Raw genomic sequence first — 71,333 nt, 5'->3', positions numbered from 1 at the left:
ACTTACAAAGAAATATCGGTCTGTGAGATAGGAATAAAACCAGTCAAAAACAGTACCAGAGATGCCCACTAGATTTTTAAGTCTATTTAATAAAATTTGGTGATCTACTGTATCAAAAGCAGCGCTTAGATCCAGTAGCACCAAGACTGTGAGTTTTCGCACGTCTGCAGTGCACCTAATATCATTTAAAATCCTTAAAAGAGCAGTCTCCGTACTGTGGTTCATCCTAAAACCAGATTGGTATTTCTCCAAAATATTATTTGTATTTAAAAAATGATTCAACTGGATGAAAACCAGTTTTTCTAAAATCTTACTTAAAAACGGTAAGTTGGATACGGGTCTGTAATTATTAAAAACGCTCGGGTCAGAACCGCTCTTCTTCAGAAGCGGCTTCACCACCGCCGTTTTAAAGACAGCGGGGAAGACGCCCGTCTGAAGAGAGCAATTGACTATATTTAAAATTTGTTCCTCAAAAAATCCATAAAATGTCTTAAAAAGAAGTGTGAGAATTGGATCCAAAAGGCAGGTTATTGGGCTTACCTGGGAGAAAACCGACCAAGTGTCCTTGCATCAACCAGGGCAAAACTTTCCAGTGTTTCCTCATGTAAATATGATTGTCCAGATTTATTAAAACGTGTGTTTTGACGGGCTAAAAGACTGGATCTTATGTCATCGATTTTACTTCTGAAGTGGTCTGCAAAGTCCTCACAGAGAGCATCTGTTGGTCTCTGTGGGGACTTATTAAAATCAGAACTAGTTAAAAGTTCAAAGGTGGAGAAGAGAACCCTGGGGTTGTTTTTATTGACTGTAATGAGGTTTGAGAAATAGGAAGATCTTGCCAGTTTGACTGTTTTATTGTAGGATTTCAGTTGTTCGCATAAAATTTCATAGTGTACTGTAAGTTTACTTTTTCTCCACCTCCTCTCTGCACTCCTGCATTTTCTCTTTGATATTTTGATAGCATTGTTTCTCCACGGGGGTACAGTCTTTGTTTTTGTTGTTTTAATTAAAAGTGGAGCTACTGAATCTAATGATGATTTAAGATGTAGGTTAAAATTGTCAACAATAAGATCACAGGGTGCAGGTAAAATGTCAGCAGGAGTGCTTTTTAAGATCTCGATAAAATTTGCAGCCACCTCAGAAGATAGGTAGTGTTTCTTCACTGTTCTGACCGGGACTGCTAGATGGTTAAAACTGGCGATGTTAAAATAGACACAGTAGTGGTCTGACACTGCCAAGTCAACAACAGAGGACACACCAGCAGACAAGCCATAGGTTTTAACCAAATCCAGGGTGTGTCCTCTGTTGTGAGTTGGCTGCAAGACGTGCTGTTTAAAATCCAAGCAGTTTAAAAGGTTTGAAAAATCTCTGGATAGTGGGTCCGAGATGTTGTCCATGTGTATATTAAAATCGCCAGTTATTAATATCCTGTTATAACTGGAATATAAAATGGATAAGAATTCTGAAAATTCTGTAATAAAAGAAGTGGAATGATGGGGAGGTCTATAGACGGTAATGCAGAGAATAGGGGGACTGCTAAAAACAAAGGCATGGTGTTCAAACGATAAATAGCTGCTAAAAATGATCTCCTTTGATAAAAGAGTATTAATAAAAATTGATGCAGTCCCGCCTCCTCTTTTGCCATCCCTTGTAGAAAATAAAAAGTTAAAATTCGGTGGGCAAGCCTCGTTGAGAGCAACTGGAGCATCTGTACCAAGCCATGTCTCAGACAAAAGTATACCATGTAAATTATTGTCTAAAATCAGGTCGTTTATGATAAAAGTTTTGTTTAAAAGGGAGCGCACGTTCAGCACGGCCAGATTAATTATTGTGCTGGACGTGCGCTCATGGTGGTACGAATGAGCAGTATTAACATATACTAGATTACCACTGTTAAAACCACGTTGTTTGTGTGTGCAAGGGAAGCGTCTGCCGGTGATGGTTTCAATGGGAAAATTGTCCGATAGTGGTAATGATAATGAGGGCCTGCAGGGGGAGCTAGTGAGGGTGGTGGTACTGTGAGCAGCTGGTATTGGCCTGTAAGTGATGGTAGTGACATTGTCATTGCAGCGTTTATGAGTAGAAGAAGAAATATGATTGGTAAACAAGAGTCAGCTGGGAGTGGAATTGGTTACGACATGGTGGATGTTAGCGGCTAAAATCTTGCTACCAAGAGAGTTCGGATGAACACCATCCGGCTGGTAAAAAGACGGGCGATTCCAGAATAGGTTAAAATTGTCAATAAAAGCAAAGTCAAGGTGGCCACAAGTGCGTAGGAGCCACGTGTTCAAGCTTAAAAGGCGGCTGAAGCGCTCGGCTCCGCGAGACAATGCCGGCAAAATGCCACTCACCCAGACCGACAGACCGCAGGTTCTTAACAAGGCAAAGAGGGCGTGAAAGTCTCTCTTCGTCTGCTCAGACTGTCGGCGTATTGTCTCGTTTGTCCCAACGTGAACGATGAGCCGGGTAATGGATGATGGCAGAGAGTCAAGAACACCCGGCAGGATGTTAACTATGTCCATGACTTTCGCTCCGGGAAAACAGCGGGTGACGCAGCCGGGATAGTGAGTACGTCTAATGGTGCTGTCGCCAATTATAACGGTGGTCGGTGGGTGACGTGAGGAGGGAACGCCAAGGGACTCACCACCGGCGGGAGATTCACGACTCCACTGTCCAGGATGGCTCCGCCGAGGCCGAGTGATGACGGTGGATGACACCGGTGAGTGTCGCCGATGATGCTGGTGATGTCGACCACCCTTGTACCGGGACACCGCGTCCCGGAGCAGCCCGACGCGTGAGTGGACGGCCGTGTCACCGGCGGACCCGCCCAACATGGGGTTCCCGGCCGAGGTCGTCGCCGTGGGTGGCGGGGAATCCGAGGGAGCCCCTGGGAGCACAGCCCCAGCGTCGGACGCAGCAGTCGGAGACACCGACTGCCTGAGAGACGACGAATATCCCTTCTTAGGTCAGAGATTGTCTTATTTGCCTTCTCCAGCAGGCCATTGTGTTCGTAGTGCAGTGATTGGAACAGGAGACTCACTCGCCAGGGCGGCGAACCGATTCCCCAGGACCAGTTGGGGGCGGTGGGGTGGCTCCCCGGCCCTCCGGCCGCGGGACACCACCTTGACCCAGGTGTCACTCTGCAGCGGTGTCGAGCAGGATGGCCCCGGGCAGGCAATTGGATCCCACTTCGCCGTGTCCGAGAGGCCAGCCGCCTCAGCCGTCATTGTCGCCGACAGGATTTCACGAGCGCGCCTCCTCATGACCACCGCGGAGAGTTCGGGGAAACGGGTCGCGAAGCAAGAGATGACCGATTCCTTCTCATGGAGCTCCTCTGAGAGACGACGAATATCCCTTCTTAGGTCAGAGATTGTCTTATTTGCCTTCTCCAGCAGGCCATTGTGTTCGTCGCTGTCGTCTGAAGGCATTTTATTACACTAGCTCCAAGCTAGCCCCAGGCTAGCCCGTTTCCGTCTCAAGCTAGCTGTATGCCAGTCCGCGAGATCAAGCGACCCAGAGATTAACAAAAATTTAAATAAATAAATAATAATAAAAAATAAGATAAAAATAGTCTCCAAAAATTAAAAAGAGTAAAAACGCAACGCGCAGGTGAGGTAGATTCGAAGGCGAAAGTGCAGAAGTGCAATCGATACCATCCACGTCCAAACTCTGACGTCACTTCCTTTCTTAGTTTAGCTTCTCCTTGTCAATCAGCAATCAGCAATCAGTGTATAAATGTGTTCATGGTCTTGGGCCATCTTATTTATCCCATTTGCTTTTATCGTAGCAACCCTGGCGGATCCTGAGGTCCTCTGGCGCCGGCCTTTTATCTATTCCAAGGGTGAGGAGCAAAATGGCTGAGTGCAGCCTCGCCAGGCGTTTTGGAATAGCCTGCCAGAGGGCGTCGGGTCCGCAGGGACTGTGGATGTCTTTAAGAGGAAGCTCAAGACACACCTTTTTAGTTTGGCTTTGAACAACCTTTAAATCATTCATCTTTTCTTTTGATTGAAGATTATTTTGATCTTATCTTACTGATTTGAGTTCTTGGACTATACTACTGTTCTGTCTTTTCGTTTTGTTGCTCTCTGCCGTTGTCAGCTTTTAGCTCCAGTGTTTCCTCATGGGGGGGGGCCTCCGCCTTGAGGGAGGGGTGGCTGCCCTTCCCGCGGGGGCTGTCATCGCAGGGACTCCTTGGGTCCGGGCGGCCGGCGGCCTCTACGCTTTGTGTGGGGTCGGCCCGTCTAATCCGGGCTGGGCTCTCTCTATGGTGGTGGCGCCCCTGTGGCCGTGGGCTCCCCTTGGGTACCCTTTCCCCATATGGTTTCTCTGTGCCTTGTCATGTCTTTTGAACACATTTGATCAGGTTGTGCACTTTGTGTGGGTGTGTGTGAATGAGTGCTGATGTAGTAGTGGATATCTGTCTTGGGTTTGTTGGGAGGGAGGACGTGAACGGATTTTTTTTTTTTTGCCGTTTAATGTTTTGCTTCGGATGTTTTGCAGCACTTTGAGTTGCATTTTTACGCATGAAAAGTGCTGTATAAATAAAATGTGATTGACTGATTGATTGAACAAGCAGGGAATGTAAACGTGACTAGTGATTATTTTGGTGTTGAATCCGTATAGGACATTTGCAAACAGCTGCTTTTACTTGGGGAAAACAACCACCCGCACTTCACCTCTATTTTCTGATGTTACAGATCACAATAGTGACAGAATCCTGATTCGCTTGTGAATGTTGCAGCAATGCCCCGTTTTTGAACAATTAAGCGAATGAATGGTCAACAGACTAAAGCAATTTTTTAGAAAAAAGAAAACGGTAGCCCTAAAATGGAACATTTTACAGCAAATGCTCGGGATGCAACGATTAATCGACCCCAAAAAAACCAAACAACCCATGAATCCATTCGCATCGAGACGACTCGAACTCGGAGCCCTGTACAGCAACACCTATCAAAAGACACACATACCTAGCCTAATGAGTGGACACGACACAACGGCTGGATGCTCCGCGCTCAACTGTTTATTCTCCGTTCCCCCCTAAACGTACCGGGCATAGATGAACATGTCGCAGTGACATCTAGTGGCCTGGAATGCTACCTTTGGCAATCTATGCGGGCAGAGTGCCACCCAGTGGCCTGCATATCATGACGGTGCCTTTCCGAAAATGAAAACACGGACTCACTTGCTAGCAGCAAGACTCTCTCGGCCTCGGCCTCCACTTGGGAACCTTTCCCACGTTCTTCATCCGTGCAACGGTTGAGAGCCTGGCCGGCCTGGTGGATGACGCTTTGCTGCAGGTTCATCTCATTGGCGGAGTAAGTAGAGCCACGGTGGTATTTGCTTTGCTCGTCAATTCCAAAGAATATTTTCAGCCATTTCATTTCAAACCTTCAACTTTTGTTTGACGCTAAACAAGCTGGAGCCTCGGACTTCCTCCGCTCTGTGGCAAACATCTCTTTTCACCATCACCCCCTTAGCACTAGCGCAGACACGTACACGGCACATGTTAGGGGCGGAACGGTTGACAAAATCTATCGGCTGTCGGGGGAATCGAGTATGTCAGGTCAAAACTGAAAGAATGGGGGGGGGGCAGTCTGACATCCGACACATCAACATGGGAGTCCGAGCTTGAAAGCGGCTTGGATTCCCGCTGCAAAAGAGGACACGGGACTGGTTCCAATGCCAACTTAGTAGAGATGTAAGCATTCATCGAAAATCCCTTTAAAATCGATTCGCTCCGATTAATCGGAGCGAATCGATTTTAAAGGGATTTTCGATCAATCGCTCAAATGTATCGAGAAAAGGATGCTCCGAACGTTTTTTTTTTCATTCCAGATGCAGAGCACATTTTGAATGTGTGGATCAAATGATGCGCTTGCGCCAAACATCATTGCGTGTCAGCGTTTGTGGATGGCTGCAGAATAGGGATGGGCCGATAAATAATAAATCAATCATGAGCACATTTAAAACTAAGTTGAAATCAAAACAAAGATACGCCAAAGGGTAACATTTGCCATTTAGAAATTTGGGAGAACTTCATTTACTGTGGAAAACTACATGGAGCCTGCTCCGTGAACTCTTTGTGAGAATTTCAGAGCAACAATGTTCTGTGTCTTGTCAACAATGACTTGTTGTAATAATAATGTAAGAAATCCACAGTATGCGAATCTGAAAAATGGTTCCATAAACATATGCTTAAAGACGTTTCAACACAGCTGAAAGAGTTTTCATTTGTTTTTAGATTTTGACGCCAATCTTTTCCTTTTTACCGAAAATGAATATCGGCTCCTAATATCGGTCATCGGCCTCCTTGACTACTACTAATCGGTATCGGCCCCGAAAAAAGCATATCGGTCCATCTCTACTGCAGAACCACACTAGTGCAGGGAAACAACAAGCATGGTAGCAATTTGTAAGAGATCGAATGGAAAATCGGAAACTGAAAATCGGAAGCTGAAAATCGGAAACTGAACATCGGAAACTGAACATCGGAAACTGGAAATCGGAAAGGAATCGGAACTTACATCCCTACAACTACTAACTAATTCATCAACATTAGTCAGTGAATGTTAAAAATAAAGTGAGCAACTAGCAACGTACCTGTATGGTCATCTATGATTGTCATCTGGCACATCACTGCTGTCAGATGTGGCACTTCTTGGACCGGCTCTCTGGAGTTGAGAAGATTGGCCAACTTTGTCCGGAGTGTTATTCTTTTACGATGAACGAACTAGCTGCAGTCGAAAAAGAAGAGAATGCTTCGTGTGGCTGGCAACTGTGTCATATTTCGGTCAAGCGCTGCTTCTCGACCTTCACTGAGCCAAGGCGCATCTTTCACGTCGGGAAAAAGTTCACCGCACACCACTTAGCAGAACGATTCACAAAAAGTGGATATGCAGACAGATATCGAACACAAAAGTTGGTCAACGCAAATGGATGCCTCAAAACTGTAATCAAAATCGTACTTGCGACGGCCGGGACTCGGGGTGGGAATCTACGGGTAGCTCACGATCCGATCCGATTCAGAGCCCCACGACTCGATTCCGACGCATCGCTACAATGGCTTACATTTGAAAGTTAATCCGAGACACTGGTAGCCTTTTGAAAACAATTGCATGACTCAAGGAAGAGCAAAGATTTCTATTTCACACACACACACAGGCAACCCCGTTTACGTGTGTCAACACAAATGTCAAAAAGTGCCAATGGCAGCATTTGTCGTAGCAAAGGTCTGTAACTTCTCCGACAACAAAAACACGTATGAAAACATATTTCAACTTAATGTGATTTAGCGTAACCGGTCTGTGAATACTCGAAAGTGCAATAGGCATCGTCTGATTGACATTACTGCGTAACCGAGCAATGAACGCTGCTTTGATCGAACCTAATGTAGCACCTGATGTGGTATATTTTCTTTGACATGCCATTGCAATTTGCCCGGCGATTGGCTGGCAACCAGTTCAGGGTGTACCCGGCCTACTGCCCGAAGACAGCTGGGATCGGCCCCAGCACCCCCGCGACCCTCGTGAGCATAAAGCGGTATAGATCCTGGACGGACGGACGGACGGACGGACGGATGGATGATATTTCAATTGGTGACCTTTATTTCGCACGTAGTTTATGTTGGACGTGATATTGTGCATTACAGCAGAGGGCAGTGTTGAACATTGTGTGAAAATCTCTCGAAATGTTTTGATTTTGTGCAACCACTTGAGGAAATAAAATGGAGCCAATTCAACCTTGATTTTTTTCAGTGCACGAATGTCAGTCCAAGCTGTTCTCCTCGCTGGCGCATTGTGCGCCTCGCGCCGGGAAACGTTCGCTTTCACTTTCACTTTCACTTTCCCTTTACAGCGTTCGGACGCGTCAAATTGTCGACCAATCGCTTTTCTCTTCACGGGCTGTCTGTCAAATTGGACGTGGACACTGCAGGGCCACAGTTCGCACTCTTTTCGCCACCTCATTTGGCAAAATATCGCCAGGAAAAGAAGTCTGTTTCCAGCCTTTCGTAGTCGGCAGAAGAATCAGGGCTTGGTTGAATTCAAACGTTGTCGTTTTCATGGCTCTCTCGTGGCCGCAGCCAAAAGAGCAAACTGTTTATTTTGCAAAGTTGGCCTCGGAAATAACACCCGTGGGGAGTTTTATTACGTTTGCTTTAACACAGCTAAAACTCCTTTTTTTATGCCACTCGTAATGCAATGGGGTGCGTTTATTGGCACTGAAAGAGGCGTGGACGTCAACTCGTCTCCGGTCACGTGATTTCCCCGAAAGGACCAAGCGCTTGCTTCTTACGTCTCCCACCAGGAAGGGAAGTGTCGCTGTTTCAGCACAAGCAAGCAAGCAAGCAAAAAAAAACCCCACACCTGTGCTTCTTCTCATCTCGTTTTACGCACACTCGACTTCATTTGAGCCACAGAACAAGACGACGCGACGCGACGCGACGCGCAGGTGACGTCACGCCAGGCTGCCGTGTCACGAGCTGAGGTGGTGGGCGACTTCTTTCAGTTTGCTGTGGTTGGACTGAACGGAGCGGAAGATGTGGAAGATGGTGAACTTGTTTGGAGTGTTTGTGGTGGCGGTGCAAATGCACAGCGTGACGCCTGGTAAGTGCACAACTTGACTCTCGCGATCAGCTTGTTTTTCACAGCTTGACTTGACCGAAGGAAGCAACACTTGCAACTGCTCAGGACACAGTTTTGCCGTTTGAAATCATTGTTTCCTGGAGGAAGTTTTGAAATGTTTCAATTTGACACACAATTATGTCCAATTAGAATAGTTGGGATTTCTTGGCCATCCAATAGACAACATGTTTTTGTTTTTTGGATTTATTTAGTGCTTCATTTCCGAACTGCGTCATCTCCGATATTCCACACTTGCCAGAATCGGAGAATGTGGTCATCAGAGTTCATCTCGTATCATCGCTTTTGACATACAAAATATATGTAGAATCTATTTAATAAGGAAGTCGAAATTGTAAATGTTTAAAAAGCACATTTATGAAGGCAAAGGCAAAATATACTCAATCATAATCATTGCTTTCAAAATAAAGGTGTCGAGAGTTGTTTCAGCTCGAGACAGAATCATTTCAGATATGAAGAGCGCAAGATTTTTGGACATCAAACAAACAAAATGTTTTTGTTTTCTCTTTCAGTGATTCACTCGCTCAAGTATTTTGACACAGCCTCCTCTCAGATTCCAAACTTTCCAGAGTTCTTGAGTGTTGGTTATGTTGACGACGTTCCGATTACGCACTACGACAGCAAGAGCAGGAAACTGAAAGCCAAACAGGACTGGATGAACAAAATCACAGCCGAGGATCCGCACTACTGGGAGAGAAACACACAGATCAATATTGGTAATGAGCAGGGTGACAAAGTCAGCATTGAAAAGTGGAAAGAGCGCTTCAACCAAACTGGAGGTTTGTTTCCCTTCAACTTTCGACGAGAAAAAGACATTTCATGTGCTCAGACACTCTTTTGCAAGCGTGACCTGAGGTCATAAGGGAGACGTTTTCAGCATTTTTTGTCTTCATCAAATTTTTCAAATCTGAAAAAAAGATTACGCTGCGAAAAAACAAACACCCGCAACCTTATCTCAGCACACGCCGTCACTTCAACGTGTGTGTGTGTGTGTGTGTTTGTGTGCGTGTGTGTGTGGGTGTGCGCGCGTGTGCGCGCGTGTGTGTGTGTGTGTGTGTGTGTGTGCGTGCGTGCGTGCGTGCGTGCGTGCGTGCGTGCGTGCGTGCGTGCGTGCGTGCGTGTGTGTGTGTGTGATTGTGTCAGGTGTTCACACGGTCCAGACGATGTACGGCTGCGAATGGGACGATGAGACGGACGAGGTGGACGGTTGGACTCACTTCAGTTACGACGGAGAAGACTTCCTGTCGTTTGACTTGCAGACGCTGAGATGGATCGCAGTCCAGCCGCAAGCTTTCCCCAGCAAACTCAAGTGGGACCAACTGGACTTCGATCTTCAATACAAGAAGCATTACCATACCAAGGAATGTCCTTCTTACTTGAAGAAGCACGTGAGCAATGGGAGGGACGTCCTGATGAGAACAGGTAGCAGCACGCCCCCTGGAGCAACACGGCGGCCATTGCAAGCTGCACTCGCTGCCTTCCCCTCACACATTGTCTCCATCTTTCTCCTCTCACACATTCCATCTTCAATCATCTCACGCTCGTTCCCTTTTCACTTTTTTCTTTTGCGCTCTCGCACCTGCGCTCCATCATTCTCCTCTCACACTTATCTCCATCGTTGGTCCTCTCACGCGTTGTGATTCCCCATCCTCTGACTATCTACCTATCTCCGGTCTTTCCATCTTTTGTCCTCTCACTTTTGTCCCTATCTTTTTCCCTCTCACAAATGATGTGTGCATTTCTTCCTCTCCCGTTTCTCTCCATCTTTTTTGCGCTCACACATTGTCTCCCTCTTTCTAATCCCACACTTTCTTTCGTTCTTTCCTTCTTTGGTCCTCTCACATGCTACGTACATCCATATTTTGTCCTGCCATCATTCTGCTCCCACACGTTCGCTCCATCTTTGGTCCCTTCACACTTTGTCTCCATCTTTTCGTTCTTTGCTTCTTTGGTCCTCTCAAACATTATGTGCATCCGTATTTTGTCCTGTCATCATCCTGCTCCCGCACATTCGCTCCATCTTTGGTCCCCTCACGCGTCCTCTCCATCATTCGTTCTCTCGCCTTTGGTCCTCTGGCACATTGTGGCCGCCTCTCCCCGCGCAGAGCTCCCGGCGGTGTCCCTGCTGCAGAAGACGCCGTCCTCTGCCATCACCTGCCACGCCAGCGGGTTCTACCCCTCCAGAGCCGCCCTTTTCTGGAGGAAGGACGGCGAGGAGCTCCACGAGGACGTGGAGATGGGAGAGACCCTCCCCAACCACGACGGAACCTTCCAGACGACGGCCCACCTGAAAGCGCAGCTGGCGGCCGAGGACGAGGGCCGCTACGAATGCGTCTTCCAGCTGTCGGGCGTCAAGGACGACATGGTCACCAAGCTGGACGGAAGGAGCATCCTGAGCAACGCGCGCATCATCGCAGGTGAGAATCCTCGCCTGATGTCGTCCTTCTCACCTCTTCCTCTTGGCTCTCGTCCAGAGGAAGAAGTCGGGAAGACGACGCTGGCCGTCGCTGTCCCCTTGGCGCTCCTCGCTCTGCTGGCTCTGCCGCTGCTCGCGCTCCTCTTTGTCAAGCGGCACACAAGCCGAGCGGGTGCAGGTGAGCCACGCCAATGTGTGCCTGCCGCCGCCGCCGCCGCCGCCGTGCACGATTTGGGACCAAAACAAACGGACACTTTCTTCCTCTTTTTCCCTAGCATCCAAGTACACCGCAGCTTGTAAGTCAAACGCTTCCTGTCAAGCTCTGATGTCCAGCTTTGCTGCAAAGCGGTCTTCGTCTCTCGCTGTCTTTGCAGCTGCCCACGCCCCTTCGGAGCTCGCCCCCGGGCCCGCTTCCGAGTGAGACGCGAGTGAGTTAGCTGACGCAACGCGAGAGAGGCGTCTCCGTCCAAGCGCTTTCCCGTCACGCTTGGCTTTGAAAACAGAAACAGCATTTATTCTTCCTGGTGGAAACTGATCAACGTTTTTGCTTGCTTTTGTGTAGTGGGGGGTGGGGGGTGGGGGGGGGGTTTGTTTGAGTTCCTTCTTCATTCTGTCTTGGACTTTTTTCCGTTTGAAATCATCTTTTTGGGGACCAAGCAGTTCACTCGCTGCGGTGGGTTGATGTCACATTTTTGCATTGCTGGTTTGCCTCCCCTCTCATCCTAAACAGCGGTTGTCAAACTTTTGGACGCCAAGAAGAATGAAGAGGTTGAATCTGAAGAAATTCTTGCTTTAGCTCTCCAAGTAGCTTCAACCTTCAAATACAGTCACGTAGTCGGCCCAAGTGTTCATCAAAACGATGCAGAGGCCTTATTCCTGTACTTCTTATTGTGAGTCCACGGTATGCTCAGTTTGAACATTCACACACGCAAAAACCTACTTCATAGGGATGTAACGATGCACTCAAGCCCCGATTGGATTTTCAGTTCCCGATTTTTTAAAAAATGTCTCTGTGCGCTCGTGTGGCGCTGCAGCCATCCACAAACGCAATACGCAATGATGTTTGGTGCAAGCCATTCCAGTAGGGCTGCCACAAACGATTATTTTGCTCGTCGACTAATCGCCACCGGTGGCCGCAATTAGTCGACGAATCGGATCATATGTCCATCGTGGCACAATCGCACCGGGTTTTTTTCATTTTAAATACCATAGGTGTCTCACAGCTTCATCATTTAGGGTATGCTCAAAAGAATGATAAAGGCAGTCAAGATGAAAGTACAGTCCACTTGTATTAAACTTTGCAGCTCGTACCAGCATCCCTGAATTGTTTATAAATGATGGAGTCATTGAAATTGAAGGAGACACTGTGGCCATGATTTATTTTTTAGCTATAAATGTTCAGTGCATTTTTGAAAATTGAACCCAAAACTAAACGCTGTGCTGAGTGGCACTAATACTCTCAAACTAGCTATAAATGCTAAGAGTAATACTTGTAAACATATTTCACTTTTCTTGGGCGCCTTTTTTTTTTAATGTAGAAGAGAGTGAAATCATGTGAGTAAACTTGGGGGAAAACTCTGTGCCAAATAAAACTAAGGTAAACATTTGTATTGGTTTTTCATTTTGTTTTTAACGCGTGCGCCGGAGCCTGTAGAGGACTGTATGTTTACGTGAGGGGGATTAAACTATTCACCAAATGAATAAACAAATAATCTCAACTCCTTATTTGTCACTATATTTTACTGTAATGTAACTTTAGAGGAAGCAACGAGTCGTAATCAGAATAACAATAATATGAAACACTTTGGCAAAATAATGCAACGGATATTCAATTGTCAATCATACAAATTTAATCTATATTTAGAATGATAATTCAGCCCAATTGCAATTTAAACTCAATGTCCTTAATTAATACTGAATGGTACCAAAACGTTGCCCGGGTTGGTGGTGCTCATGAACTGAAGCTAACGATGGGGAAAGTCCTCCTTGTGGATGTGTGCGGGGAATAGCAGGTGGATCCGAGCGCCCTATCCAGCCACGCGCATGTTGTCAATCTTCGCGATCGACCAATCAGCAGCCAACGTCAGATGTAAACGGGATTTACTGAACATACTGCCACGCCATTGGCCTTCACGAAGGAATCACTGATGTCATTTCCCGTTCACCAACGATTCGGCGAGTGAACGTGTCGCCGCCGCTTCTCGTTCACGCGAACGAGAACTCCATGCGGTCAGTGGGTGAACTGAGTTTTGCTATGAATGATTCGCGATTCGCCAAGGAAGGAACCACTCGCCAACACCACTCCTTTCGTGCTCGCGGGGTCAAGCTTTCTTTGGCATCCGTTTCTCCTAGATCACGGCTAATGTTAAGCCCATCCAAGTACCGGGGGCAAGCGCATGAAAACAAATCAGAACTCTGACAAACTTAAAAGTACCTCGCCAGATCGTGATGAGGCGCCCCGGTCTGCAGCAGCTGGGAGATGACGTTGTTGTGGACAGGCGACAACTTTATTTGAAAACATTTATTACAATACACTTAAATATTGTTATCCTCTCTGTCTACTGCAACTATAACGTGGTGCGATCATCATAATGTTGGTTTGCCATTAAATTGTACTTTTATTTCAAATCTTGTTTGGTGCCGAGTGTTTTATTAATTCTTGTTTTTGTTTCAGCGCAACAGAACGTTGAACCAGACACGTAGTCATCCGCTTCATTTGACAAGCCTGCACTTCGTAACGTGTGAAAACAAAAATACACCGGGCGCGTGACGGCCGTGTCTTATGTCCTCCGAAATAACAAACGTTTATCTATGTAGGCATAGTGTCTACTGCGATTATTGTTGTTGTTGGTATTTATCACCGTTATTATAACCATGATGATAATGGTTATGAAAATGGTTTTTTGAATATTTGAGTGTTTGTGTTTTTTTTGGAAAGTCCGGTGCATTGTCACCAAACACAAATACGACTATTGCCTGACGTGATTACAGTACATCAATGCAAACGTTTTTGTTAGCAACGATAATCCAAAACGCACCAATTATAATTATAATACGTAGAACATCAGGTGTGGACAATATATCTATATATATATATATATCCATCCATTATCTATACCGCTTCTCCTCACAAGGGTCGCGGGGCGTGCTGGAGCCTATCCCAGCTGTCTTCGGGCAGTGGGCGGGGGACACTCTGAATTGGTTGCCAGCCAATCGCAGGGCACACGGAGACAAACAACCACACCACCTAGGGGCAATTTAGAGAGTCCAATCAACCGGAGGAAACCGGAGTACCCGGAGAAAACCCACGCTGGCACGGGGAGAACATGCAAGCTCCACACAGGGAGGCCGGGGCTGGGATCGAACCCACGACCTCTGAACTGTGAGGCGGACGTGCTAACCAGTCGACCACCGTGCCGCCTATATAAATACATATACATATATATATATATATATATATACATACATATATATATATATATAAACACATATATATATATATACATATATATGTATATATACATATATAAATATATATATGCTGAATGATTCGGTGAATGGTTCTTTTGAACGATTCTTTTTGATGAACTGATTCTAATGATTCAGTTCACTTAAAAGCACTGTTATGCCCATCACTACATCACTACACTTTTTTTCTGTTCAGGCGCGTGAGCTCTGACGTCATCAATCGCATCGCGCGAGCCATCCCGTAACCAATGAAATCAGTTTATAGTCCATAGTCCAATACATGCGCCACACCAACGTTAAAGGCAAACAGTACTCAAAGAAATAATTCAACTCAGGATAACAATACAGCAGAACTTAAACAGTAATTTCACAAACATGCAAACCTTCAGAACAGCCGCCCCCTGAGTTACGGGAAGGAAATCAGTTATATAAATGAAGGTTGAAGGTTTGCTATCAAGGGGGAAGGGTCAGAGTGAGGGGGAAGCTCGATTAGGCGAGCCACTGGTCGGTGGTAGGTTCTATGGCCGGTGTCCACCATAGCTGAGCGGACTCTCCCATCCCTTCCCCCGAGGACCGTCTTCACTCTGCCCAGGAGCCAATGCGCTCTGGGTAGCGCTGGATCCACTATCATGACAGGAGTGCCAGCCTCCAAGTTACTGCGTTCTCTTTGCCATTTGCGACGGCCTTGCAGGTTGGGAAGATACTCTGAGGTGTAGCTCCTCCAAAACTGGTCAGCCATGGCCTGACTGTACCTCCATGTACGATCACTGATGTCATCGGTTGAACCATAGGTGGCGAGTGGAAGAGCCGCGTCAGGGCGCCCCATGAGGAGGGAGTTGAGCGTGATGGGATCCAGGTCAGCCAGGTCACTACTTGTGTATCCCAACGGTTTAGAGTTTAGGATCGCTTCGACTTCAACCAACACAGTGGCGGGACCTGTCCTCCAAGTGCGAAGTTGAGAACCACTTTCACTGCTTTGACCTCCCTCTCCCAGACTCCACCGAAATGGTGGAAAATACAATTTTCGACATTTTTGTCGACGTGATAAATTGTGGGTACATAGACACGTTGAAAACAGAGCTACATTAGCCAAGTACTAATGCTAACAGTGAAACGCATCATTAGATTGCAATCTATCGCCGTAAGCCTGAGTCCAAAGATATTATTTGAGACAGAACGACGTTCTGGAATCCATATTAATAAATTGGATATACACGTTGCTGACTTTACCTGCTGTGAAAACGCGTCTCCTGAGCCGCCGGAAGCGCCGTCCGATCCGCTCGCGTTCGTCATCTTTGTTTTCTTCTCTACGCATGCGCGGGGAGAGGAATCGCGGATCGATTAGCTCCCCTTCGGACCTGCCTGTGTTCTGCGTGACGTCATCCTAATTTGCATGTTGTGCAGATTCGTCCTCACAAAAGTGATTCGTCGTAAACTGGCAATTCGTGCGTAGTGAAGATTCGTAGTCACAGAAGCGAGAGTTGTATTCACACAACAACGGCACTCACAGTTTTTATTCGTACTCACAAGAAAAGCAGTCAAACCCTCACAATTTGATTCGTACTCTCAAGAAAAGAAGTCAAACCCTCACAATTTTGATTTGTACTCACAAATTATTACTATTACGGATATGAATCCTTAATCACGGATATGCCTTTTACTATTACGGATGCAAATCTTTTAATCACCGATATGCCTTTTTGACAGCGATCTTACTCCATACCAATGCGGCCACACTGGTCTGTGCAGTCGGCCTCGCCGAAACCTTTTGTTCGCTGTTCGATGAGGGCTTTCGTCACTCTCACGCCGCTTCACTCAGGCAGATTGCGACTGCGAGCAAGCAGACAGGGACACCGCACGCCACTGCTTGCGAGGCGACATGAAGACACAGGCTCATCTTCACCTCCACACGCTGGGTGGACAGTAAGGAGCTAATGTTGTTGTGCTAACGCCTTTTGTGTTAAAGGCCTGAAGCTAGTTGCTGCTATTAGCCGCTCAATCCTACCTTTAGCCGGGGAGGGAAGCGGGGGTCTCCAATCTGCCCATGCTGCTGCTGCAAGCCGCCGTCTTTCTCCCTACTGAGACACGAGTTTAGCGTCGCTAAATGTCCGAATTATAACCAGTCGGGGTTCGTGTGCGCATTCACGCTCTTGTCCGCTTCAGCTTGTGAAAGTGGAGGAGCAATCGCCACGGTATTTTTGATTTTGTGGAGGTGATCATGAGCCGTCACCTTACCGTGGTGCAGGGGTTTGCGTGTCCCAATGATCCTAGGAGCTAGGTTGTCTGGGGCTTTATGCCCCTGGCAGGGTCACCCATGGCAAACAGGTTCTAGGTGAGGGACCAGACTAAGCACGGCTCAAAAGACCCCTTATGATGAAAAACATTTATGGACTCCAGTTTCCCTTGCCCGGACGCGGGTCACCGGGGCCCCCCTCTGGAGCCAGGCCTGGAGGTGGGGCTCCATGGCGAGCGCCTGGTGGCCGGGCCTGCACCCATGCGGCCCGGCCGGGCTCAGCCCAAAAAGGCAACTTGGGTACCCCTTCCCATGGGCTCACCACCGGTGGGAGGGGCCAAATGGGTCGGGTGCCATGCGAGCTGGGCGGCGGATATAGGCAGGGACCTTGGCGATCCGATCCCCGGCAGCAGAAATGAGCTCTTGGGACATGGAATGTCACCTCTCTGGCAGGGAAGGAGCCCGAGCTGGTGTGTGAGGCTGAGAAGTTCCGACTAGATATAGTCACCTCCACACACCGCTTGGGCTCTGGTACCAGTCCTCTCGAGAGGGGTTGGACACTCTTCCACTCTGGAGTTGCCCAAGGTGAGAGGCGCCGTGCAGGTGTGGGCCTACTGATTGCCCCTCGGCTCGACGCCTGTACATTGGGGTTTACCCCGGTGGACGAGAGGGTAGCCTCCCTCCGCCTTAGGGTGGGGGGACTGTTGTCTGTGCATACGCACCAAACAGCAGTGCAGAGTACCCACCCTTTTTGGAGTCCTTGGAGGGTGTGCTGGAGAGCGCTCCACCTGGGGACTCCATCGTTCTGCTGGGGGACTTCAATGCTCACATGGGCAGTGACAGTGAGACCTGGAGGGGCGTGGTTGGGAGGAACGGCCCCCCCGGATCTGAACCCGAGCGGTGTTCGGTTACTGGACTTCTGTGCTCGTCACAGATTGTCCATAACGAACACCATGTTCAAACATAAGGGTGTCCATATGTGTACTTGGCACCAGGATACCCTAGGCCGCAGTTCGATGATCGACTTTGTAGTTGTATCATCGGATTTGCGGCCGCATGTTTTGGACACTCTGGTGAAGAGAGGGGCGGAGCTGTCAACTGATCACCATCTGGTGGTGAGTTGGCTCCAACGGTGGGGGAAGATGCTGGTCCGACCTGGCAGACCCAAACGTATTGTGAGGGTTTGCTGGGAACGTCTGGCAGAAGGAGTTTCAACTCCCACCTGCGGCAGAACTTTGCCCACGTCCCGGGGGCGGCGGGGGACATCGAGTCCGAGTGGACCATGTTTCGTGCCTCCATTGTTGAGGCGGCCGATTCCGATCGTGGCCGCTGTGGCCGCAAGGTGGTCGGCGCCTGTCGTGGCGGCAATCCCCGAACCCGCGGGTGGACACCAGCGGTAAGGGATGCTGTCCAGCTGAAGAAGGAGTCCTATCGGGCCTTTTTGGCCTGCGGGACTCCGGAAGCAGCTGACGGGTACCGGCTGGCCAAGCAGAGTGCAGCTCTGGCGGTTGCTGAGGCAAAAGCTCGGGTTGTGGGAGGAGTTCGGGGAGGCCATGGAAAATGACTTCCGGACGGCTTCCAGGAAATTCTGGTCCACCATCCGGCGTCTCAGGAGGGGAAAGCAGTGCACCATTAACACTGTTTATAGTGGAGATGGGGTGCTGCTGACCTCAACTCGGGACGTTGTGGGTCGGTGGGGAGAAGACTTCAAAGACCTCCTCAATTCCACCGACACGCCTTCCACTGAGGAAGCAGAGCCTGGAGACTCTGAGGTGGGCTCTCCCATCTCTGGGGTTGAAGTAACCGAGGTAGTCGAAAAGCTCCTCGGTGGCAAAGCCCCGGGGGGTAGATGAGATCCGCCCGGAGTTCACAAAGGCTCTGGATGTTGAGGGGCTGTCATGGTTGACATGCCTCTACAACTTTGCGTGGACATCGGGGACAGTGCCTCTGGATTGGCAGACCGGGGCGGTGGTCCCCCTTTTAAAGAAGGGGGACCGGTAGGTGTGCTCCGACTACAGCGGGATCGCACTTCTCAGCCTCCCCGGTAAGGTCTACTCAGGGGTACCGGAGAGGAGGTTCCGTCGGAAGGTCGAATCTCGGATTCAGGAGGAGCAATGTGGTTTTCGTCCCGGCCGTGGAACAGTGGACCATCTCTACACCCTCAGCAGGGTCCTCGAGGGAGCTTGGGAGTGTGCCCAACCAGTCTACATGTGTTTTGTGGACTTGGAGAAGGCGTTCGATCCAAACCTGAGATGATGGTCCTCAGTCGGAAAAGGGTGGCGTGCCCTCTCCAGGTCGGGGATGGGATTCTGCCCCAAGTGGAGGAGTTCAAGTGTCTTGGGGTCTTGTTTGCGAGTGAGGGTAGGATGGAACGGGAGATCGACAGGCGGATCGGTGCAGCGTCTGCAGTGATGCGGACCCTGTATCGGTCTGTCGTGGTGAAGAAGGAGCTCAGCCGAAAGGCAAAGCTCTAAATTTACCGGTCAATCTACGTTCCTACTCTCACCTATGGGTCATGACCGAGAACAAGAACAAGATCTCGGATACAAGCGGCCGAAATGGGTTTCCTTCGCAGGGTGTCCGGGCTCTCCCTTAGAGATAGGGTGAAAAGTTCGGCCATCCGGGAGGGACTCAGAGTCTGGCCGCTGCTCCTCCGCATTGAGAGGAGCCAGTTGAGGTGGCTCGGGCATCTGATAAGGATGCCTCCTGGACACCTCCCTGGTGAGGTGTTCCGGGCATGTCCCATCGGCAGGAGACCCCGAGGACGACCCAGAACACGCCGCAGAGACTATGTCTGCCGGCTTGCCTGGGAACGCCTTGGGATCCCTATGGAAGAGCTGCAAGATGTGGCTGGGGAGAGGGAAGTCTGGGCCTCCCTGCTGAAGCTGCTGCCTCCGGGACCCGACCTCGGATAAGCGGAAGATAATGGATGGATGGGTGGATGGATGGATGGATGGTTGTTTACGTGATGTATCAGTATCCCTGCAGTTGCTTTGGTCCTTTTATGCTTTGACCTTTATGATGTCATATAGGTCTGAACTTGAAGTAGGGTCGCCGACTGTCCCGTATTAGCCGGGACGTCCCGTATTTTGGGCTGATTTGGCTTGTCCCTTACTCAAATGTCCCAACTCTTCAACTCTGGCAAATACGGAAAACTGCAATCTACCGATCCTGTAATATATGATGTTTTTAGTAAAGCTTTGGATGGCGATCGATTGTCAATAACGACGGACACAGACGGGTTGGCAGCTCAATGTCTTTTACTTGTATACTTGCTTGCTCGAACATACAATGCTGGTTCTTAAACAGTGATAGCACATTACCGCGCTCCTAATGGAAACTCTCGGTACTACACATGACAGATCCTGGATCAGATAAAGCGTCAATCTCAGAACAAGCGGCAATCACTCCACCTGTCATGTCAGGACTTCTCTCTGGCTGCGCAAAATGACAGAAGACTGCTTGAGTCAGTCAAAAGCAGCCAGAAATATCCGTGGAAAAAATACATTTGGTGAGTCGCACTCCTCTTTTACATTTCAGATTTCTTACACCCGTTTTTTGATGAAAAGCGCCAAATTGTGGTTTCATATGAGGTTTCATATGAGGTGACATATCGTCGCTGTCCTGTGAGAAACACAATGTGGTTTCAGCATTAACGTGAAAATTAGAGAAAAAAAATCCCAAATTCATACATCATGCTCACACCACCGTGGCACCGTGCACCTGTCCCTTATTTAGGAGTAAGAAAGTTGGCAACCGAGTCTGAAGTCTTACAGTTTCAATCTTTGAGTTACACACTGACACATTGTCAGTGCGTCACACCTTCTTAGAGTGAGGATGCGAACTCTCTTCCAGTCCTGATCTCTGTAGTTACTTTGTATTTTTCTTGATAAAGACTTTTTACTCTTCAACTTCCGTGTCATATCTGCGAATGGGTCCAAACCCCGATCCTCACGTGACAGTTGTAGGTCATTTTGTGAAACGTGACTTTCGGATTCTGTTAACTTTCACTCGGGTAGCCATGACACTGTTACCCACAATGCTTCTGTTTGATGATTACCACTACTGCACGTGCTTTACAGACGAGCATGGCATGAGAGAGCGGCTCGAGTTAACAGGGCGTTGCGAATCGATTCTTTTCTATTTTTACACCGGTGCATATTTGAAGCATTTACTGTATATCGATTTTCGATAAATCGTTACATCCCTACTACTTAACAATTCAAATAAGTTGTTGCGCATAAACCCATCTACTGTCTGAAGCACTTATCCTCGCTTTAAGTCAAAAATCCCGCTTGAATGCTTCAAAAATAAACAGTTCTTAAAGATAAACTGCAAATGTATTGGCCTATTCTTTAAAGTATAATACAAGTGACCTGTGCGTACAAAGTGAAAAAAAAATGTACAGGACTGGATTTAAATCAAAAGTTTAAACAGGCTGTGTGCGTATAGAAACGAGCTTGCAGGAAGTTCTTAACTCTACTAGGAAGATATCCCCTATTTCTTTTCTCTTCCTGTCAACACCGTGGCAACACAATTTGCACCTTGCTCCAAAGCTCATCGAGCCTGATTTCTTGATGTCCGCTATGCTTTTTTTTTTGTTGTGGAAGATGAACGCTTGTAATGAATTGATAGAACTCATCTAAAACATTTCCTACAGCACCTTCCAGAAAATAGACAATGTCATGTATTTATCTTAACTGCACTCCGTTCACTATGGAAAGGTCCATCTGTGACGGTCCAAATTGCCACTTATTTTATTTTCGACTTGCGGCCTGGATTTTGGAACGGCCACATTCCGCCATGGCGCTACACCAGGGCTAGGGGGCGCTAGGGCCCCGTCAGAAATCGTTGTTGTGGCCACAGTTAAACCCCTCCACTATTTTAATTGACACACTCAAATCTATTCATAAATGATTTTCTCTGCCCCTCCTTTGTATTGGTCAAGCAAGAAAACAAAAATTCCTGGAGCCGTGCCTGGCCCCATTAACGCAGAAGATGGCACGTTTCCTCATCATGGTGTGTCTGCCCTCACCTGCTGTTACTTAGGATTCATTTTTGAATGCAAGACGAAGCCCTTTCAAGTGGCGCTTGGACGCTTAACATGTGCGACAGTCGAGCCGCCTCTTCTTCCCTCGATGTGTGCAAGCCACGCGGCGTCAGCAGCAGGTGTAAAGTTAACTATGGAGGTGAGACACACTCTCACGAGTAGCGCCCAAGTAGTATTCTTTATCCACAGTAGGGATGGGTGGATCGATACCAAAATATGGATATGCAGATATCCAGAGTGCTCAATTTTAAGTATCGATCGATATTTACAGTAATTCAAAGATGGAAGTGCTACAATGCTCAAGTAGGTCGAGATCCAGCGTAGGGCTACTGAAAAACATTTGTGGGTATGACTGGGTTTCAGACGTTTATGAGAGAGATAACTGCTGCAGTGTGTCCGGTTAGAACATTAAAATACTGTCCAGGTGAGCAATATAATCAAAACAGTTTTGTCCCTGCAATCTTTAATTGGCTTGGACATGGGTGTGGTTTCTGTCGAACAAAATACAAATGAAAAAACATGAGCGGCTGCAATGAAATGCCTCGTCAACACGACACCAATTTGCTGCGGTCGTAACCATACACAAAGTTCAAAACAGTACGAGCGATATCAACTGAAATGTCCACAAAACGCAATCACAAAAAAGGCACTTTATATTGAGTCACTTACATGCTGATGCACGCACACCTTGTAAATTGGATCGACTTGGATGGAATGTTTAAACGTGTTACGGTGACTTTCATCTGGTAGTTATCGCGGGTCTTGAAATAGGTGACCAAAACATGCCTAACTCAAATTAAATTACACTAACAGGCTAACCACTAGAGGGTACTATAACAACATAAATAAGAAAGAACCCGGCCTTTTTAACAGCTACTGCACCTTAAAACGTGTTTTGTTTCGGACAACTGGGTTCTTGACCGATGGTGCCTATTATTATTATTATTATTATTATTATTCATTTTTTATTTTTTTTAACCTTCATGTGTGGGGCCTGCCAAATAGACCAGCTTTAAGTTGTCTTCCAAATGTTGGCAGCAACACTCAATGGTATTTCAACAAAATGTGGTTTTATCGTCTTCCCGCCATTCTGGCCATATCCATTCATATTGTTGAGTAGAAGAAGAACGTCAAGGTGTGGTGCCCGTGACGACGGAGCTATTGGAGCTAATGTGCAATGCTCAGTCAGCTACTAAACGATAGATAATTGTGCCAATTTAAGGGATGTGGCATTCGGCTAACCTGATGTTTGTAATCTAGGCTGAGACAGTTGCGCTACCTTCCTGCTATTACATCTGCAGGGACGAAAGAAGCCAGAAAAGACGCCATCATAAGCTGCAGGTCATTTCAGCAAAGTCATCAAAGTGCAGCACGCTGAACATTTATTTCAATGATACTTTTTGTCACCTCAATTTGAAATGGTCTGAGCTATACTGTGTTCCAAATGATTATCCAACAGGTATTTTTCTCAGATTTTCCTGAACAGTCAATGCAAATGCACTCAGCATGAAGTCATTGACCATCAAAGAATAACTTTTTGTACAAACCAACCCAATGATGATATTCTTTTTGACAAAAAAACAAAGACAAATTGCCAATTACATACAATGAAGACATTTCATGAGTTGTAATAAACTGAAAGTAGTCCTTTGTTAAGTTTTCAGCATTGGGAGGTCACACTTGCTGAAATCAAAAGCTATTTCAATCAAATACATCTTAACAGGTCAAGTGACGTTTTAACTTCTTTGAGAGCAGCTTCACAATCCTCCCATGCATTGAACTTGTGAGTTTTTGGACAATTTGCCGACGGAGTGCGCAGAGGTTCAGGAGCTGAAGTCCCATTAACCAGGTAAAAGAAACACTCAGGCAGTTATTTTGCAAATCTTTATTGCTCAGTGAAATCGCGCTCCTATTTTCTATGATATTAAATTCAGGCATTTTTGTTTGCCACATGGATAGTTTAAGTTCAGCTTGATTCATTTGAAAGAGACCAACTCTGTGATTTTTTTTTTTTGTAAGAGTTCAAAATGTGTTAATTTAATCAATCAATTTCAATTTCTGAACCATGGATGAACGCATGGATTTTATAAGCAACACACAATATTTCACAAGTGTGCATGTATAAATAAATAAATATATATATACATATATATATATATACATACATATATATACATACATATACATATATATATACATACATACATATACATACATATATACATATACATACATATATACATATATATATATATATATATATACACATATATATATATATATATATATATACACATATATATATACACATATACATATATATACACATATATATATATATGCGCTAACATCTTCATTTCAGATGTCAAGAAGTGGTTGCGGCTCCCATTAATTTCTTTTCCGTGGTGGAAATGGCTCAGAGGTTGAAAGGTTGCCGACCCCTGATTTCGATATTGTGCAAAGAGGAATGGTCTAAGAGCTCTCTTTTTGTGAAAGAATATAGGACAAGATAAGATACTGTTTTGTTGGAAAAAAGGGTGGTTGTACAAAGCATTAACATTAGGGGTGCTAATCATTCTGGCATACTTGATTTGATGTCAAATAATTATTTCTAAATGTGGGATTTGTTTTTTTGTCAATCCGCTTGAAACAATGGTTGCATTTTCCTCTTTTGTTATTCATTTATTTTGGTCCTATATTATTTAGGAAAATGAATTTATTAGAAGCTAAAGAACACATTTGAACCAGGTGTGCCAATAATTCAGGATGGCAACACACAGGCTGCAACTAACGATTATTTTAATCATCAATTAACCTAATGCTTATTTTATCGATTAATTGATGAGTCAGATCAAAACATGTTCAAGTTCCATCCCTTTATTGAAAACAGGACATTAATTCAAACTGACAGTCTAGAAATTGCACAAATGAGTCATGATTCAGTAACAGTTTTGTCTGTAAGATGTCCGAAGAAAAAAAAAAAAAAAAAAAGAAAATGAAAATGTTGATGATCAGTCTGCTTTCATTGAGGACTACAGAAATCTGAGAATATTTACTGTCGGGAAGCTGAAATTCCCCCCAAAATAAAGAAAATATCCAAACGATGAATCAATTACCAAAAATAATTAGATTGCGTTTATAATTAGTCCATGGTTGCGCCTCAAATATTTGGGGGGTACAATAGTACGAATACAGTAGTATCACATCGGTGAAATTAGTGACATAATATGATGAATATTTGTTCCTCATATTTTCTCTTTTTTTTTCACAACTGCATACCTACTTTTACGCAACCATGTATACCGTATTAAATGTGTTTGTAGCATTTAAAAGTATTTTGAAAGACCTTTAAAAAAATAAATAGAATAGTTATTTAGTGTACAGTACTGCATAGTGTATTTCTACATCGCGGATTTCACTTATTGCAGAGGTGATCTGGAACGTATACCAAAACCTATAGGTTGCATTCGTTCAAAAAAAAAAAAAAAAAAAAAAAAAAAAAAAAGTAAAGCACTTAATAGAAAAGTTTAACATAGTAGAAAAGTCAACGTACAAGTCTGTTACACACAACACTTTCCAACGGCTGGCCTCATATTCTTTTCAAAGCTCAAGAGTACAATCCATATTTGCTGTACAATATTACTATTTAACATGAGAAATTGTTCACTTTTTCAGTAATCAAACATTCTTTGCATAGATTTTGAAATGAGAGCGGTTTCAAATGGCAACAAAGGCCGCTTTAAAAGCCAATTTCAAGTCTGACGATGGAAACTCTCAAATACGTTTTATGCCAAATCGGTAGCGTTGCAGTGTGAAACAGAGCTCCCTCACCTGAGAGTGGACAAAAAACGTCCTTAACACAAACATTGCAAACGAGTACATGTTTAAAACCTGTGCAGAGAACTGAAAAGCGGTGAAATAAAAACACTTTAGGAAACATTTAAAGCTGACAAAGTACAACTTTGCAATTTTTCAGAATCAAAGATGCTTTCAGAATCAAGAGCCTTACCCCAAGACGATTATTGCAGCAGGTTATGCAACAAGATAAAAAGAATTATTCACACGGTTCAATTGCACAACACAATCATAACGCTCTAAGCATAATAGTCAATACATGATGGCTTCCGTCTTTGTTGTCGTCACGTATTTATGTAATGGTGCATGTACCTGCAGCCTGAATCAAAATATTTGAGATTCCAGCGTGCGTCAGAAAGATTGGTGGCTATGGAGGCATCGGCCTTTACCGATTCTGTTTCCAACTGTAATAAAAGAAAGCGAGTCTATTAAATTTGATCACTCAGATCTGAAAAGTCAAAATTCAAACTCAGCAGCACTCTATTTTGTCAACAACCAAATAACATTGTTTAGAGATTGGATTCGATCGTTTAAGCCTGGACAAAATCAGCGCAAAGTTAAATGTCTTGTTTTTTTTGTTTTGTTACGGTCCCAATGAGTTAGCATCAATCATTTCCACAACATAATACGGACCATCTGTGACGTTTGGCAGCTCTGACTATATTGTAGTATTGCTTTGAGCCATCATGCATCAGGAAATTGTACTTTACACCAACCTCACCGTAGCACTTTTGGGAATCGTTTTATCACACGAGTTCATATTGACAGCAAGAATTGTTAAAAAAAAAAAACAAAAAAAAAAAACAGACAGACAGACAAATAATGCTGGGCCCTGAGTGCCATACAATGAACGGACATGAACTATTTCCGTTGTAGGCTTCATTCAAAATAACCGAGTTCAGGGGTCACCCAGCTTTTGGAAACTTCTGGCCAAGGCCCGCCAGTTTTATACACACTTCTGAAATAAGAAATGTGCTCATATGTTCCCTTAATGTGAATATGTTATTATTGATGGTCAGCAAATGTTTACCTTTTTTTTTTCAGAAATCAGAAACGCAAGTCAATTGTTCCAGATGATTTTGGGGGGGTGGGCGCTGATTCAAAATCTGCCCTCATTTTCTTCATCAGCTTTGAATAACAATAACAACAGTAATAACACATATGGTAATATTAGTCACATAAATTAAAGCAGAATTTGAAAAAAAAAAAAATGCTTTTTTTCTTTTACAAGAATATGTTTTGGCAGCTCCACTAGACTAAAAATGGCATTCTGGTTCATATTGCGTTTGTGGAATAGGCGTTATGCAGCAAAATGCACCCATATTTATCCATTTCAGGGGGTGGCTATTTTGTCAGTTGCTGTCGACTGAAAGTGACAACACAACTGCTCGTGAGCCGCGATTGGTTGTCATTTTCAGTGACAAAATGGCCGCCCCCTGCGATGGCTAAAAAAACGGGTGCATTTTGCTGCTTCGCTCATATTGCACAAACGCAACATTAACCAGAATGCCATTTTTAGTCTGGTGGAGCTGCATATGTAGAGAGTTGAAATCAGATGTTTAAAAACAGAGACCCCTACAATTTATTTTGTTATTTGTATTTGTTTTCCCTAGTTTAAATTCTATAGTTTCTCACTCATTTCTAGGCAGCTAATCCACAGCCATCCACTAGGAGGTGCAGCGGCACTGCCGCTACTCTATGCCGCGAGGAATAGTAAATGCTCCTTCTGCGATGACAACAGCGGCTCAACGTGTGTCCCTCCTATTCTTGCCACAGGTTAGTCAATACACTCACAAGTCATAGAAATCAGTCTACAACGGCGTTAAAACATTAGTGTTGAGCACTTTACGTTCGTACGAGTGGTGATAAAGATCGTTTTTAGGCGCAAGTGTGTAAATGTGAGCATAAGCTGATGCTAACCATGCTAAAGCCAGCGGCCTCGGCCCGTGGAGTAGTGAGTGGGAAATGAAGAAACTACTAAACTGTCTGTTGAAATTAATTGACTTGCACTTCGGGAATATTTCCTCATGCATGTTTATTTCCTGGTCCATTTTTATAGCAGATAGAAGCATAAGGTTTAATGCCACGACTGGTAATATTTTCATGTAGTCATTTTGTACATTGAGCTATGGACGCATTGTAGAAAGCTTTAGTGGGGGAGAAGCGTCGGTTAAGGAGTATTGCACTTTTTTTGGTGAGACTGTTGTTGGAGAAAGGGTACAAATAAATGTATTTCTTTGATAAATGCAATTATTTTGTACCGATGATCAAACAACAGGATGTAAAACAATCAGTTGTACTAAAAAATACATTTCCAGTGGGTTCGTAACGCGTTAAAAATGTAATTCATTTGTTGAATTTTCAAATGTGAAATAGCAAAAATGTTTGCTTGACGTTATTTTATGTGGAAATAGTTATGAAGAAACTTTACAGAGAGGCTTTGTTTTATTGAATTTAATTTTATTAGACTTAATATATATTTGGGACTCAGGTTACAGCAATGCTTTGTACAACAAGACTGGAATTTTGATTTTTATTCTGTTATTGAAACCTGAAGTATGCCCTGAAGAGCAATAATAAATGTTCCTTCTGCGATGACAACAGCAGCTCAACGTGCATCTCTCCTATTCTAGCCACAGCATTTCACCGCACGATGAGGCGTCAAGAAATATCCAGTTAGCCCTCTAGCTACCGAAGCAGACCGGGCAACACAGAACATATTCTTGCAAATAATTTTGGGATTTTGTGTGTGTGGGGGGGGGGGGGGGGGGGGGGGCGGGGGGGGGGTGTCGACGTGCTCTTTAAGAGTTAGGTAGGGCAGCTCGATGATGACGTTTTTTTTTTTAATCACAATTATTTTGGCACTCATTTAAATCACGATTGTTCAAACGATCATGCATTGTTTTTGGTACAAAAATGAAAGAAAATGTTTTCATGTGAAAAAATATAAGAACACATAGATTTCTTTGAAACACTATGCAAGTTCCCTTTGGAGCACACAAAATTGAGCAAATTAGCTATTAGAAAATAAAAAAAAAAAAAGGTGCAAATGCATAAATTCAAGCATGATTTCTTTGCGTAAACAAACAATGTGCTGGATATAAATGCGTCTTAAGAATCCTTTTGTACGAGTATGCCAATTTTGTAATCGTGGAGTGTAATAATCGTGATTGCAATTGAATTTGGATGAATTCCAAAGCCCCAGGGTTCGGTTCAGCAACGGGTGGAATATTTTTCCTGAAAAGTCTTTGCGATAAAATTATAAAGCATGGTGAAATCCGCTTTTGTAGGTCAAACAAAAGTCAAACCTCTCAAAAATGTGATGTGCTATGGGGGGAAAAAAAAGGAAAAGCATTTTTAAATCAGCATAAAAAAATAAATTAGGGACGCAAAGCCATCTCTGATTAAAAATGTGCTGTTTGCCAGCGTAATTAATGATATTCATTTGGTGAAGCCATGCAAATGATTTCTCACGATAAGATGCAACACTTCATTTTTAGGAATCTCTACCAGTGTTGACATTTCCAAACGATCACGTCAACATAATTTGTAGAAATTCCCAATGTCCCATGACTGCTGAGCCAAATTCAGAACAGGCCACAACGCGGGCTACTCATGCGGTGCCTCTGTGGTGGCCTCTGGACTAGAAATTTCGCCATAATAATATATGAGAGAGAGAGAGAGAGAGAGAGAGAGAGAGAGAGACTCTCAAAGAATTTCACTGCACTTAAACTGCCAGACGTTCTCAGAGCCTCTTGTACCCTAACGTTTGAAAGAGGAGGGAAAAAACAACAAACAAACAAAAAAAGCAGAAATACATTCCTGGGATTGAACACAGTCCGGACTGTGAAAAGACGTTTTGGGCAGTGAATGAGTCAGCAATTCATTGCGTTGCCAAAAGTGGCAGGCCCACAGAAATTGGGCCCGATTGTTGTGGTACATTCTGTCGTTTTTGGGTGGTTTACAGAGGCTTGGAACAGGCACCTGGCTGCCACATGCGCAAATCCACCAAAATCTGGTTCAGCTTCAACTGCCACAAATTCCTGTCCTCCTTTGTGTCTGCGCTCAGCCAGTTTCTACATAAGAACAAAGACAACAAGCAGTCAGTCCATGGGAGGAACACATCGTTTTGTACATTCAGTGAAACTGCCCACACTGACGCTGTTGCGTATAACCAACGTGAATGTTTGATTGATTTCCTTTGTTAACAGTTTTCGTATGCCCCCGTTTTTGTGCCGGTTTACTTAGTCTGCCTTTGTTTCCGCCCTGCTCGTCCATTGTTTTTGACAGCTACTGGGTCCTAAAAGGGGAGGAATTCGGACCGGCCAATAGGCGATTACTATCTGATCCGGCTTGACGGATGGCGGAGGGATGCCCAGGCTGCAGACGGATGGCGATAAACGGGCCGGCAAATTTGAGTCAAATGCCCACCTATTCTTACCACCTTTATTGGTTATTTCGGAACTGACTCTTTTGGACCCCCACCCTCACTAGCTCCCCCTGCAGGCCCTCATTATCATTACCACTATCGGACAACTTTCCCATTGAAACCATCACCGGCAGACGCTTCCCTTGCACACACAAACAACGTGGTTTTAACAGTGGTAATCTAGTATATGTTAATACTGCTCATTCGTACCACCATGAGCGCACGTCCAGCACAATAATTAATCTGGCCGTGCTGAACGTGCGCTCCCTTTTAAACAAAACTTTTATCATAAACGACCTGATTTTAGACAATAATTTACATGGTATACTTTTGTCTGAGACATGGCTTGGTACAGATGCTCCAGTTGCTCTCAACGAGGCTTGCCCACCGAATTTTAACTTTTTATTTTCTACAAGGGATGGCAAAAGAGGAGGCGGGACTGCATCAATTTTTATTAATACTCTTTTATCAAAGGAGATCATTTTTAGCAGCTATTTATCGTTTGAACACCATGCCTTTGTTTTTAGCAGTCCCCCTATTCTCTGCATTACCGTCTATAGACCTCCCCATCATTCCACTTCTTTTATTACAGAATTTTCAGAATTCTGATCCATTTTATATTCCAGTTATAACAGAATATTAATAACTGGCGATTTTAATATACACATGGACAACATCTCGGACCCACTATCCAGAGATTTTTCAAACCTTTTAAACTGCTTGGATTTTAAACAGCACGTCTTGCAGCCAACTCACAACAGAGGACACACCCTGGATTTGGTTATAACCTATGGCTTGTCTGCTGGTGTGTCCTCTGTTGTTGACTTGGCAGTGTCAGACCACTACTGTGTCTATTTTAACATCGCCAGTTTTAACCATCTAGCAGTCCCGGTCAGAACAGTGAAGAAACGCGACCTATCTTCTGAGGTGGCTGCAAATTTTATCGAGATCTTAAAAAGCACTCCTGCTGACATTTTACCTGCACCCTGTGATCTTATTGTTGACAATTTTAACCTACATCTTAAATCATCATTTGATTCAGTAGCTCCACTTTTAATTAAAACAACAAAAACAAAGACTGTACCCCCGTGGAGAAACAATGCTATCAAAATATCAAAGAGAAAATGCAGGAGTGCAGAGAGGAGGTGGAGAAAAAGTAAACTTACAGTACACTATGAAATTTTATGCAAACAACTGAAATCCTACAATAAAACAGTAAAACTGGCAAGATCTTCCTATTTCTCAAACCTCATTACAGTCAATAAAAACAACCCCGGGGTTCTCTTCTCCACCTTTGAACTTTTAACTAGTTCTGATTTTAATAAGTCCCCACAGAGACCAACAGATGCTCTCTGTGAGGACTTTGCAGACCACTTCAGAAGTAAAATCGATGACATAAGATCCAGTCTTTTAGCCCGTCAAAACACAAGTTTTAATAAACCCGGACAATCATATTTACATGAGGAAACACTGGAAAGTTTTGCCCTGGTTGATGCAAGGACACTTGTTCGAGTTTTCTCCCAGGTAAACCCAACAACCTGCCTTTTGGATCCAATTCCCACATTTCTTTTTAAGACATTTTATGGATTTTTTGAAGAACAAATTTTAAATATAGTCAATTGCTCTCTTCAGACAGGCGTCTTCCCCGCTGCCTTTAAAACGGCGGTGGTGAAGCCCCTTCTGAAGAAGAGCGGTTCTGACCCGAGCGTTTTTAATAACTACAGACCCGTATCCAACTTACCGTTTTTAAGTAAGATTTTAGAAAAACTGGTTTTCATCCAGTTGAATCATTTTTTAAATACAAATAATATTTTGGAGAAATATCAATCTGGTTTTAGGATGAACCACAGTACGGAGACTGCTCTTTTAAGGATCTTAAATGATATTAGGTGCACTGCAGACGTGAGAAAACTCACAGTCTTGGTGCTACTGGATCTAAGCGCTGCTTTTGATACAGTAGATCACCAAATTTTATTAAATAGACTTAAAAATCTAGTGGGCATCTCTGGTACTGTTTTTGACTGGTTTTATTCCTATCTCACAGACCGATATTTCTTTGTAAGTATGGATACTTGTTCCTCTAAAACTCATGAAATTAAATGTGGGGTTCCTCAAGGTTCGATTTTAGGCCCCCTACTTTTTAATCTTTATATGCTTCCCCTCGGGGATGTCATCAGGGGACACGGCATCAGCTTTCACAGCTATGCTGATGACACGCAGCTGTATATTGCCGTGTCTCCTGATGACACAGGACCCATTGATACCCTTTTAAATTGCATTTTAGATATCAAGTCATGGATGGCAGATAATTTCCTACAGCTCAATCAGGACAAGACTGAGGTTTTAGTTATCGGTCCCGAAGGTCAGAGAGAGAAGCTTTTACCAAAACTACACATTTTTAATCCCTCACACTGTGTGAAGAACCTTGGCGTCATTTTTGACTCTGAGCTCAGTTTTATTCCTCATATTAAAAATGTAACCAAGATTGGTTTTTATCACCTTAAGAATATCGCCAGAGTCCGCCCGTTTCTCTCTCAGGCTAACACGGAAGTGCTGATGCATGCCTTTATTTCCTGTCGTTTAGATTACTGTAATGCCCTGCTCTCTGGCCTCCCGAAAAAGAGCATTTCACCACTGCAACTACTGCAGAATTCAGCCGCTCGGGTGCTGACGAGAACCAGAGGGCGGGAGCACATTACGCCAGTTTTGAAATTGCTGCATTGGCTCCCTGTGTGTTTCAGGATCGATTTTAAAGTACTTTTACTAGTTTATAAATGTGTTAATGGTCTTGGGCCATCTTATTTATCTGATTTGCTTTTATCATACCAGCCCTCGCGGATCCTGAGGTCCTCTGGCGCCGGCCTTTTATTTATTCCAAGGGTGAGGACCAAAATGCATGGCGAGGCTGCATTCAGCCGTTTTGGTCCTCACCTTTGGAATAGCCTGCCAGAGGATGTCAGGTCTGCAGAGACTGTTGATATTTTTAAGAGGAAGCTCAAGACACACCTTTTTAGTTTGGCTTTCAACAACTTTTAAATAATTTATCTTTTCTTTTGATTGAAGATAATTCTATGTTTTGCTTTGAATGTTTTAAAGCACTTTGAGTTGCATTTTTATGTATGAAAAGTGCTATATAAATAAAATGTGATTGATTGATTGATTGATATATATAGTATTGCAATTGTACGCGGTACTGCGTATTTTTTTTCCCGGTGTGGCCCTAATGCAGCATTCTACTGCTGGGCCCTTTCGGCGAGGTTCGCGCCGCAGGTGCTCATTTAGGAAAAAAAAAACAAAAACAAAAAATCAGATTCTTTGTGTAAGCGTTCATATCACGTTAGAAAGGCGACCTCGGTCTTGTCCGCTGTATGAATACGCGTGTCGCCAAACCCGCATGCGCACACGAAGAGACGACGTCACTCATCACGAATTGTCGGGGCATTTCCAAAGTGAAGCGTAGGGATGTAACGATTCACTCGAGCCCCGATCAGATTCGATTTTCAGTTCCCGATTTTCGATTCGATGTTTTAAAAATTGCTAGCATGCTTGTGTCTGTGCACTAGTGTGGCACTGCAGCCATCCATCCACCAACGCAATACGCCATTACGTTTGGCGTACAATACGATGGACACGTTCAAAATGCGTCGGGAACGAAAAAACGTGGAAAGGCATCATTTCCGAGATAAAATGAATCAATTTGTAGTCCAAATGGATTTGCCTCGATTAATCGAGGCAAATCCATTTCAAATTGCTTTTCGACTAATCGTTACATCCCTAGTGAAGCGATTAAGTAGGAGGTAGAAATAATTACAGTATTTGGGGAAATTTATGAGGTGAGGCTTTACTATCCCATTTCACGGAGACATCGCTAACGATGATGTCACGTGGTAGCCGCGCGTAAAAAATGAATCGATGCCAACCGTGGCTGAATGACTACCATCACCATGAATGCCCGCTTCATGTTTCAAGGGGGATTAAATTCAAGTCAAATATAAAGTCAATAGTGTTAGTCAAAACAACTTTGCAGATTCGATCCCAGCACTTTCCCTCTGCCTGCGCCGAGCGCATGTTGGGCTCCGGATGACGTCCGTGTCGGACATATGCGACCTGGCCGTCCAGACCGCGGTCGCATATGGGTCCAAAAAATTGGATACGTATCCGATTTAGGAGAACATATGAAAAGGACCCAGATTGGATTTGGGGAAAATAAAAAAAATCCCCAAAAAATCGTAATCGTGCCGTTCCAAAAAAAAAAAAGAAAAAGAAAAAATCGTAATCGAGCCGTTCAAAAAAATAATAATAATAATCAGACACGCCGCACATGGGCCCAAAAATCCGATCTGGGTCGCGTTTGCCTGCGGTGCGAACCTAGCCGAAAACGTACGTCTTTGTGCAACTTTATTGCCATTTACAGTATGAATGATCATCGGTAGGCTCCAGCACGCCCCGCGACCCTTGTGAGGATCAGCGGTATCGATAATGGATGGATGGATGACCATCGGTACTCACTTGGTAACACACATGGAGTTCTTGCATTGACTAACGAGTGTCTCTTTGTCGTTTTCTCTTTGTGGTCTGACGGTGACGAGTTCGAGTGTGTGTGGTCTGGCACAAAACTCTCGCTTGGCTGGTTCCACCCTGTCACTGATGCAGTTGGCTAGATTGATATGGCCGATGGGTTTCTGTGAAAAAGAGAGCGAGAGAGAGAGACTCAGGAGAGGAAACGCAATCATGAAATGTCCAAGCATTCAAGCATGCGACCACGTTATTGGCCTTTGTCAAGGTGTGACCCCTCTGACACGGCTGGCCTATTGGATTCTGCCAATGTATGGGCAATGTCTCCCTCCTGCTTCCATAACCCATTTGGAGAGCATTGCCAAAAGTTTGAAAATGCTCTACAAATGTTTGAGGAGAAAAAACACTCAGCGAGGCGCAATGGTTAAACTAAGGTGCATTCAGAGCACAGCAGACGGAATGTAAGGACGGAGGCGCTTTAAAAGGACGAGGACAGAGGACGATCCTTTTCATGAAGAATTGCGGAGGGACGCGGATGGAAGGCTCCCCAGGACGGACCGGCAAAAAGCTCTGCTGTAGCCAACGTTCAGTTCAGCCCGCCCAAGTGTCCCCTTTAAATATCAGGAACTTGGCAAATATTCTGACCTACTAGAGCACTTAAACTTTCCTTTCACTCATCCGAGCTTCAACTCATTCACTGCCATTGACGTATGGATTCGGCTTTTCACAGTCATTCAGTCCCAGGAACTTATTTATCTTTTTTTTCCCAAATGTTAGGGTCAAAGAGGGTCTAAAAATGTCTGGCAGTGAATTCAATGAGACACCCGAGTTGACACGCCAACACTCGCATCGTAGCTCACTTGCTGTACATTTTAGGGTATGGCTACCAAGACCTTTTTGTATATCGGGGTGCCTCCCGACTTTCATAGACTTGGGTAAAACGAACAAACCGCGACAGGGCTCCATTTTTTCAAACCCAATTGTGACAACTTTAAAAAGGTTGTTTTTGTTTGTTTGTTTGTTTTTTGCCCAGCCCAATGTTTGTGCCAGGTTTAGTGAGTTGTCGTTCATGTTTAGGCCTTCCAAAATGTGACTCATTTTGGAGAGTGATTTCACAGAAAGAAACGCATCCGTAAAGCGAACAGCGAACGCTGCTTGGGCCCGAATAATTACCAAACTTTTTTACCTTTCTCTTTTCATCATCGGGGTAAGTCCAATAGGAGATACAATATCCCGATAAGACGCACCATCTTCGGTGCCAGGCCCCAAAACCGCTAACATCCTCAAACATGGTCTAGAAGAAGCATTCGATTAGCACAATGAGTAGAAAACAGTACAAGCAAACCAACATTACTCGGTCTTGCACTCATTCATCATTTTCTATCCAGCCTATCCACATTAAGTGTCAAGGGTAAACTGGGGCCTATCCCAGCAGACTCGGGGCCAATCTGGACCGCTCGATGGCAGGGCAGACCTCCACTCACCAGAAAACCTTTTTCTTCCACCTTTGAGCCGACTTGGCACAGCATCCTGAGGTAGATGTGACCCTCCAGAGGACACACGAACGGGACCTTTTGGCCGGAGCAAATGAACGTGGTGACAAACAATGAAAAGTGTGGCAATATACTCCAAAACTGGATCGAACGTGAGAAGGACTCCCGCCACACAATCACTACTGTTGATGGTCGTCTCAGTTTTGCTGTTCAATATGTATCGATGAGGCGCAAAATGTGAATTTTGAAGCGAAAATAGCGATTTGAAACTGCGGCGGTGTACTTCTCTAAAAGAAACAAATCGGTAGTTGCAGCCCTACTCGAAACCAAGCACAAAATGAATAACCTCCGGCTCAAAGTGACGAATCAGACAAAACATTTACCTTCTCCAAAGGAAACTTGTGTTCCCCAATCGAAGAAAGAGTGAGCTTGCGATGGCCAACCCGGACAAAGTTGCTGGTACGAACGGCGCCTGGGCCACCTGGACTTGCAAGAACTTGGAGGAAAGAGTTACAATTTCAATCCTCATTCCAGGAACACTTTCAACACCAGCAAAAGTACAGAATCGAAACAAAGCATTTAAATGGTTTTAGTAGAATGTGTTCAAAATATGAATAAACGAGCTCAGTCAACAAATCTCCAAAATTGTCCAGAGTTGATTGCGATTAATCACATTTTTCTACGACCATTTTTACCGAGCTTGGAACCGATATTGACTTGAGTAAAATCTTGGAATGAATGTGGAAAAAATATAAAGGTATGTTTTGACACAGACTGTTCTAAGAGCTTTCTTTGACCTTTGAATACGATTCCTGTCCTGTAAAATACAACCGTTGAACGATGCACCAAAGACGTACAGCTAATATGGCATTTGAATTTGGCTTTGCAAAGTGCGCAAATTATTTGGCATTTCTCCAATGAGCCGTCGAGCAACTTTTTAAAGTCAAACTGCGCCTTTGCATCACTGATTCTCCTCCAAGTTTGGCTGCGCACTGAGCAGAGGGAAGCTGCCAGAAGGAAGTGAATAAAACGCAGTTCATTTTCTTGAATGCGCGATCGAATTTAGAGTCATCTCCATCGTTAACGCTTTCGCTTTGACAGCCCTAGAATGAAGACATATTTATTCAAAGAGATGAATGTTGATTCACAAGCATCAAATTTTCCATTCTGATGATGACAGGTCTTTACCATTTGTATGAGAATCATTTTGAACATACCTGGTGGTTGACCACTTTTCTGAAAAACAAAGGGAAACATGAGCCGGCCGATTAAAAGAAAATGCAACATTCTGCAACACAAAGTGAGGACAGAGACAATGTACAAGTGACCGCCACACAAATGCACACTGAGCGAGGCATGAAAAAGACGTCCCCCCCCCCCCCCAAAAAAAAAACGTAGAATAAACACGGGTACAAAATATTGACAACTTCCTGGAGGTCGCTTGATTCATAAACAATGAGTTCCCGTTTTTTCTTCTTCATTAAGCTGTCATTTTTCAACATCACAATTCCAGGAGTTATGTGTCGTACCAGACAATTCACATTTTTATTACAATCCATTGGGGATGTAACGATTAATAAAAAATTGATTTAAAATGGATTCGCCCCCCATTCATCGATTCGATTAATCAAAAAGTCGAGTTGATTAAATTCATCGAGAAAATGATGTCAGGAAACGTTTTTTTCATTTTCGACTCATCGAAAATCGAGTTGATTAAATCCATTGAGAAAATGACGTCTTAGCGTTTTTTTTCATTTTCGACTCATCGAAAATCGAGTTGATTAAATCCATCGAGAAAATGACGTCTTACCGTTTTTTTGCATTTTCGACCCATCGAAAATCGACTTGATTAAATTCATCGAGAAAACGAGGGCTTGAAAGGTTTTTTTCATTTTCGACCCATCGAAAATGGAGTTGATTAAATTCATCGAGAAAATGAGGTCTGGAAACGTTTTTTTTCATTTTCGACTCATCGAAAATGGAGTTGATTAAATTCATCGAGAAAATGACGTCTCGAGACGTTTTTTCATTCCAGATGCATAGCACATTTTGAATGTGTAGGTCAAACGATGCTTTGGCGCCAAACATCATTGCGTACTGCGTTTGCGGACGGCTGCAGCACCACACTGGCGCACAGAGACAAGCATGGAAGCCATTTTTAAAAAAATCGAATCGAAAATGGGGAACTGAAAATCGAATGGAATCGGGGCTTGAGTGAATCGTTACATCCCTCCGATCCATCGTCCGTGTTGCCAAACCGGAAAGTTGTACAGCTAATGTTACGCCCGCCTCCAGCCAGAGCCATTGATATTGTTCGACGCGGCACGATTGACGCTACTCTGCGGCGGCAACGCAACACGTGAAACTAGACGATGACACAGACGGGAAAAAAAGGGGGGCTTCCGACTATTCCTCAAACATTTCCGAACCGTCGTTTGTGAATCGCCTAAAAAAGTGGCGGACCGGTGCGTCACGTGGGCGGAATGCCCAGCTCTGGTAAACGCTGCACAGTCGGGGATGTCGCAATGTGGGCAATATCGCGACCAAAAGCTCATGGTTTGGTTTTATCGCAGCATTGATGTCACAGTTTGATATGTATTGCAATATTGTGTGAAGGCTCACACATCCCAAAAAGAGGCGGGTTAAAAATAACAGCATTTGGGCTCAAAGGCGGACCAATCCACGAATTGGCCCACTTTGACCCATCACATTTCATGCGGACTGAAGTAGTGGATCGGTGCATTTCTGACCCAAAACGGTCTTATTTTTAGCCCAAGTGTTTTTGGAGTGCAGTAAAAAAGTCAAAGTTGCCACCAATCAGTCAGACCGGCCAATATTTTTCAACATCTCCGTCGGCCCGCTTCAGCCGAACACAGCGTTGCGAACTACACGGACCAGGATACTTTGCGCTGCGGAGCCGAGCCAAGCCTATTTCTTTGCGAATGCTGTTATTATGTACAAAAAGGGAATATTGTGATTTTTTTTTTTTCTTCTCCCCTTCATATGAGCTCCTTTTTTTAACAATGTCATGAGCTTTCAGACAGTATCGTGAGCTTCTTCTTAATGTGTCGCCAAGCTCTCCACAACATTGTGATAATGATCGTGCGCGATATGATGGTATCGGGACATCCCTACTATACAGTCGATCGAGAATCTCCAGACTTGCTAATAGTGGGAAAAGAAGAAAGAGAATCCGCTGAAGATTAAAGACGAAGATGCTTTCAGTTTCCAAACCTTACCGTGATAGCCAGAAATCTCTTTGGGGTGATGGCCTGAAATTGAAAACATTTGGCACTATTACTATTTTGTCAAAAATCGCAACAATTTTGGCCTTTCTCAAGAAAAACATCAGCTCCGTTTCTGTTCTGGCAGTGTAAACTGGTACGTAGGCCACCCACAAAAGCTGAAATGCTTTCATAATTGTTCATGCTGGCATCCACAAACGTACTCGGACAAACATCCATGACGCCAATTCTGACTTGCTGGTAATATTCCGGCCCCCAAAGTGCACGTACCTTTGACTTGCCGGGTTTCTTCTTCTTGTCACAACTCATTTCACGCTTTTGAATCTGAGGAGGTCAAAAGTCAAAGAACGGTTGGTCCAACTCGCAGAAACATTGCGGAGCGCTAAGGGCCGAACGATTAATTGCCGCCGCCGTTATAAGGCTTGATTTCGATTGACATGCCTTGGAAGTTTTTACCTCAGCATTCTATGACGCATAATGCACAACATATCTGATATTATAACATATACATATATATATGTATATATATATATATACATATATATATATATATATATACGTATATATATATACATATATATGTATATATTGTTGAAAAAAACACATTTGAAAAGGCCGTCGGAAGAAAACTCTTATTGCAATCGCAATTTTTACCAATAGAAAACAACAACAAAAACCTCCCAATGACATTCTTTTCCATTATCCTTCAGCCCTATGGCGCACCTCTCTAAAAAGGTCAATGTCATGGACTTTCCCCCAAAAATAAGATTTGACGTGACATTTGAAGTCAATATAGTTTGCAGTTATACCTCTCGTGCCTCCGCAACGTCGTAGATTTTTAACCACTTATTTTTTGTTTGGTTGTTTTGTTTGTTTTTATTTTTTCAATTTATTTGAACGGTATACGGACAAGACTGAATTTAAAAGTTGAGCGCCTTCAGTGTAGCAACATGTTGTGCCAAACTACAAGTCTTTAATCCCTCACATTGAGTGAAGAACCTTGGCGTCATCTTTGACTCTGAGCTCAGTTTCATTCCTCATGTTAAAAATGTAACCAAGATTGGTTTTCATCACCTTGAGAATATCGCCAGAGTCCGCCCGTTTGTCTCTCAGGCTAACACGGAAGTGCTGACGCATGCGTTTATTTCCTGTCGTTTAGATTACTGTAATGCCCTGCTCTCTGGCCTCCCCAAAAAGAGCATTTCACCATTGCAACTACTGCCGGATTCAGCCGCTCGGGTGCTGACGAGAACCAGGGGGCGGGGGCACATTACGCCAGTTTTGAAATTGCTGCGTTGGCTCCCCGTGTGTTTCGGGATCGATTTTAAGGTACTTTTATGAGTGTATAAATGTGTTCATGGTCTTGGGCCATCTTATTTATCCCATTTGCTTTTATCGTAGCAACCCTGGCGGATCCTGAGGTCCTCTGGCGCCGGCCTTTTATCTATTCCAAGGGTGAGGAGCAAAATGGCTGAGTGCAGCCTCGCCAGGCGTTTTGGAATAGCCTGCCAGAGGGCGTCGGGTCCGCAGGGACTGTGGATGTCTTTAAGAGGAAGCTCAAGACACACCTTTTTAGTTTGGCTTTGAACAACCTTTAAATCATTCATCTTTTCTTTTGATTGAAGATTATTTTGATCTTATCTTACTGATTTGAGTTCTTGGACTATACTACTGTTCTGTCTTTTCGTTTTGTTGCTCTCTGCCGTTGTCAGCTTTTAGCTCCAGTGTTTCCTCATGGGGGGGGGCCTCCGCCTTGAGGGAGGGGTGGCTGCCCTTCCCGCGGGGGCTGTCATCGCAGGGACTCCTTGGGTCCGGGCGGCCGGCGGCCTCTACGCTTTGTGTGGGGTCGGCCCGTCTAATCCGGGCTGGGCTCTCTCTATGGTGGTGGCGCCCCTGTGGCCGTGGGCTCCCCTTGGGTACCCTTTCCCCATATGGTTTCTCTGTGCCTTGTCATGTCTTTTGAACACATTTGATCAGGTTGTGCACTTTGTGTGGGTGTGTGTGAATGAGTGCTGATGTAGTAGTGGATATCTGTCTTGGGTTTGTTGGGAGGGAGGACGTGAACGGATTTTTTTTTTTTTTCCGTTTAATGTTTTGCTTCGGATGTTTTGCAGCACTTTGAGTTGCATTTTTACGCATGAAAAGTGCTGTATAAATAAAATGTGATTGACTGATTGATTGAACAAGCAGGGAATGTAAACGTGACTAGTGATTATTTTGGTGTTGAATCCGTATAGGACATTTGCAAACAGCTGCTTTTACTTGGGGAAAACAACCACCCGCACTTCACCTCTATTTTCTGATGTTACAGATCACAATAGTGACAGAATCCTGATTCGCTTGTGAATGTTGCAGCAATGCCCCGTTTTTGAACAATTAAGCGAATGAATGGTCAACAGACTAAAGCAATTTTTTAGAAAAAAGAAAACGGTAGCCCTAAAATGGAACATTTTACAGCAAATGCTCGGGATGCAACGATTAATCGACCCCAAAAAAACCAAACAACCCATGAATCCATTCGCATCGAGACGACTCGAACTCGGAGCCCTGTACAGCAACACCTATCAAAAGACACACATACCTAGCCTAATGAGTGGACACGACACAACGGCTGGATGCTCCGCGCTCAACTGTTTATTCTCCGTTCCCCCCTAAACGTACCGGGCATAGATGAACATGTCGCAGTGACATCTAGTGGCCTGGAATGCTACCTTTGGCAATCTATGCGGGCAGAGTGCCACCCAGTGGCCTGCATATCATGACGGTGCCTTTCCGAAAATGAAAACACGGACTCACTTGCTAGCAGCAAGACTCTCTCGGCCTCGGCCTCCACTTGGGAACCTTTCCCACGTTCTTCATCCGTGCAACGGTTGAGAGCCTGGCCGGCCTGGTGGATGACGCTTTGCTGCAGGTTCATCTCATTGGCGGAGTAAGTAGAGCCACGGTGGTATTTGCTTTGCTCGTCAATTCCAAAGAATATTTTCAGCCATTTCATTTCAAACCTTCAACTTTTGTTTGACGCTAAACAAGCTGGAGCCTCGGACTTCCTCCGCTCTGTGGCAAACATCTCTTTTCACCATCACCCCCTTAGCACTAGCGCAGACACGTACACGGCACATGTTAGGGGCGGAACGGTTGACAAAATCTATCGGCTGTCGGGGGAATCGAGTATGTCAGGTCAAAACTGAAAGAATGGGGGGGGGGGCAGTCTGACATCCGACACATCAACATGGGAGTCCGAGCTTGAAAGCGGCTTGGATTCCCGCTGCAAAAGAGGACACGGGACTGGTTCCAATGCCAACTTAGTAGAGATGTAAGCATTCATCGAAAATCCCTTTAAAATCGATTCGCTCCGATTAATCGGAGCGAATCGATTTTAAAGGGATTTTCGATCAATCGCTCAAATGTATCGAGAAAAGGATGCTCCGAACGTTTTTTTTTTCATTCCAGATGCAGAGCACATTTTGAATGCGTGGATCAAATGATGCGCTTGCGCCAAACATCATTGCGTGTCATTGTTTGTGGATGGCTGCAGAATAGGGATGGGCCGATAAATAATAAATCAATCATGAGCACATTTAAAACTAAGTTGAAATCAAAACAAAGATACGCCAAAGGGTAACATTTGCCATTTAGAAATTTGGGAGAACTTCATTTACTGTGGAAAACTACATGGAGCCTGCTCCGTGAACTCTTTGTGAGAATTTCAGAGCAACAATGTTCTGTGTCTTGTCAACAATGACTTGTTGTAATAATAATGTAAGAAATCCACAGTATGCGAATCTGAAAAATGGTTCCATAAACATATGCTTAAAGACGTTTCAACACAGCTGAAAGAGTTTTCATTTGTTTTTAGATTTTGACGCCAATCTTTTCCTTTTTACCGAAAATGAATATCGGCTCCTAATATCGGTCATCGGCCTCCTTGACTACTACTAATCGGTATCGGCCCCGAAAAAAGCATATCGGTCCATCTCTACTGCAGAACCACACTAGTGCAGGGAAACAAGCATGGTAGCAATTTGTAAGAGATCGAATGGAAAATCGGAAACTGAAAATCGGAAGCTGAAAATCGGAAACTGAACATCGGAAACTGGAAATCGGAAACTGGAAATCGGAAAGGAATCGGAACTTACATCCCTACAACTACTAACTAATTCATCAACATTAGTCAGTAAATGTTAAAAATAAAGTGAGCAACTAGCAACGTACCTGTATGGTCATCTATGATTGTCATCTGGCACATCACTGCTGTCAGATGTGGCACTTCTTGGACCGGCTCTCTGGAGTTGAGAAGATTGGCCAACTTTGTCCGGAGTGTTATTCTTTTACGATGAACGAACTAGCTGCAGTCGAAAAAGAAGAGAATGCTTCGTGTGGCTGGCAACTGTGTCATATTTCGGTCAAGCGCTGCTTCTCGACCTTCACTGAGCCAAGGCGCATCTTTCACGTCGGGAAAAAGTTCACCGCACACCACTTAGCAGAACGATTCACAAAAAGTGGATATGCAGACAGATATCGAACACAAAAGTTGGTCAACGCAAATGGATGCCTCAAAACTGTAATCAAAATCGGACTTGCGACGGCCGGGACTCGGGGTGGGAATCTACGGGTAGCTCACGATCCGATCCGATTCAGAGCCCCACGACTCGATTCCGACGCATCGCTACAATGGCTTACATTTGAAAGTTAATCCGAGACACTGGTAGCCTTTTGAAAACAATTGCATGACTCAAGGAAGAGCAAAGATTTCTATTTCACACACACACACAGGCAACCCCGTTTACGTGTGTCAACACAAATGTCAAAAAGTGCCAATGGCAGCATTTGTCGTAACAAAGGTCTGTAACTTCTCCGACAACAAAAACACGTATGAAAACATATTTCAACTTAATGTGATTTAGCGTAACCGGTCTGTGAATACTCGAAAGTGCAATAGGCATCGTCTGATTGACATTACTGCGTAACCGAGCAATGAACGCTGCTTTGATCGAACCTAATGTAGCACCTGATGTGGTATATTTTCTTTGACATGCCATTGCAATTTGCCCGGCGATTGGCTGGCAACCAGTTCAGGGTGTACCCGGCCTACTGCCCGAAGACAGCTGGGATCGGCCCCAGCACCCCCGCGACCCTCGTGAGCATAAAGCGGTATAGATCCTGGACGGACGGACGGACGGACGGACGGATGGATGATATTTCAATTGGTGACCTTTATTTCGCACGTAGTTTATGTTGGACGTGATATTGTGCATTACAGCAGAGGGCAGTGTTGAACATTGTGTGAAAATCTCTCGAAATGTTTTGATTTTGTGCAACCACTTGAGGAAATAAAATGGAGCCAATTCAACCTTGATTTTTTTCAGTGCACGAATGTCAGTCCAAGCTGTTCTCCTCGCTGGCGCATTGTGCGCCTCGCGCCGGGAAACGTTCACTTTCACTTTCACTTTCACTTTCCCTTTACAGCGTTCGGACGCGTCAAATTGTCGACCAATCGCTTTTCTCTTCACGGGCTGTCTGTCAAATTGGACGTGGACACTGCAGGGCCACAGTTCGCACTCTTTTCGCCACCTCATTTGGCAAAATATCGCCAGGAAAAGAAGTCTGTTTCCAGCCTTTCGTAGTCGGCAGAAGAATCAGGGCTTGGTTGAATTCAAACGTTGTCGTTTTCATGGCTCTCTCGTGGCCGCAGCCAAAAGAGCAAACTGTTTATTTTGCAAAGTTGGCCTCGGAAATAACACCCGTGGGGAGTTTTATTACGTTTGCTTTAACACAGCTAAAACTCCTTTTTTTATGCCACTCGTAATGCAATGGGGTGCGTTTATTGGCACTGAAAGAGGCGTGGACGTCAACTCGTCTCCGGTCACGTGATTTCCCCGAAAGGACCAAGCGCTTGCTTCTTACGTCTCCCACCAGGAAGGGAAGTGTCGCTGTTTCAGCACAAGCAAGCAAGCAAGCAAAAAAAAACCCCACACCTGTGCTTCTTCTCATCTCGTTTTACGCACACTCGACTTCATTTGAGCCACAGAACAAGACGACGCGACGCGACGCGCAGGTGACGTCACGCCAGGCTGCCGTGTCACGAGCTGAGGTGGTGGGCGACTTCTTTCAGTTTGCTGTGGTTGGACTGAACGGAGCGGAAGATGTGGAAGATGGTGAACTTGTTTGGAGTGTTTGTGGTGGCGGTGCAAATGCACAGCGTGACGCCTGGTAAGTGCACAACTTGACTCTCGCGATCAGCTTGTTTTTCACAGCTTGACTTGACCGAAGGAAGCAACACTTGCAACTGCTCAGGACACAGTTTTGCCGTTTGAAATCATTGTTTCCTGGAGGAAGTTTTGAAATGTTTCAATTTGACACACAATTATGTCCAATTAGAATAGTTGGGATTTCTTGGGCATCCAATAGACAACATGTTTTTGTTTTTTGGATTTATTTAGTGCTTCATTTCCGAACTGCGTCATCTCCGATATTCCACACTTGCCAGAATCGGAGAATGTGGTCATCAGAGTTCATCTCGTATCATCGCTTTTGACATACAAAATATATGTAGAATCTATTTAATAAGGAAGTCGAAATTGTAAATGTTTAAAAAGCACATTTATGAAGGCAAAGGCAAAATATACTCAATCATAATCATTGCTTTCAAAATAAAGGTGTCGAGAGTTGTTTCAGCTCGAGACAGAATCATTTCAGATATGAAGAGCGCAAGATTTTTGGACATCAAACAAACAAAATGTTTTTGTTTTCTCTTTCAGTGATTCACTCGCTCAAGTATTTTCACACAGCCTCCTCTCAGATTCCAAACTTTCCAGAGTTCTTGAGTGTTGGTTATGTTGACGACGTTCCGATTACGCACTACGACAGCAAGAGCAGGAAATACGAAGCCAAACAGGACTGGATGAACAAAATCACAGCCGAGGATCCGCACTACTGGGAGAGAAACACAAAGATCAATATTGGTAATGAGCAGGGTGGCAAAGTCAGAATTGAAAAGTGGAAAGAGAGCTTCAACCAAACTGGAGGTTTGTTTCCCTTCAACTTTCGACGAGAAAAAGACATTTCATGTGCTCAGACACTTTTTTGCAAGCGTGACCTGAGGTCATAAGGGAGACGTTTCCAGCATTTTTTGTCTTCATCAAATTTTTCAAATCTGAAAAAAAGATTACGCTGCGAAAAAACAAACACCCGCAACCTTATCTCAGCACACGCCGTCACTTCAACGTGTGTGTGTGTGTTTGTGTGCGTGTGTGTGTGTGTGTGTGCGCGCGTGTGTGTGTGTGGGGGTGTGTGTGTGTGTGTGGGGGTGTGTGTGTGTGCGTGCGTGTGTGCGTGCGTGCGTGCGTGCGTGCGTGTGTGTGTGTGTGATTGTGTCAGGTGTTCACACGGTCCAGAGGATGTACGGCTGCGAATGGGACGATGAGACTGACGAGGTGGACGGTTGGATTCACATCAGTTACGACGGAGAAGACTTCCTGTCGTTTGACTTGCAGACGCTGAGATGGATCGCAGTCCAGCCGCAAGCTTTCCCCACCAAACTCAAGTGGGACCAACGGGACTTCGCTCTTCAATACAGGAAGCATTACTATACCGAGATTTGTCCTTCTTACTTGAAGAAGCACGTGAGCAATGGGAGGGACGTCCTGATGAGAACAGGTAGCAGCACGCCCCCTGGAGCAACACGGCGGCCATTGCAAGCTGCATCGCTGCCTTCCCCTCACACATTGTCTCCATCTTTCTCCTCCCACACATTCCATCTTCAATCATCTCACGCTCGTTCCCTTTTCACTTTTTTCTTTTGCGCTCTCACACCTGCGCTCCATCATTCTCCTCTCACACTTGCTTTGCTTTGGTCCTCTCACACTTTCTCTCTCTTGGTCATTCCCTGACACTTTTTGTCCATCTGTCATTCTTTCCATCTTTTGTCCTGTCACACATTCTGGTCATGTTTTCTAATCTCACACGTCCTCTCCATCATTCGTTCTCTCGCCGTTGGTCCTCTGGCACATTGTGGCCGCCTCTCCCCGCGCAGAGCTCCCGGCGGTGTCCCTGCTGCAGAAGACGCCGTCCTCTGCCATCACCTGCCACGCCAGCGGGTTCTACCCCTCCAGAGCCGCCCTTTTCTGGAGGAAGGACGGCGAGGAGCTCCACGAGGACGTGGAGATGGGAGAGACCCTCCCCAACCACGACGGAACCTTCCAGACGACGGCCCACCTGAAAGCGCAGCTGGCGGCCGAGGACGAGGGCCGCTACGAATGCGTCTTCCAGCTGTCGGGCGTCAAGGACGACATGGTCACCAAGCTGGACGGAAGGAGCATCCTGAGCAACGCGCGCATCATCGCAGGTGAGAATCCTCGCCTGATGTCGTCCTTCTCACCTCTTCCTCTTGGCTCTCGTCCAGAGGAAGAAGTCGGGAAGACGACGCTGGCCGTCGCTGTCCCCTTGGCGCTCCTCGCTCTGCTGGCTCTGCCGCTGCTCGCGCTCCTCTTTGTCAAGCGGCACACAAGCCGAGCGGGTGCAGGTGAGCCACGCCAATGTGTGCCTGCCGCCGCCGCCGCCGCCGTGCACGATTTGGGACCAAAACAAACGGACACTTTCTTCCTCTTTTTCCCTAGCATCCAAGTACACCGCAGCTTGTAAGTCAAACGCTTCCTGTCAAGCTCTGATGTCCAGCTTTGCTGCAAAGCGGTCTTCGTCTCTCGCTGTCTTTGCAGCTGCCCACGCCCCTTCGGAGCTCGCCCCCGGGCCCGCTTCCGAGTGAGACGCGAGTGAGTTAGCTGACGCAACGCGAGAGAGGCGTCTCCGTCCAAGCGCTTTCCCGTCACGCTTGGCTTTGAAAACAGAAACAGCATTTATTCTTCCTGGTGGAAACTGTTAAATGTTTTTGCTTGCTTTTGTGTAGTGGGGGGGGGATTTGTTTGAGTTATAAAAACTTTCGGCGGCGGTGAGGCGGCCCACTCGTGTATTGGGACACTGCGTCCTTCAGTAGCCCGACGCGCGAGCGGGCGGCCGGACCACGAGTGGACTTACCCACTCCGGAACTCCTGGCAGAGATCATCGCTGTGGGTGGTGAGGGATCCGAATGAGTGCCTGGGTCGGAAGCAGCAGCAGACGTCTCTGACCGCGGGAGCGCGGTAGTTGGAGCAGGAGAATCATTTGCCAGTGGGGCAAATAGTTTTTTCAGTACCAGTTGGGGTCGGGGGGGTGTTTCTCTGCGCCTCCTGCCGCGGGACACCACCTCGACCCAGGTGGCACCGTGCAATAGTGTTGTGCAGGATGGCCCCCGGGCAGGCAGCTGGATCCCAACTCAATGTCAATCAGGGGAGCCTCGGTCGTCGCCGTTGCCGTCGCCGTTGCCGTCGCCGTCAGGGCCCCGCTAGAGATGACGCGATTCATGACGACGGCGGACAGTTGGGGGAATCGGGTCGTAAAAGATGAGACGATTGACTCTCTTTTCCGGAGTTCTTCTGACAGGCGCAGAACATCCTCTCTCGGGTCAGCAATTGTCTTGTTTGCTTTTTCCAGCAAGCTGTCCAAGTTGTCGCCGTTGTCGCTGTGATGGGGTAGCATTTTGCACTAGCCCCAGGCTAGGCTATTGCCGATGTGCGTATGCTAGCGGTATGCTAGCTATTCGGTACACGGGCAGGAGCGAGTCCGTAAGTTGACGTCCAAAAAGTAAAAATGTAAAAAAAGAATAGTAAAAACGGAGTGTAAATAAAAACGTGAGGTGAAGTCAAAAAGTAGGTAAAAGTTAAAAAGTGCAGTCGTTCCTCGGGTTCCTTCGATCGACCGGCTGTCAGGAAGTCGGACATCCGTCGTCTTTATAACTTCATATTTATAATAGTATTGTATTGTATTGTATTTCTCATTTTTATAACAATATACCTACCTTTGCACCCCAAAGTACATAGAGAGGGAGAGAAAGCGAGAAAGATGTTTCATAAGTAGGCTGTGAAATGTTTTTTATACAATCACTATTTTTCTTCGTATTAAGGACCAGGCTCTTAAGGGTTAAAGCTTCAAGACATATCATTTGAATATCGATCAATCAAAATTCTTGTCCCGCCTGCTTCATTTGCATGCAGTCCACAGGTTAAACATGTTAAGTGTTTGAGTTGCATTAGAGATATTAATGGTCACATGTTACAGTTCACATGTTAACTAGTAAGTGCCAAAGGTCCACTGGTTAAACCAGTTAAGTTTTTTCTGACCTTACTAGTTAAGTTGTTGGGTTAAAAATTGATCACTAGCTCACTAGTAAGGCTCAAAATGTTTACTAGTTAAGTTGTAAATGCAAAGATATCCACTAGTAACACTCGTTGGTTTAATTTTTCCCTCACTTGTTAACAAGTGAAACGTGTTTCCTTCTCGTAAACTAGTTCAGTCCAGAGTGAGTCACTAGTTAGCTAGTGACACAGATTTTTATTCAACTAGTTAACGAGTGTAAGGCTTTTTGTCTCTCTGGTCAGACCCAGAAATGAACTTGTGCAAGATTTGGCTGAACATGTTTGGCATTTTTCCTACATGTAGGGCTTTTCTTTTTACTAGTTAAGGTTTATGCAGCACTAGTCAGTGACTGTGCAAAACTTGTTCAACATAAATCTAACATGTAGGGATTTTTGTTGCACTAGCTAATGTTTTTTGCATACTAGCTGGCATTTACATTGTACTAGTTAAACAAAATTGCTTACTATTTTACATGTGTGCACAACTAGTGAACTTGTACAGTGCCGTAACTGGCAAACATGTCATCTAGGAAAATTGTATTATTTCACTAGTTAACTTGTTGTGTGCACGTGTCAGCTAGTGTGCAATTTTGTTAAACATGCTCAGTCAAAGTCTGGACCAGTTCATCATTGAGCCTGGCAAGTGAGACAAAATATCTTCCACTTGTTATCTAGTGATAAGAAAGTCAGTGTCACTAGTTAACTAGTGACTCACTCTGGAGTCAACTAGTTTACGAGAAGGAAAAACATGTTTCACGAGTTAACAAGTGAGGGATAAATTAGACCAACTAGTGTTACTAGTATATATCTTTGCATTTACAAGTTAACTAGTTAACATTTTGAGCCTTTCTAGTTAACTTGTAAGGTCAAAATAGAATGTACATAGTTAAGTAGTCTGGATTTCTGCATTCACTAGTGAACATGTAACCCAGGGGCGATTTTAGGTTCAGAGCTTTGGGGGTGCTGAGCACCCAGAGTGTCTGGCTGGTTCAAATTTATTTATTTTTTTTCATTTCACTTAAAGTGATTTAGGATCATTCATTGAATATTTTCAAATTTTCACGTTAATGCTTAAACCAAATTCACGTAAAAATAAGAAAAATGAAAAAAGGGACAGTGTTTTTCACAGGACAGCGACGATATGTCACCTCATATGAAACCACAATTTGGCTCTTTTCATCAAAAAACGGGTGTAAGAAATCTGAAATGTAAAAGAGGAGTGCGACTCACCAAATGTATTTTTTCCACGGATATTTCTGGCTGCTTTTGACTGACTCAAGCAGTCTTCTGTCATTTTGCGCAGCCAGAGAGAAGTCCTGACATGACAGGTGGAGTGATTGCCGCTTGTTCTGAGATTGACGCTTTATCTGATCTAGGATCTGTCATGTGTAGTACCGAGGGTCTCCATTACGAGCGCCATCATGTGCTATCACTGTTTAAGAACCAGCAATGTATGTTCGAGCATGTATACATCATACAAGTAAAAGACATTGAGCTGCCAACCCGTCTGTGTCCGTCGTTATTGACAATCGATCGCCATCCATAGCGTCACTAAAAGTATCTTATATCACAGGATCGGTAGATTGCACTTTTCTGTATTTGCAAGAGTTGATAGCCAATATGCGGGACATTTAAGGTCCCGTATGGGACAAACAAAATTAGCCCAAAATACGTGACATCCCGGCTAATATGGCACAGTTGGCAACCCTAAACCACACGCATAGCTTACACACACTGTCATGTGGTGCGTCTCGTCAGGGTGATGTGTGATGTAAATCTATGTTGGTTAAAGCCCTAGTACCATCAAGAGGGAAACGCCTAATGTGCAATTTCGTATTTTGTATACTAGATGTCGACATTACTCAATTGACTACGATAAACTTGCCAGTTCAGACAACCCTATATAAGGTCTAAAAGGTTTAAAAGCACAGATTCTAGTAAGAATGAACATACCAAAGTCAATGCTCATATAATTGGTCCACAATAACCTAAGCACAGATGTGCTACAAGTTTATAGAAGCAGTATATGTTGCTAGCTCAGAAAGTGCTTTGTGTATTAAATAGCCCATGTGCATTGGCTCTCAAAGAATGTTACATGCGATGTAAAAGGGAACAAGAACCAGCCTGTTGTCTACATAGGAGAGAATGTGGCAATAAGAATTGCATTTATATGTTATCCATTATTTTGCTTGCTTGGATATACAATGTTAAGTGCTCAGATTATTTTATCATGTATGTCTTAGAATAATTGTCTTGAACGGTCACAATGTTGATCCATTTGTCACAAACATGTTATTCACTTGGGAGACAATGTACTTGTTGATCCTTAGATAATGAGGGGTTTGCTAAAGTTAGTCTATAATTAAGTGAGCCAAAAAGAGCCCTGGGTAGGGGAAGTCATCAAGGCTCTACGCCCTTTTTCTTCACTCCTGCCGCAGTTACAAGAAGATGCTTTGACAAGGAGATCATTTTGCATTTTTCTTGGGACACTTTTCTAACTCCCAAGCAAGAAGGATTATTTCTCCTCCTTTTTGGACATATCCAAATCACTGCTTCAATAAGGTAACTGAATAGAATTCACTTTATATCGCACGCTTAAGAAATTGGCCAGTCGAGCATTTGAGTTTCTTACTTCCCAATAGTTCCTTATTTTTATCAGGTTTGGGGCGATTAAGACTTGATCACTCTTGAGAGCTCACTTAAATCAAAACTACTATTTAATCATTTTTATTCCCTTTGCCTGTTATCACTATTATTTCTTGTTTTTATTATTTTATCCAATGTTATACTTGCCTTTAACATTAATTTTAAATTTTACATTATATCCTATACTATTAAGGAAATCCTTATTATTATTTTTATGACTGAAACCCATCATGTAATAAAACTTACAATCATCCAATTTTCTTGCTTATTGACTGTATCCTGCCTTTAAGGAATTTATGGTTGATAATAAATTATTGTTTGATTACTTACATTATTAAATTAAATGTTATGAATTTATTTTAACACTACTAATGTCATTCTACTGATTAATACAAATACATCAAGTAACTTTTGCTGAACAAACGGCTAAGACCTTAATGATAAAAGGTCTCGTTACCATCCTATGTAATTAATTAAATAGCTTACTCCGGCTAGATTTAAAACAAATCCATACGGTTTTAACAAAGACTGTTAAACTTCCTAAGTCAGTAACAAGTGTGACGATTCAAAATGAGTAGGAAGCCGCTGTAAAAGTATAGTAGTCATATTAATAATTCTTAACTCTGTTACTCATTAAGAATGATTAAATGACTGAGAATTGGATAAGATAAGGTAAGAAGGCCTTTATTGATCCCAGAGTGGGGACATTTTCAGTGTTACAGCAGCAAAGATATAGGTCAGACAGGGACGGCGGCATAATCTAGCCATTAATGTATAACATTAACGGCAAACATTCAGGATCAAACCTATGTAAATGTACGCAGTAACATGTGTATATACACATGTATATACACACCAACTTACATCTACATAAAAAGTATGAGGAACACTCATTTTAGCCTGTACATAGTACAGAGGAAAAATACTCTAAGTGACAGTGCTGCAGTGCTGTAGTGAAATGTAAGGAACAGCATTGGATAAAAATAAAACTAGACTAACAGTAGTGGGGAATGTTGAGTATTGCACGGTATGAGCTCAGGTGCAGGACTGCACAATTGCACTAATGTCCGCCAGTTTGTAGAGACTACACAATGTTCTTGTTAAAGAGTCTGACAGCAGCAGGCAAGAAGGAGCGGCGGAATCTCTCCTTTGCACAGCGAGGGTGTAACAGTCTGTCACTGAAGGAGCTGTGGAGTGCTGTTAGGGTGCCCTGGAGGGGGTGGTACGGGTTGTCCAGCATTGATGACAGCTTGGCCAACATCCTCCTGTCCCCCACCGAGTCCAGGGAGCAGCCCAGGACAGAGCCGGCCCTCCTGACCAGTTTGTCCAGCCGCTTCCTGTCCTGGGCCGAGACGCCGCCTGCCCATGTGACCACTCCCTGGAAGATGACCGATGCAACCACCGAGTCATAAAAGTTCCTGAGGAGTGTCCCCTGAACCCCAAAAGACCTCAGTCTCCTGAGTAGGAAGAGTCTGCTCTGACTCTTCCTATAGAGGGCGTCTGTGTTGTCGCTCCAGTCCAGTTTATTGTTCACACCCCCACACACACACACAAACACCCCCCCCCCCCCCCACCCCCCCCACACACACACACATAGACAAAACAAGTTCATAGTGTTCCAGCTGCTTTCGCTCCCCTTTCCCTTAGAGCTGGAACACCTTTGTAATCAGGGACTCCGAAGAAAATAAAAAGAGAGGAGGCGCGGGAGCCGGGCAGAGGGTTTTAGGAACTGTAATCGTACACTTCCCTGTGCTCTCCTTGCAAGTAAAAAGACATTTTTGTTGTCGAGTGTCTTCTCTCCTCATTGTGTGCATTGTTTACTAATGTCTCACTTGGTGTGAACCTGACAGACCTGTGTTGTCGCTCCAGTCCAGTTTATTGTTCAGATGAACACCCAGGCACTTGTAAATTGAGATTCTCTCAGCATCTGTTCCCTGGATATTCACTGGTGCAGGTGAAGAGTGATGCCACCTACCGAAATCCACCACCATTTCTTTGGATTTCCCCGCATTGATCAGTAGGCGGTTCTCTGCTGGCACCAGTCCACAAAACCCTGAGTAGGTTCTCTGTACTCCCGATCATCTCCGCCTGTGATGAGGCCGACAATCGCAGAGTCATCAGAGAACTTCTGCAGGTGACAGGTAGGGGTGCTGTAGTTAAAGTCCGAGGTGTAGAGGGTGAACAGGAAGGGAGCCAAGACAGTTCCCTGCGGGGCCTCCGTGCTACAGAGGAGCACGTAAGACACACAGTCCTGTGTCCTCACATACTGTGGCCGGTTTGTGAGGTAGTCCTGGATCCATGTGGTGAGGTGTTGGGCCACTATACTTTTACAGCGGCTTCCTACTCATTTTGAATTGTCGCACTTATTATTAACCTAGGAGGTTTAACAGTCTTTGTTAAAACCATATGGATTTGTTTTAAATCTAGCCGGAGGAAGCTATTTAATTTATTTCATAGGATGATAACGAGACCTTTTATCATTAAGGTCTTAGCCGTTTGTTCAGCAAAGGTTACGTGATGTGAATGTATTAATCAGTAGAATGGCATTAATAGTGTTAAAATAAATTCATAAAATTTTATTTAGTAATGTAAGTAATCAAACAATAATTGTTTATCAACCATCAATTCCCTAAGGGCAGGATACAGTCAATAAGCAAGAAAATTGGATGATTGTAAATTTTATTACATGATATGAATTTAATTTAGTCATAAAATTAATAATAATGGTTTTCTTAATAGTATAGGATAAAATGTAAAATTAATGTTAAAGGCAAGTATAACATTGGATAAAATAATAAAACAAGAAATAATAGTGATAATAGGCAAAGGGAATAGAAATGATTAAATAGTAGTCTTAATTTAAGTGAGCTCTCAAGAGTGATCAAGTCTTAATCGCCCCAAACCTGATTAAAATAAGGAACTATTGGGAAGTAAGAAACTCAAATGCTCGACTGGCCAATTTCTTATGCGCGCGATATAAAGTGAATTCTATTCAGTTACCTTATTGAAGCAGTGATTTGGATATGTCCAAAAAGAAGGAGAAATAATCCTTCTTGCTTGGGAGTTAGAAAAGTGTCCCAAGAAAAATGCAAAATGATCTCCTGGTCGAAGCATCTTCTTGTAACCGCGGCAGGAGGGAAGAAAAAGGGCATGGAGCCTTGATGACTTCCCTTTTTATAGTCTGGTTTTTGGGAGGCTCTTACATTAACTGTGCATGTGTTAAAGCTTTTCTACTGAGAAAAACATGTTTTTGGCGCTGTCTCTTTACTTAACCACGCATGCGTCAAGGTTGTTTTTCTCAGTGGTTTGATGAGGTAATCAACCAGTGTTTTTCCACCATCTTCCCGAAAGTCTGTGTTGGTTTGATCATTCTTTGTAAACAGGGCTCTTTTTGGCTCACTTAATTATAGACTAACTTTAGCAAACCCCTCATTATCTAAGGAAGAACAAGTACATCGTCTCCCAAGTATCAGGAGTCACACTCCCCACTTCCACAGTGACATCAGGAGACAGCGGCCTCCTCGACGGGGAAACAATGCTGACGACGGGAGTTCGTTGGGCAGCAGTGGGAGCGGAGGCCCCTGGCCCAGGAGCCCGGTTCGGCACAGCAGTCCCCACAGCCTCCGGAAGTGAAAGCCGTTCAGAAGGTCCCAAGGGTGATGGCTCCGTCTTAGGGCTCACAAAAATGCATGAGCCACATCTCAAATGGGCAGTCATCCGGTAGGAGCCGTCAGGTAAGCGCCAGGTCATGCAAAGCAATGGGTGAACTGGGCCCAAAAACCAGCCAGCAACATCATGGACCCTTAGGGGTACTTGAGGTATACATACTGTTGCTTGCGTTAATGTCCTAGTACTTGCCAGTTCGGTGAAACCCTGCCATAGCCATTCCTGCCTAAACAAGGGGTACTCAGAATTGTTCACATAAACACCTTCAGGATATAGCCATGACTCGTTCACCCAGCTACGCGGTGACGGGACGCAGCAGTGCCCCATGAAGGTTCGACCTGCGACCCAAGCGGATCGGACGAAGATTGACCCACAGAGGACGCACTGCAGCTGGAACATATCCTGTAACATACACAAAGTCAATGCAATATATTTATATAATCAGTTTTAGACTCGACTCTCCACTGGAGCCATTCGTATCAATTCTCGATCAACAGCGGCGGTGACGGCGGGATTATGTCCGGAATCCAAATTGTCGGGCGAAGGGGTACCCTTAAAATGCGGGCTCGAGGATGTCGTCATCCACCCCATGTCAGTAGTGTTAGCATTCCGTGGTGGGAGGGTAAAAAAGGCTGAATATGTGAAGAACCAGGCCATCAAAACCAATTGGTCAACCATGCCAGTCCAGAGAAATATGGAGATGACACCCCAAACAACCCCCCATAGGACCAGCTTGGCTGTTCGTATTTTCCAAATTATTTTTCCAGTACTACCGGGGCACTTTTGGAGGCGGAAGACCAAACTCATAATATACAAGTCCAGGGCAATAGCCAGAACGCCTTCCAATACGACCGCTCCGTAAATAATGTCAAAGACGAACATCGAGGTTAAGTCCAAAACCATCCAACATAGAAGTAAAAACGATTCCTCAATCCCTGTGGGTAATTTATAGACTATCATAATACAGCCATGCATGTAAACCATGAAGAGTCCTAGACCAAGGGTATAAGTAGAAAACACAAACCGGAGGACCAGGACCTTTGTCACGGATGCAAGCAAAAGGATAGGTCGTGTAAACTGCGACAAATACCACTGACCAGTACAGCAATGACATAACCATATGATAAAAATCATCCAAAATTCTAATTCACTACTCACGTTCCTTAAGGCGCCTGGTCTTCCAAAAGTGCCGTTAGAGTTACCTTCGCAAGCCATGGTTCGAAAAGGTTACCTTCCCACCAAGGAGTGTATGGTGTGTGAGCCGGAGTCTGCCTGAGACATCTGCTGCCAGGGCACTGTATCTTATAGGCGCTCTGGCCCCGCCCCACTCCCCGGCTCCTCCTCCAGGTCTGGCACCTCCTTTTCTTTCGACACCGCCCTTTCTTTGGACTGTTTCCTGACACCTGCAGCTTTCGGGGGTGAGACCATTATCTTGTATTTCCACGGCATTGGTCGTCCATGCACACCTCTCTTGATTGCTGCAAAGGCAATCATGGCAGTGATTATGAGTCCAAGTCCTAAGAGCAGCCATACTCCTGCCTCCTTGACAAGGTCGAGCAGCCAGGATCCAATATCAGCAAGTCCTTCAGCCGCCACTTCTGCCACTTCTGCCAGGGCGGAAACAGCCGTTTTCGCCGTCTGGACAATCACTTTTCCAACTCTCCCGTACCACACACATTCATGGAGGTTAATTCCATGGTCACATGTCATCCAATGTTCATAAGGGGAGTAGCAAGTTCCGTTATTATAGATTCTGTTTGGACCGACCCAATCAAAACCTATAATTTCACGGCCTTCACATAAGCTTTTTCTGAAAGCGTGTCCCTCAATTATTTGTACTAGAGGGTCGGGTCTATGCGGAATATATTGGCTATCTCTAGGGGTTGTCTGCATCCCATAATCCCTATCCCACTTTATACAATCTAATCTATCAGGGGGAGAAGTTTGAATCCATTTACCGTTTACATTCCTATTCCATACAGCCCCTTCAATACTGGCGTAATCCTTATTCAGCTAGGTACACCTCCACATGGCCGTCTCGCGAGTTGACATGAATGCATATTTTTACAAATCATGGCCCACAGTCTAGGGTTGGCGTAAATATCAGGTGGTCCCGACGGCCACGTGTCTTGTCCTTAAGAGTATACAGTTGCCATGTATTGATATTTAACCCAGTAACTTTTAGTCATATTCAAACAAGGTATTATAAATTCTTTCATCTCTTCCTTGTTGAACGCCCACCATGTGCGAATTTCATCCCTTGTATGAAACTCCTTCCTGGCCTGAAGTGTTCCTTTAACAGTTCTGTTAGCAACCAAACTTGAACAATTATATATCCACCGAGTAAGGATTGTACCTTGGATTTCTTCCAAAGGGCACCTTGCCCACACGCCAGTCTTGTAAATGGAGTCTAGAATATATCATTAACATTACACAATGGTCAATCAATCCAAAATCTCTTTGTGGTACATTCTTTAGATCATCAGGATTTGGGAGCCGTTGTGTCCACATTCTTATTCTTGCTGGTTTTAATTGATGTAAGTTCTTTGAAACTTCTTCTGGGACGTAGACTTTCAGTTCCTTCTCCCATATCCAGGGAAAGGATTCATTTAGCCAATGTTCATTGTCCAGTCTGATTCTCAAAAATGGTCGGCCGCACTCCAGTGGACCCTGGAGTGCAGGTCTTGGCGGGTCACGGGTCCTCTATGAACCAATACATGGTAATGTTCTTGGCAAGTTTTTTCAACATTCCAATAGCAAGGATGGACGTTTATGGTTCTTGTACAGTCTTTAGTTCTGTTTCTGACAGGTAAGGAGCGTATTTCCCGTTTATTTATTACTGACTTTGGTGTCCTGGGGTTAGCGGGACGAATAATGGGAGGCATAGTCATTACCTCGATGGCCTTAGCGGGGGGTGAAGTCCTCAAATCAGCTGTAAATGTGGCAGATCGATAATACTTCGCCGTGTCTATAACCTCCGTGCAATTGAAGGTCAAACAGCTCCAACATGGTTCCCAGCCAGGGCGCATCTCCTCACAGGTGTGATTCAAGGGCGCTGCCACGGAGATAAACTCTTTGTCCATGTCATCACGTTGCTTCTCCACCCAATATCCGCTGCTATTGTCCGGTAAAGGTATACAACTGGAATTAGCGTACCACATAGGTTTCCTGCTGCCAATCTTCAGCCAATTTTTCCTGACGATTCGGGCCTCTGTCCGCTGCAAACAAAATACTTGTACAAAAACAGTATTATTCATTGCCGCAGGGATAACTTGTTGGACCACGTGCGTGGTGCATTTTCGTTTGGTTCTTGATGGGTACGTGATATAGTCTTTTAACAGTTTAATTCCTTCTGTGAATTTCGCCTTCAATGCTTCCAAATTGTTCTTTACGTAATCCCGGTACCGTTACATTGCCTGACAGCGTATTGCACCATTTTCTGCTTTCAGACCATTCAACGTTGGTTGTAGGTCAAGTTTTCTCATCGTCCTCATCAGTTTTTGTCCAATTCCATTCTTCAGCTGTTATGTCGGTGTCAACCGATGTTTGGTTGAATATTTTAGTATTGCCATGCTGAACTTTCCTCAATTCCGTAGGGTCATTACCAAGTCTTTTAGCAAGGTCTCCATGGCATATCAGTCCTAACACGACAATCGTCAAGATAGCGCCAATTATGAAAGTCGCTGATATCATCCATTTATTCCAATTCCGCGATTCCATCCTATGCTTGTGTAAGCAATCTCTCCATAAGGGAAGACTAGTGTATGTCCCACCTCATTCCCAGGTTGTCCACGAATTTCACTTGCAGGTGTTTCTATATCAGGTTCTTCATAACGAGGTTCCCGGCAAGTTTCCATATTGCACCACATTACTGTATAAACGAATTTGTGGGCCTACCTTCTGAGGTTGAAAAGCAGGCGCTGGGGTCGACTGTGGTGTAGTATAGATGTGATTTTTTGATGTCGAAGGGTTACGTTGCTTAGGCGTCTCATCCAAATCCAATCTCTTGTAAGTGGGCGGTGGGAAATCATAGATTCCATGTCTGCTTTCCTCTTCGCCATTGTCCGACACCATCCGTTTCTGGTCACAACTGTTCATCAAGCATTCAGGTTATTGTAGTTATAGTTTCACATTGCTCCACCCCATTGTCGTGGGCCGGACCTTTTACTGCTTTTCGAAACTTATTTCTGATTTGCTTTTTCTTTAGAGGGGGTTTGCTTTCGTTCCTGATTCATCAGCCTTAATCGTTTTCTAATTTCCTGTATTGAATTGTTCATCTTTGTTGTCTGATCTATTGTTGCTCTGAAGATGAAGAAGGTTGCGGATCAGTCGGTCTATTCCAAAGGCGGGAGAGTTGTGTCTTGATCGCCTTTTGTCCTTGTCCCGCACTGTCCTTGTCACTGCTACTTAACTCCAACTGAATTATTCTAGGGCCGTCCGAATCATGCTCCTCCTCCACAGGGGAGGAACCTTCTCGCTCAAGCGCATCTCATATCATATTTCTTCGGCGCGTGGCACGGTTGTTGACCAAGTCTAATGCCCTTATTTTCCTGGCATATCCTTCTGGTTTTTTCCCTTGTATTTTAACATCCTGTTTAGGCAATTCTGGCCACTCTTCATTCCATTTAGGGCACCCTCTCAAGGACCGATGTCTCTCCCTGTTTGGTAGTATATGACCTCGCCGATTACAGCCTAGAAAGGGGCAGCCACTCTTTTTACGAGTGTTGGTGAATGGGCCTTTGGGTAACCTCATCTTCCCGTTATCCCAGTCCTGGTCACTTGAGGGTCCCGCTCTTCCCTCCCTCGTGGGGGTAGAGTCTTCACTTTCCATACGACGTAGTTCCATTGCAGCCACACTAGCAAGTGTGCGAAGCCTTCTGTCATCTCTTATGGGGGTTTGAAAACATGCTCTGACTTCGTCTTCGGGGCATATTATCATTTTTACTCCTAGATAGTACAAGCCCTCATAGGGCACTACAGCCATCATGATTTGGAGCTTGATCCAAAATTCGTCTCTGCCTCCCGTATCTATAGAACCATATGTAGGACGCACATTTATTATAGCCACTTTAGCTAAGTACTTTATTTCTTTGGTATTCATATCTAAGGCTGTTCGATAACTATAGACGCTATCCTCTACTAACTCGCGTTCTTGAGGAGCCTCGGGTAGAGGCAACACTGGGACATCTTCCTGTGACATTATGTAGCTTATTACATGTGCCCAAGGTTTCCCTGGTCCTGGCTCAAAGAAAGCGGAATAATACCCATGCTCCATGATGGGGTCTCTTCCTAACACTCGTTGTTTTAAAGATAACATGGTCGCTGCTGGAATGGAATCTTTGATTAGGCGGTCAGGATAGGATTTCTCCCTCCAGGCTGGCCAGTTGTTGTGAAGCAGTTTCTGGAGTCCCGTCCCATCATCATTGTTGTCCGTCCGAAAAGAGTAGGATAAGATGGTTTTCAGCAGGCTTATCGGGGTGGCCGCCTTTGTTACTTGCCATCCTTCAGCCTCTCCTGTTCTTACCACCATGCCACTTGAGAGTCTTCCCCAGCAACTTCCGCAATACAATAGACCTTGTGCATCCCACAGGCAGTTACAGTCTTCCTGTCCCCTGCTTTCCTGCGGGTCTAGGTTTGTTTGGGCAAAAATGTTCAATTTGGGCAAATTTTTCATTCGGCAATCTCCGCATATAAATGCATCTAGTACGTTGGCTTAATTCTGGTCCACCATCCGGCGTCTCAGGAGGGGGAAGCAGTGCACCATTAACACTGTTTATAGTGGAGATGGGGTGCTGCTGACCTCAACTCGGGACGTTGTGGGTCGGTGGGGAGAGTACTTCGAAGACCTCCTCAATTCCACCGACACGCCTTCCACTGAGGAAGCAGAGCCTGGAGACTCTGAGGTGGGCTCTCCTATCTCTGGGGTTGAAGTCACCGAGGTAGTCAAAAAGCTCCTCGGTGGCAGAGCCCCGGGGGTGGATGAGATCCGCCCGGAGTTCATAAAGGCTCTGGATGTTGAGGGGCTGTCATGGTTGACACGTCTCTTCAACATCGCGTGGACATTGGGGACAGTGCCTCTGGATTGGCAGACCGGGGTGGTGGTCCCCCTTTTTAAGAAGGGGGACCGGAGGGTGTGCTCCAATTACAGAGGGATCACACTCCTCAGCCTCCCCGGCAAGGTCTATTCAGGGGTGCTGGAGAGGAGGGTCCGTCGGAAGGTCGAATCCCGGATTCAGGAGGAGCAATGTGGTTTTCGTCCTGGCCGTGGAACAGTGGACCAGCTCTACACCCTCAGCAGGGTCCTCGAGGGTGCATGGGAGTTTGCCCAACCGGTCTACATGTGTTTTGTGGACTTGGAGAAGGCGTTCGACCGTGTCCCTCGGGGAGTTCTGTGGGGGGTGCTTCGGGAGTACGGGGTACCGAGCCCCCTGATAAGGGCTGTCCGGTCCCTGTACCACCGATGCCAGAGTTTGGTCCGAATTGCCGGCAGTAAGTCGGATTCGTTTCCTGTGGGCGTTGGACTCCGCCAAGGCTGCCCTTTGTCACCGATTCTGTTCATAACCTTTATGGACAGAATTTCTAGGCGCAGCCGAGGTGTCGAGGGGGTCCGGTTTGGTGGCCTCAGTATTGCATCTCTGCTTTTTGCAGATGATGTAGTACTGTTGGCTTCTTCAAGCCGCGATCTCCAACTCTCGCTGGAGCGGTTCGCAGCCGAGTGTGAAACGGTCGGAATGAAGATCAGCACCTCCAAATCTGAGACCATGGTCCTCAGTCGGAAAAGGGTGGCGTGCCCTCTCCAGGTCGGGGATGAGATTCTGCCCCAAGTGGAGGAGTTCAAGTATCTTGGGGTCTTGTTCACGAGTGAGGGTAAGATGGAACGGGAGATCGACAGGCGGATCGGTGCAGCGTCTGCTGTGATGCGGACCCTGTATCGGTCTGTCGTGGTGAAGAAGGAGCTTAGCCGAAAGGCGAAGCTCTCAATTTACCGGTCGATCTACGTTCCTACTCTCACCTATGGTCATGAGCTGTGGGTCATGACCGAAAGAACAAGATCTCGGATACAAGCGGCCGAAATGGGTTTCCTTCGCAGGGTGTCTGGGCTCTCCCTTAGAGATAGGGTGAGAAGTTCGGCCATCCGGGAGGGACTCAGAGTCGAGCCGCTGCTCCTCCGCGTCGAGAGGAGCCAGTTGAGGTGGCTCGGGCATCTGATTAGGATGCCTCCTGGACGCCTCCCTGGTGAGGTGTTCCGGGCATGTCCCACCGGCAGGAGACCCCGAGGACGACCCAGAACACGCTGGAGAGACTATGTCTCCCGGCTTGCCTGGGAACGCCTTGGGATCCTTCCGGAAGAGCTGGAGGATGTTGCTGGGGAGAGGGAAGTCTGGGCTTCCCTGCTGAAGCTGCTGCCTCCGCGACCCGACTTCGGATAAGCGGGAGATAATGGATGGATGGATGGACGTTGGCTGAGCCCAACACCCTTGGAACAGTCGGATTATGCAACCATTCAAGGCTGGGTCCAATCCATCCGGTGGCGACTGTCTCGTCCCTTCCGCAGACGACGCAGCCTACATCGGCGTGGTTCCAACAAAACCCTTCCAATCTCATGGAAAGGAATCCTCTTCTAGCATTTTCCAAAAGTTTAAGTGCTCTTCCGGCCATTATTCCACTCAAAGTTCTCCGAGTGATAACCGCTCCTTTTACCATGGCCATTCTGATAAAAGGTGGGATGGCTCCGTCGTTCTCATCTCTCCTTTATTTCCTTAATTTAGTTTTACTCCTTGGCTGAGCTGAATTGACTGGTATTGGTTTCAACTGCTCTACCCCTTGGAGTCCCTTAAATCTTAGCCGCACTGTATTTCTATGCAGGATCTCTTCATCAATGTCAGAGGAGTCGTATTTGGCCTTAACAGCTTGATTGCCGGATAAGTCGCGAGACACACTGCCTGTCCCACCATAAGGGGACGCTCCTCCTTCTGTGGGCTGGTTATCTCTTTTGCTCGGCCTCTCTCAGGGGAGACAAAGGGGCGTTGGTTCAATTCCTCTGAGGGGACGGCCTATCTGGCCTACTCCTCCCAATAAGGTCCTTGACCAACTCTACTAACTACATACTCCACTCCTTTCCATTAGCGTTCTTCCCCAGCCAATGTTTAGCTAGGCCAATGGTTCGTCCAGCCGCGCCGTTTGCTTGAGGGGTATAAGGTGGTGAATAAACCCTCGTTATCCCCCAGTTCTGACACCACCTATCCACTGCAGCTTTTTAAAAATGTGTTACATTGTCTGTTCTTAATTCTTTAGGTATCCCGAGCCACATGCAGCCCTCTTCTAGTGTTTTAATCATGCTATTGGCATTGGCTCTTCTTACTGCTTTCAGCCCAAAATGTCCTGACACCGAATCCACAAGCACAATAAGGTATTCCTCACCTTTTGCGCCATTCACTCCCATGGGGCCTGCTCCGTCCATGCAAATCGACCCCCATGGTACAGTGCTTTTGATGGGTAATCCGTCCGCTCGTTGTCCTCGGCGTCCTGCGTTATACTTGTTGCACTGCCCGCAGTCCCGTAAAACAGGACGGATTCTCTTTTCTGGGATCCAAAGTTCCAGTCTTTCCAACTCCTTCTTTATGGGTAAGGCACCTCCGTGGCCTAGCGCTTCATGTACAGCCGTGGTTACCTCGCTCACAAGCTCATCTGGGACCACTTTTCTTTCTCCGGGGGTATTGTCCCAAACGTCTGATCCTACAACTATTCTTCTTCTTTGTTGGACGTATTTATCAACTTCATCATTACCTTCCCAGTGGCCCCCTCCTTGGTATGGGCCTTCTGGTGGACAACATCAATGTGTATGTTTAGCCTTAACTCGGCTATCTTTTTCCACAATTCACTGTGGGCTACTGGTTTTCCTTTTGCTCCCTCATAGCCATTCTCTTCCCAAATGGCTAAATCTTCTTTGAGGGTTTGTGCACAACAATGACTGTTGTCTGTTATAATCCTTACACGTCCCACATATACTCTTATAACTTCCAACAGTCCCTCCAATACTGCTGTAGCTTCTCCGGCTTGGGCGCTGCCAGGAGTTCTACCTTTGCGCCGACATCTCTCCTTTCCATTCTGTTTCAGGATGAAGCCCCAATGAGCAGATAGGTCTTCACCCTTCTTAGATCCGTCAGTATAAAGTACCCATTCATAGGGTTTTTCCAGTTTTTCTCTTGGTGTTACTTGTTTCTTGGAAGAGGGTTTCGCTGGTCCTATTTCCAAGTCGGGGTCGAGTAGGATATCTTTCCACCTCCCCCATCTCACATTTGTTGCTTTAGTGCTTTTGATGGTGGTCTTACATAGATAGCGATGGACTTGGCTCTGGGTGATTACCTTCATCCCTTGTCCCTGGGCTAGGTTTTTAAGCGTTCCCCAATATCTTGCGAGGACCGCAAGTTCCACTTCTTCTTGGGGAAGCTTTTTCTCCACACTGCTCAGGGTAAAGGTCCATACGGTCATCAGGCCAGCTCCCTCGTTACTCACGCTTACCATAGCATTGTCTTCTTCACAGCCTATTTTAGCAACTAATCTTGTGTCTAGACTTTCGGTTCGAGTCTGACAGCATTTTCTACTGCTTTCTTCAGTCCTTCCAAGTTCTCTTGGTCTTTTGCTGACCAGATCCATTTCTTGGATTTTTTATCATTTTGATCTTTGCGTAGATGGGCATAGAGGGGTCTTGCATATTTCTGGTAGTGGGGAACATGATCTCGAACATAGTTACATAGCCCGAGTATCCTCTGCAGGTCATTTTCGGAAGTTGGGGGTACAATCTATTTTCCATTTTCTGCCAATATCCTTCTGAAAGTCCCTAGTTCTCTGACACTTGGAAACCCAAGTAATCCACATGGAACCTAGCAAGTTGGCATTTTTTGAGATTCAATTTCAGTCTTGCTGTGGAGACTCGCTCTATTACGGCTTGTAAGGTATTCAAGTGTTCCTCTTCTGTGTCATTTGCTATGAACACATCATCATTGTAGACTGTGACTGGTAATCCTTCCAAAATTTGCAAGACTGCTGATTGAAATACATTTGGGGAGTTCTTATATCCTTGTGGTAACCTCTGCCAAACGTATGCCTTTCCTTTATGTATGAACGGCGTCTTTCCTTGCGATGTTTTGGCGATCCTTAACGAGAAAAATCCGTTGGCCAGGTCAATGCATTACTTGTATTTTTTCACTTTTAACGTTTTTAAGGATGCTTGGGGGTTGATGAGGCTCGCTCGATTAGCCACCGCTCGGCGGTTGAGAGCTTCGAAGTTAATAACTGGCCTCCAACCTCCTCCACTTGCTTCAGGCTTTTTGACAGCTTGAATTGGGCTATTTGTTATGGGATTTGGTTCTTCTCTGATTATGTTCAACGCCAATAATTCTTTTACAATCATGTCCATTTCAGCGACAGCATCTGGGTTGAGTGGATACTGTCTTACTGGTGGATGCACTCCTCCGCTGATGGTGTGCAAGTGTTTCGGTCCCAGGTCTCCACAATCATTCTTAAAATGAGCCACTTAGGCTCCCCTCAGTATCTCTGTTAGTCTCTTCCTTCCTTCAGGTGATAAATCGCTATCCTGGACCTGTTGGACTTGAATAGATGGCACAACTACAGGTTTATACCACTCTCTTTGTTTTGCTATTCTGGTCGTGCCAATTGATGCTTGTTTCGTCCGTAATGCATCCCATCTCTCCTCAGCTGACTGGCGTTGGTCCATAGGCTTTCCCAAGTCTTCTGCATCCTTTAACATTAGAAATTCATAGGATCCAATAATCCACACCATTCCTTGCCATATTCCAATGGGCATCTCTTTTTTTGATCCATCTGCTACCGATACCATTAGGTGTCCAATTCTTTTTAAGGTTCTACAGGTCATTGGCAGCTCAGCCCCTGTATCCACCAAGTAGGATACTCCCTCTATATTCTTGTAGAGGTTATCGCCTACTCGGAAGATCCCTTGCAGGGTGACCCATACCTTTTTCTCCATTATTGGCCAGGCTCTCCTGAGGTCGCAGCCCTGTGAGCCTCATGGAGAGCCTTCTTTTGTTCTGGTGTCATTTTGTCATATTCTTCTTTTGATACGTATGCGCCAGGGCCCTTTTTTCTTGCCATCGGCCGCGACTTAGTTTGGGGAAATTGTTTCTGGTTTTCAGTTCTCTTCTGCTGTTGTGGTCTCGTGTAGGGCGTTCTCTGAGAAGACTGCAACGTTCTTTGGTTTGACTGTTGGTCGTCTCTCCTTGTCGCTTTGATGGATAAGCTTTTTCTTTCCACTCACTAGCTTGAGTAACCTTCCATGTTGACACCCTTCTCTTGTCAACATAATGTTTGTGCAGTCGATCCCATTCTTTGATAGCAGCTTCAATCTTTGTTATGTTACTTCCAGGAGCCAGCTTCACAAGTACATCTTCATTCCCTGCAGGCGTCACAACCCTCCTTAGCGCTCTAACATATCTATTTGGAGTTACGACTTGTTTTAGTTTGTGCCACACATTTAATAGTGTGACTCCTTCCTTCAGTTGTACTCTTGCTCGGTCTATGTGGGCATCCTCATCCTCATCTTCGTCATCCACCCATCTTTCATAGACCTCCTGCGCTGTTTCATTTGGTTCAATTCGGCTAGTACTGCAGCCTCAGCTTTTTAGCGGCTTCGCTCCCTGGAGCCCTTTTCTTTCACATATGTATGTTAATTGCTCACACACACACACACACATAGACAAAACAAGTTCATAGTGTTCCAGCTGCTTTCGCTCCCCTTTCCCTTAGAGCTGGAACACCTTTGTTATCAGGGACACCGAAGAAAAATAAAAAGAGAGGGGGCGCAGGAGCCAGGCAGAGGGTTTTAGGAACTGTAATCGTACATTTCCCTGCGCTCTCCTTGCAAGTAAAAAGACAATATTGTTGTTGAGTGTCTTCTCTCCTCATTGTGTGCATTGTTTACGAATGTCTCACTTGGTGTGAACCTGACATTAAATTGGTCCTTCGAGCCGGATCCCTATATGCCGGAAGGTTTCCAGCTGTCGAGTCAACATCCAGGTAAAGTCCGTGGCCACGGCTCTAAGACCCTTTGTGGGACTGGTCTTTGGCTCCACTTCTGGGAACTGAAGGCTGACGGGAAGCCGGAGGAGTGAAGACATCTCTGTGTGAGTAGGAAACTCACGACACTCGTGGATGAGTGAATTGGGCGCTGGTAAAAAAATCTTGACAATACTAGTCCCTGGTCAAGTAGTAAGACAGAGTAAGTCTATAAAACTGTAAGACAGAGTTAGTCTATAAAACTGTGAGACAGAGTAAGTCTTTAAAACTGTGTAAGCCTTGAGAATACCAGTCAATGTCAAGGTAAAAGACAGAGTAAGTCTATAAAACTGTAAGGGCGACGGTGTCCTGTACGTACTTAAACTCCGTGAAAAACGCTGCTAAAAGTGTGACTGTGTGAGTGAATGTAAACAGGATTGTAAGTGACAACTTTGTGTGGACGCAATAGGCAAGAATCCTCCGCCACTTGTGGTAGAAGCTTGAGGATTGTCACACGTTGGGTTGATTGTCACCCTGTTTTAAGGTAAAAGTCAGTATAGGACACCCTAGGTGTCATAAAACTGACTCTAGGGAAAAAAAAGAAAAAAAACGGGGAAAGTTAACAGCAAAATCGGTGATAAAAGTGATCCTAAACAAAACCTCGCATGCAAAGATTGGACATTTGTGGAGCGTCACTGTCCTTCCAAAATACAACACTTAAACCTTTGGATAACAAAATATGACTTTGCTGGCCAGCTTAAAAAAACGAAAATAACAATAATAATAATAATAATAATAATAATAATAATAATAAAGGATGGCGAAGGCCTGTATACACTTGAATTCTGGGTGTTTGTATGTTTGGGCAAATCGGTTGTGAAACCCTGTGTGAAGTGTGTAAGTGAACAAAGTGATTGCAAATTAAAATACCACTAGGTATTTTATTCCATATAATTAGTATAGTACAATTAGTAGTATGTGTAGTAGGATAATGAACAGCAGACTGGTGTGGATGCAGAAGCAAGAATTCTCCACCTGAAAAAGTTGTAGTGAGAATGACCACAACAGGAAATTTGAATTGCTGTCCTACTGATAAAAATCCAGTTTTTAGAACACCCTAGGTGTTAGCAAGCTGGACCAAATTCCTATACAATTGGGGAAAATAGGTAGTAAATTTAAATCATAAAATGCAATGTAAGGATTGGAAGTTTGTTGAAAAACAGGATCCTGATAAGATCCAATATTTAGACGCATGGATAGCTGAACACGTTTTTAATGGTTCAGTTAATTACACATAAAGTAGCCGTGTTACAAGAATCAATCATATAGCAGAAGCGTTTAATGGGCAAAAAGTAAGAAACGAAGATAATGTGACTTGAGCGGCGGCGTAGACATCAGGGAGGGGCACCTGGGCCCTCTGCTCCTCTCTTGTCTGACCCTGCGACAAGGCGGAACAATTCTTGTTCATTATTATAACATTTGGCTGAAGAAGAGCACAAAGTAAGCAAAAATAAACTACGGATGTAGAAACAACAAGTCAAATATTTGGGACGCAATCTTAGTGTTGGAAGTATAATTGTAGTGGGGAATAGAAAAACAAAAACAAAATGCAATTCTCCAGGCTCCAAAACATCAAACGAAGGGGTGGATGATGTCATTTTTTAGGTCTAACAAATTGTTGCTGAATCTGGGTTCCAAATTATGCAGGAATCATTGGTGAAAAAATGTAATAGTGAAGACCTCAAATCACATCACCTTTAAGGTAGACCAATGAAGCACGAAGGTTTTTTGGGAAATAAAGCAAATTTTAGTGTTAAGCACAGCATTATCTTAAATTATGGCGACCCCTTATTCAGTTGATCGATTGTAAAGGTCATTTTTCGACCTCAGTTTTGGTGCGGCAAGATAGAGACAAAATGAAACTAATTCTTTCGAATTGGACGGTGCATTGCCGCACTGTGGAAGAGCAGTTATTGCAGCATCCATTGCTGTACAAACAAATGCAGCAATGGATGGGTGCCTCAGTTTCCAGTTGTTGTTTTTTAAGTGCAACCATAGTTTTTGTTCTATCCCCTGATTTTGAGAGTGCCACGTGCAGCCTCTCTGCATTGTTTTAACAAAGGACCATGATCTTTTTATCACTAGCGAAACATTTACCTTGTATGTATTGAGACGTCTAACTAAAGAGACGCACGATGTTAAACCCAGCCACATTGTTACTACTTCCTGAGGATGGAGGAAGACATGATTGCCACACTGTAAACACGAACATTCATATTACTCAGAAGTATTGTGTTGAACTAACTCACTTTTTGATCATTTGTTCTAAACACTCATTTTAATTAAGTTGTTAGTTATTCCTGATGATTAAATTAATTTACCCAGTTGTCTTGAGTTTACATGTCTTAAACAAATTAAATATTTAGAACTTCTGGATTTTTTTTTTATGGTGAAATGCTATCTATCCCTTTGGAACCTCACATTTTTATTATTTTCCTGTTACAAAAACATTTATTGCATGCAATAGCTGATATATCCTTGTTGGCATACCGGTTTTTAAATATAAAATCCATCCATCCATTCATTATCATGAAGTAAATGAGGTACACTGTGTGAAGCACTTTGATTACCAAAGGGAGATGCGCGCTATACAAGTGTTGGCCCTTGTAACCATTTAGCGCTATAAACTCAAAATAATTAAGTTGGTGGTAGTACTGTGCACTCAGAATTGATAGCTTGTTACACATAAAGAGTTCAAGTTACGTTTCCTTATAATTTCTAAGGCAACGAGTTTCATGTCATTTCATCTTCCAAACCGCTTATCCTATACAGGGTCGCGGGGAGTTACTGGAGCCTATCCCAGCCATCAATGGGCGAAGGCAGACTACACCCCAAACTGGTCGCCAGCCAGTCGCAGGGCACACACAGACACTGTCACTGAGCGGGAATTGATCCCACGCTGCCCACACACAACTCGGGCGTGTGTACCACGACACTATCAGTGGACCTGCAACGAGTTTCCATATTTTTTATTTTATTATTTTTTTTTTTATAAACTGAACTTGATTTAAAAAAAAAGAATAAATAAATAAGATAAAATAAAACACTGGTGCGACATTACCAGGTGACATCTGTCTATGGCCAAACAGATTACTTATTTTACCGAAATATCCATACGAATGGGCTGCTGAGTTGAATGGAAAACTATTGTTTGGTCATCATAGATGCTTTTTCAAAATGACTAGAACTATTCCCTATACCAAACATTCAGACGCGTTGACGGTGGCAAAAGTACTTTGTAGGGATGTCATCCCCAGATATGGCATTTCTAAAAAACGTACCATGATGATGGTACCCGTTTTGTTGACCAAATTGTGGAGAAAACAGGAGTGATGGTTCACATTGATCTGAGAATCTTG

General features: G+C 44.8%; 3 protein-coding genes and 1 pseudogene across 4 annotated transcripts; 2 read left to right on the top strand and 2 right to left on the bottom strand.

The window, feature by feature from the left end:
- The first annotated feature begins 7,884 nt into the window (after window positions 1-7,884).
- Window positions 7,885-12,773, top strand: LOC147132633 (major histocompatibility complex class I-related protein 1-like). The gene is made up of 7 exons (XM_086014471.1): window positions 7,885-8,603; window positions 9,152-9,418; window positions 9,783-10,061; window positions 10,745-11,056; window positions 11,114-11,233; window positions 11,331-11,351; window positions 11,430-12,773. The coding sequence occupies exons 1-7, from the start codon at window positions 8,537-8,539 to the stop codon at window positions 11,474-11,476; spliced, it is 1,113 nt and encodes a 370-aa protein (XP_085870597.1). The 5' UTR covers window positions 7,885-8,536; the 3' UTR covers window positions 11,477-12,773.
- Window positions 12,774-29,345: 16,572 nt separating this feature from the next.
- Window positions 29,346-39,812, bottom strand: LOC147132632 (anillin-like). The gene is made up of 8 exons (XM_086014107.1): window positions 39,614-39,812; window positions 39,338-39,370; window positions 37,316-37,334; window positions 36,482-36,594; window positions 36,090-36,176; window positions 35,792-35,899; window positions 34,600-34,772; window positions 29,346-29,737 (listed from the first exon to the last, which is right to left on the bottom strand). Exons 1-8 carry the CDS (start codon window positions 39,650-39,652, stop codon window positions 29,623-29,625), a joined length of 687 nt encoding a protein of 228 aa, XP_085870233.1. The 5' UTR covers window positions 39,653-39,812; the 3' UTR covers window positions 29,346-29,622.
- A 5,013-nt stretch (window positions 39,813-44,825) lies between these two features.
- LOC147132631 (major histocompatibility complex class I-related protein 1-like) lies at window positions 44,826-51,071 on the top strand. Of its 2 annotated transcripts, XM_086014106.1 has the most exons (7): window positions 44,833-45,553; window positions 46,102-46,368; window positions 46,721-46,999; window positions 47,376-47,687; window positions 47,745-47,864; window positions 47,959-47,979; window positions 48,058-51,071. In XM_086014106.1, the coding sequence occupies exons 1-7, from the start codon at window positions 45,487-45,489 to the stop codon at window positions 48,102-48,104; spliced, it is 1,113 nt and encodes a 370-aa protein (XP_085870232.1). In that variant the 5' UTR covers window positions 44,833-45,486; the 3' UTR covers window positions 48,105-51,071. The 2 variants fall into 2 exon arrangements, with proteins under 2 accessions (XP_085870231.1, XP_085870232.1); XM_086014105.1 differs by having other exon boundaries at window positions 44,826-45,553; window positions 47,959-51,071.
- A 6,112-nt stretch (window positions 51,072-57,183) lies between these two features.
- On the bottom strand, window positions 57,184-58,392 carry LOC147132630 (uncharacterized; annotated as a pseudogene).
- Window positions 58,393-71,333: the final 12,941 nt, after the last annotated feature.

The sequence above is a fragment of the Filicampus tigris genome, chromosome 18, assembly GCF_054856515.1.
Source record: "Filicampus tigris isolate MCC_2025a chromosome 18, RoL_Ftig_1.0, whole genome shotgun sequence".
NCBI lineage: Eukaryota > Metazoa > Chordata > Actinopteri > Syngnathiformes > Syngnathidae > Filicampus > Filicampus tigris.
This window is presented reverse-complemented; position numbering and strand designations above follow the sequence as displayed.

Coding starts and splice junctions, on each gene's coding strand:
- LOC147132633 (XM_086014471.1), top strand. CDS start 8,537: ATGTGGAAGATGGTGAACTTGTTTGGAGTGTTTGTGGTGGCGGTGCAA. Junction 8,604..9,151: donor AATGCACAGCGTGACGCCTG/GTAAGTGCACAA, acceptor TTTCTCTTTCAG/TGATTCACTCGCTCAAGTAT. Junction 9,419..9,782: donor GCGCTTCAACCAAACTGGAG/GTTTGTTTCCCT, acceptor TGATTGTGTCAG/GTGTTCACACGGTCCAGACG.
- LOC147132632 (XM_086014107.1), bottom strand. CDS start 39,652: ATGAGTTGTGACAAGAAGAAGAAACCCGGCAAGTCAAAG. Junction 39,371..39,613: donor AGAAACCCGGCAAGTCAAAG/GTACGTGCACTT, acceptor TTTCAATTTCAG/GCCATCACCCCAAAGAGATT. Junction 35,900..36,089: donor TGGAAGAAAAAGGTTTTCTG/GTGAGTGGAGGT, acceptor TGCTTCTTCTAG/ACCATGTTTGAGGATGTTAG.
- LOC147132631 (XM_086014105.1), top strand. CDS start 45,487: ATGTGGAAGATGGTGAACTTGTTTGGAGTGTTTGTGGTGGCGGTGCAA. Junction 47,000..47,375: donor GGACGTCCTGATGAGAACAG/GTAGCAGCACGC, acceptor CTCCCCGCGCAG/AGCTCCCGGCGGTGTCCCTG. Junction 47,688..47,744: donor CAACGCGCGCATCATCGCAG/GTGAGAATCCTC, acceptor GCTCTCGTCCAG/AGGAAGAAGTCGGGAAGACG.